Raw genomic sequence first — 72,089 nt, forward strand, 5'->3', positions numbered from 1 at the left:
GTTTCTTCCTTTTTATTGTGTGGAATAACTGGAGGATTATTGGTGTAAATTCACCCATGAAAAGCTGGTTGAATTCTGTGCTGACTCCATCTGGCTTTGGTCACTTCCTTCCTTCCTTCATTTCTGGGTTTTTGAGACAGGATTTTCTGTGTAAGAGCCCTGGCTGTCCAGGAACTAGGGTGGCCTCAACAGAGGTCTGCCTGTCTGCCTCCTGGGTGCTGGGATTAAACTTGGTCTTTTTTCAATTGAGAGTTTATTCTTTTTATCCTTCTCTCACACAACACATCCTGACTGCATCCTCTCTTCCCTCCACTCTGCCCAGCCCCACCCTCTCTTCTCCCCCTGTTTATCTCCTCCAACATTTCCCTTCAGAAAAGAGCAGGGCTTCCAGGGATGTCAACCAACCATAACATAACAAGATGCATTAAGGCACAAACCCTCACATCAAGCCTGGATGAGGCAACTTAGTAGGAGGAAAAGAGCAGGGACTACTGCGTCTATCTTGTTGGTTAAGGGTCTGTTCAAATTACTACTACTACTACTACTGGTGGTGGTGAAAGCAACTAATTTTTTTATTTTTTAAATCTGTTCACTTTATATCCTGATTGTAGCCTCTTCCCTCATTGCCTTCGTTTCCCACCTTTCCTCCCTTATGCACCTCCCCTAGTTCTCAGAAAGGGGGACCCCAGCCTATCAAGTCTCATCTGGACTGTCTGCATCTTCTTCCTCTGTGGCCTGGCAAGGCCACCCCATCAGGGGGAAGTGATCAACGTGTGACCACCTGAGTCCATGTCAGAGGTAGTCCCTACTCCCCATATTATGGGACCCACAAGGAGACTGTGCTGCCTGTCTACTACATCTGAGCAGAGGGTCTAGGTTCTCACCATGCATGGTCCTTGGTTGGTGCATCAGTCTCTGCAGCAGGATCCCCCTCCTCCATCCAGATTTGTTGGCTCCATTGGCCTACTTTTGGAGCTCCTGTCCCCTCCATGTCCTTCTATTCCCCAAATCTTTCATAAGACTCCCTGTGCTCCACTCCTGAAGTTTGGCTGTGAGTCTCAACATCTCCTTTGATTCCTGCTGGGTGGAGTCTTTCAGAGACCTCTATGGTAGGCTCCGTTCCTGTTCCTTCCTTCAATTGCTTCCAGTGTCTGTTCTATTTGCCCTTCTGAATGAGAGTTAAGCATCCTCCCTAGGTCCTCCTTGTTATTTAGCTTCTTTAGGTCTGTGTATTTTCATATGGTTATCCTGTATTATGTGGCTAATATCCGCTTATAAGTGAGTATATACTATGTGTGTCTTCCTGGGTCTGCGTTACACTCAGGATGGTCATTTCTAGTTCTATCCGTTTGCCTGCAAATTTCAAGATTTCCTTATTTTTAATAGCTGAGTAGTATTCCACTGTGTAAATGTACCACATTCCTTTATCCATTCTTTGGTTGAGGGACATCTAGGTTGTTTCCAGATTCTGGTTGTTGTGAATAAGGCTGCTATGAACATAGTTGAGCAAATGTTCTTGTTGTGTGCTGGAACATCTTTCGGGCATATGCCCAGGAGTGGTATAGCTGGGTCTTGAGGTAGAACTATTCCCAATTTTATTAGAAAGCACCAGATTTTTGACAAAGAAGCAAAAGTCATACAATGGAAAAAAGATAGCATCTTCAACAAATGGTGCTGGTCTAACTGGATGTCAACATGTAGAAAAATGCAAATAGATCCTTATTTATCACCATGCACAAAACTAAAGTCCAAGTGGATTAAAGACCTCAACATAAAACCAGAGACACTACATCTGTTAGAAGAAAAAGTGGGGAAGGGCCTTGAGCTCATTGGCACAGGAGACAACTTCCTGAACAGAACGCCAACAGCTCAGGCTCTAAGGTCAACAATTAATAAATTGGACTTCATGAAACTGAAAATATTCTGTAAGGCAAAGGACACTGTCAACAGAACAAAACGACAGCCTACAGACTGGGAAACAATCTTCACCAACCCTACATCCAACCGAGGGCTAATATCCAAAATATATAAAGATTTCAAGAAACTAAACACCACCAAACAGAACAATCCAATTAAAAAATGGGGTACAGAACTAAACAGAGAGCTCTCAACAGACATCGAACGGCTGAGAAACACTTGAAGAAATGCTCAACGTTCCTAGTGATCAGGGAAATGCAAATCATAATAACTTTGAGATTCCCTCTAACACCTATCATAATGGCTAAGATCAAAAACTCAAGTGACAGCACATGCTGGTGAGGATGTGGAGAAAGGGGAACACCTGTCCATTGCTGGCTGGAGTGCAAACTTGTACAATCACTTTGGAAATCAATTATTTCTTAATCTTTATTTCACTTTGGTGAGTCATATACATCTATCAATCTATCCATTTCTTTTCCATTTTCCATTTTAGTAGAATATAGTTCTTTTAAAAAAAAAGTATATCATCATTCTCTGTGTTTCCTCAGTGTCTGTTGTAATATGTTCCTTTTATGGGAGATCTTCATCGCTCAGGGGCTAGAGAAATGGTTTTGTAATCTTTCCCTTTTCTTTTCTAATTTTATTAATTTGGATCTTTTCTTTCCTTTGGTTAATTTTGTTAAAGTTTGGTCAAGTTTCTTTTTTTTTTTTTTTTTTTTTTTTTTTTTTTTTTTTTTTTTTTGGTTTTTCGAGACAGGGTTTCTCTGTGTAGCCTTAGCTGTCCTGGACTCACTTTGTAGACCAGGCTGGCCTCGAACTCACAGCGATTCGCCTGCCTCTGCCTCCCGAGTGCTGGGATTAAAGGCGTGCGCCACCACCGTCCGGCTTTGGTCAAGTTTCTTAATTGTATCAATTTGTCCCATTGGTTCTTTGTATTGTTTTTTTAAAATTTTCAATAATTTTAGCCATATTTTGATTATATCTCCCCATCTACATTTTTTTGGTGCTTGTGTTTATTTTATTTTATTTTTTTTCGAGACAGAGTCTCTCTGTGTTAGCCTTGGCCGTCCTGGACTCACTTTGTAGACCAGGCTGGCCTCGAACTCACAGCGATCCGCCCGCCTCTGCCTCCCGAGTGCTGGGATTAAAGGCGTGCGCCACCACCCCCGGCTTGTGTTTATTTTTTTAAACAGAGTCTTCAGATATATCATTATTAACTTGAGATCTCTCAGGTTTTTTTTTTTATTTTTATTTTTATGGAGACAGTTAGCCCTATAAAGCTTTTTCTCATGGCTCTCGTCATTGTATCTCACAGACTTTGGTATATCATAGTTTCATCTTCATTTAGTTCTGGGAATGTAAACATTTCCCTTGCATGTGTCATCGAACAGAGAGAAGCTGAGATGGTGCTTAACTGGAGGCTTCACCTCTTCTGACTAGTGTTCATGATGCCGGCACTAACTTTACACACCACCAGAGGTACAAACCCTGTGATCTACAACGGTGACCTGTCTACAAGACATGCTAGTGCAACAGTGACACACATGTGTGGGGGTAATCAGCCGCTCTCTGAATTTAAGGCCCACTCCATGAGATGGACCCCCCAACCCTGACACTGCTTGTATAGCTGAAAGCCTGAGAGTGGAAAAGTACTTGGGCCTAGGGGACAATCAAATACTGTTGTTCTACTAAAAGAACACAGCAACGGAATGACGGCACTCTGCTGTACTCGCATCAGCGCCTGACTCAGCCACCATCAGAAAAGCTTTCTCTTGCAGTAGGTGGAGTCTGACGTAGAAACACAACTGAAGACGGCGCAGAGAGTAAGGGGCTTCTTGGAACACTTAGCCCTGAATGGGATGTCGTCATCAAACCCCTCCCCTCAGGGCTCATGGAGCTATGTAGAAGAGGCAGAAAGATGAGAAGAGACAGAGATGGTAACTCCAAGGAAACGGTGTCTTCCTGACACAACACCAGTGGTAAACATATGGACTCACAGAGCCTAGTGGCCTGCACAGGTTCAATCCAGATGAGGACCAGCTAAGCGATGAGGCTGTGCACATGGGCTGCCATCCATAACCAAGAAGCTATCTTCAGTTGACATCTGCTTACAAAGAAAAAAATTAGTTTTCTCCAATGCATATATCAACCATATATAAGAGTAGATCCTATGTCTGGCAGTAGTGGCCAACAAGATGAATTTAATGGTATTTTTGTGGACTTTTTGTCTCATATTGCTTTGTTTGGGCATTTCTTGTCTTACTGTTGCTTGTATATTATGGTTTCCAATTTTGTGTTTTTATTTGTTTTGGTTTTGTATATGTGGTTGTGTTTCCTGTAGTTGTTTTCTGAGGGGGGGAGTGTGTGTGTGTGTGTGTGTGTGTGTGTGTGTGTGTGTGTGAAAGAGAGAGAGAGAGAGAGAGAGAGGGAAAGAGAGAGAGAGAGAGAGAGAGATGGGGGGGTGGATTTGGAGGGGGGAGGGGAGCTGGGAATGATGTGAGAGGAATTGGTGGTGTGGAAACTGTGATAAAATATATTATATGAGGAAAATTTCCAATTAAAACATTCTTGATTTTTACTTGGTTCAATTTCCATTCAGTAGAATATTGTTTCATTTCCATGAGTTTGGGTGCTTTCTATTGCTGTTGCCATTTACCGTTATTCCATTATGATCAGATAGAATGCAGGTTGCTGCTATTTAAACTTGCCTGTATTTGTTAAGACTTGTTTTGTATCCCAATGCTTTGTCAATTTTTGACAACATTCCATGGCTTCTGAGTATATAGTAGGTAGAATATTCCGTTGATGTCGGTTACATTTGACCTTTCCAGATGACCTATTAGTGAGAGTGGGTTAAAAAAAAAATCTATGATTTTAGATCTTAATAGTATTTCTTTTATAAAGTTAGATACTTGTGTTTGGCTCATTTTCAGTTTTAATGTCCTCCAGTTTTTTTCCTTTAATGGGTATGAAGTGACCCACCTTATTTCTTCAAATTTCAGTTACGTATTTTCAGATGTCAGAATATCTATACCTGCTTTTTAAAAACCTGCTTATTTTTTAATTCCATTTTCTTAGAATGCTTTTTGTCCTCCATTATTTTACCTTAAGGTGGTGTCGATCATTGATGGTGAGATGTGTTTCTCGGGAACAAAAAGATTCTATATTCCAATCAATCTATTATTCTTCCCGATCTCAACAAGTGGGGAGAGATTGAGGCCATTAATATTATGAGTTATTTTTTTTAACAATGTGTTAATTCTTGTCAATTTTTTTCTGCTGGTTTATTAGACCTTTGTTTGATTAACAGCTCTAGGAATATTTATTCCCAATACACTTTTGGGTATATTTATCCTTCTCTTCAGACCAAACTGTTATTTCTAGGATCCTTTGTAGAGCTGGCTTAGTTGGTATAAATTCTTTTAATATGTTTTAATAATGGAAGGTCTTTATTTCTTCTATTATGAATGATAATTTTGCTGGGTATAGTAATCTGAATGGCATCTGTGGCCTTTCAGGATGTGTAGAACATCAGTCAAAGCCCTTCTTGCTTTAAAATTCTATTATATATGCACTGAAAAATAAGCTATTATATTGATTGTTATCCTTTACATGGGACTTGGTCTTTCGGTCTTGCAGCTTTCAATTTTGTTTTTCACACCTAGCGTGTTGGCTAATATATGCCATATGGAGTTTCTACTTTGTGTCCTGTATTCCTTTTGAATCTTGACATTCATCTCTTTCTTCAGATTAGAGAATTTTTCTTCTATGATTTTGTTGAAAATATTTTATGTGCCTTTGACCTAATCTGTTTTTTTCCTCCACTAAAATTTTTATGTTTGTTCTTTTTCAGTGTTTCCCAGAGTTTCTGCATACTCCATTAACTTTTTAAAAATTTAACATTTCCTTTGAAAATGCCTAATTCTTTTTCTTCAAGTCCTGATATTCTATTGACCACTTGGACCATTCTGTTGGTGAATTTCTCCATTGAGAGTTTTGACTGATTTTTTTTCAAGTTTTAGTTTGCCCATAAAAATTTTTAAATTTTATATTCATATCTTGTTTTGTGTTCACTGTAGCATTTAACATATCCTCTTTGAGTTCCTTGAACATATTTATAACTGACATTTTAAAATCATTGTCTGATGAGTCATCTAATTTACTTTCCTTAGGGTCACTACTATGGGAGTACTATTTTCTTTAAGAGGAGACACACTGTCCAAGTTATTCATATTGTGTTTTTGTGGTGAGAGTTAGACATCTGGAGTTAGGTCACTTGGTTTATCTGTCCTACCTTTGTTGAGTGGATCTTTTGCCCATTATGACAATGTATCAGGTTATGGACTAGCTGAGTAGTGCTTGGGGCCACTCAGTATTGATGTGCAAATAGGGTATCAGAAGTGGCCCTAACTCATCTGGAGCTAGGTGCAGTCTGTGAGCACAAAAGCAAACCTTCTATAGAGCCAGAGGATTCTTGCTGTAGATCCTCAGAAGTCTGTATTCAGTATTTTGTAGGTAGTCCTTAGGTGGTAATGCCTGAGGTCCAAGTGGGAGTGAGCGCTGTTACCTGGGAAAGTTATGCAGGGGTGGAATTGCAACAGGGGTGAGGGTCCCTATTTGGAGGAGCTGAGAAAGATGCACAGCGCATCAGGAGTGGAGGTGGCTACCTGCAGAGTGCTCAGACCAGCGGCCCTCAGGTGGCAGATACGGGTCACAGTGGTGTGAGAGTCATCACCTGGGTGGTGTGCATTCATTCTTCTGTAAGCTGTTTAAGCTACCATATGAAAGCAATGTACTTCACTATAGCATTTTCACAAGTATGTATTATTAAACTCTATTCCTGTTCCGCCTTATTGCCTTCCTCTGCTTTTCTGACATATATATTACACTATCCTCTCTTTTCCCCAGACCTCCTCCCTTTAGATGTCTTCTTAGTCCATTTTATCATCTGTCTGTCTGTCTGTCTATCTGTCTACCTATCTACCTTCATCTGTGTAGGTATATATTTACATCTAGATTCTACACATGAGAAAATGTGATATTTGTATAAATCTGGCTGATTTCATGTAGTGATGTCCAGTTCTACTCCAGTCTGCAACTGTCATTTCACCCTTCACAGCTAAAACACATTCTCATTTATGTACCTCCTCCTCCTCATCTGTCTGCTGAAGGACATCTGGGATGCTTGCACAGCGTAGCTACTAACGAACAGTATCAGGAGAAACATGATGAACAGGTGTCTCTATGATATACTGGCTTAAGATTTCTTTGTGTATATTTCCAGGAGTAGTATAGGTGGATCATATGATCAATATTTAGTTTTTTTAGAACTTCCATGGTGATTTTAATAGATGGCCCTGGTAAAATTGGATACCCATGTGTAGAGAATTAAACTAAATCCTTATTTCTCATGATGTACAAAAATAAACCCAAATGAAAGGTCTTTAAATGAAATAGCTGAGACTATCAAACTGCCTGAGGAAAAGACTTCAAGACACAGGTATAGACTAGAACTTTCTGAACAGGGATCCAAAAGCTGAGGAAATAATTCCAATATGACTGCATGAAAAAAAAAAAAAAGCTCTGTACAACAAAAGAGGTAGAGGAAATTGGATATCCATCTGTAGCTCTGGTATTGAAGATCTTTTAGAGCTATACATCTGACAGGGGACTGATGTTAGAATATACAAACAACATCTGCCCAAAAGCCCAAACCCAAATAATCCAGTTAATGAATGAAAAAACAGAAAGAATATACTTCTAAAAATATAAACAAGATGGCAAATCCATATATGAAAAAAATCCATAGTCACTCTGGTAATACAAATAAAAACCACTAAAAACAAAACAAACAAACAAACAAAAACTGCCAAGGCTTCATCTCACCAGTTAAAATGAGTATCATTAAAAACCAGCAAATGGTACTGAGGATGTGGAAAACCCTTACACGTTGCTTGTGGGAATGTAACACAGCAAGCTGGACTTTTTGACATGTTTTGACTAAAAGCATGTGGCAGACTTGATGTTATGTAACTCCTGAGGTCCCACAGCTCTCACGGGATTGGCGTGGCATGCTGTTACTGCATGAGGAAGTCCAAGTTACTCACCTTGAGGATGAAAGGCTACACTGAGGGGAGTCCAGTCATCAGACAGCATCAGCTGCCAACTATGTGGTGCGTTCAGCCAAGCTTCCAGAAGAGCAACAACTTGGTGACTCAGACAACACTAACCCAAATTACTGATCTACACATTGAGAGCATATACAACAGCTTGATGCTCCAGTGGTGGCTTGGCATGCCACAATTATGTGTGTGAATCTCTAACACTGAGGATAAATAAGAAAGAGTAACTTTAAACCATAAAATAGAATTTAGGTTACTCAATAGGATGTACTTGTAGACTTGCAATTCTGTCTCAAACCAAATCAAACCAAACCAACCAAACGAAAAACCCAAACAAAAAAATATGAGGCTGTAATAATTAGCCAGACCATTTGTTCCTGATGTAACCTTAAACAGTAGGGGGCATGTGGCTCATATTTTCAGAGGTCCCAGCTCACTCTTCTTGGCTTTGTTGGCTCTGGGACCCAAAGCGAGTCAGAACAATCTAACAGCAAAATCAGATGGCAGAACTGTTCACCTCTTAGTAGGCAGGAAGGACAGATAAAGGAACCTGTGACCAGATGTAACCTTCCATGTCACATCCCCAGCGACCGCCTTCCATATAGGCCTTGAAGCCCAAAGTTTCCACACCTCCCAAAACAATGTCACCAGCTTGGGCAAAAGTGGTCAACATATGGACCTGTTTGGTATATTTCACATTTAAACCTTAACCTGTTACCCAGGATGCCTGGGATGCTTTGTGACTTTTTTTTTTTCTTAAATAAAGGTAGGGTGATAATTCTATACATCCAAAATTTCTTTAAGTTCTGGAGCACCATGAAATTTCAGTTTTCTTGAGATCTAGCAGCTCCATTTTTATTTCATGTATGGACAGTGTCCCATGTAGCTCAGGAGGGCATCACATTGCTATGTAGGCAGGAACGGCCTTGAACACCTCCTGGTACCTCTGCCTCCTGGGACCACCATGCCCACTGAATACACAGTATCTTGACCCATTACACTTTTCACAGCTGGAAGGATCTACTGGGTCATCTTTCAGATACCATGTGATTGGCCCCCAAACGGCTATGATACAGAGAGGGCAGCTCAGGAGAGACAATATAGCATTAGTGGCTAAATTCATGAGTTCCTGAGTCAGCTTGTTTCAGATGTTGGTTCTACTGCCTGTCAGCTGGAAGTTGAGTGTTTTACTTCAGCTTCAGCACCTATAGAAGGGAAGGGGGGGGGGTGTGGAAACGTCACTGGACTGCTGATGGAACGGAACGGAAGACACTTTAAGGCTAGAGGCATCTTCGATGTTAGCACTGTCAGTATAGTAGGGAGCTACCTAGGTCTGGAAAGCAGTTACTACTGGTTACTTAATACTCCTGGGTCTGTGTCTCTTCAGGTATAAAGTAAGGTTCACTAGGTAATTTCCATGGCTTATTTTCATCTGTAAAACCCCACGACTCAGCGTCTATTATCTGTTCTACTCACATCCCAATTCTGAGCTTACTTCTCAGTTGTTTACAATTTAATGCTAGCAATTCTGAGGCCATTCTACTAAGGATCAGTTAATTGTAACACTGTATTTACAACACTATACATTATATATATATTATATATATATTTTTTCTTTCTTCTGAGACAGTCTTTCTCTGTGTAGCCTTGACTGTCCAGTTTTGTAGACCAGGCTGGCTTCAAACTCACAGAGATCTGCTTTTGCCTCCATGAGTGCTGGGATTACAGGTGTGCGCACCACACCTGGGCTCAATTTAGTATTTTTTTTAATGTAAAAACATTTCTACGTGTGTGAGTGTTTTGCTTGCATGTTTGTGTGTGTACCACACGTACCTGGTGCCTCTGGAGGTCGGAAGAAGCGGGCTGGATCACTGGGAACTGCAGTTACAGTGGTGAGTCACCACATAGGTGCTGCAAACCAACCCCAGATCCGCTCTCTGTAAGAGCAAGTGCTCTAAACTACTGAGCCATCTCTCCAGCCTTTTCACACCTACCCGGCAAGCAAACATTTAAGTTCCCACACATATTTTCCAGGCTTGTAAAATTTTAGTATTTATTTGTATACATGTGATACCCTTATTATGTAAAACTAAGGAAAATATCCTTTGGAACAAAAATATTTTACTTAAAAATGTACCAGTCATCTATCACCAATGTTGGTTTTGTCTCCTTTCAGTTTTTTTTTTAAATCATAGTTTTGTGTGGTTTGTATTTTTGTGCTTTATTATCTTATACCATTTCACATAATTATGATCATTTTAAAGAGTGAAGTTAATCTCCTTTGCAGAACATTGGAAGGTAAATTATAGGTTTTGTTAACTATTTTTATTAAAATCATATATGCTTCAGACAAAAGCATCTATAATTCCAATTATACCATCCATCACATTTCAAAAAATAAAAAAAAAATTTTTTTTTGGTTTAAGCACGTTCCACATAGCTAACATTACACAAGATAATTTTGTGCATAACGGATTTGTGTGTGTGTGGACAGGTTAAAGGTCCATGTTGTATGTCTTCAACTGCTCTCCAATTTACTTTTTTGAAGACAGGGTCTCTTACTGAACCTGAACCTCACCCATTTGGTTACCCCACCTGGCCAACAAGTCCCAGAAATTCTTCTGTCTTGTTCTCCTTAGCACTGGAATCGCGGGTGCACTGCCACCACGGACTTGTTTTTGTTTGTTTTTTCTTTTTCCTAACATGGGTTGTGGGATCAAACTGAGGTCTTCTTGCTTGCTTGCAAGCCCTTCAATGACGGTGTCATCTCTCCAACCTCCAAATAAGATTTTTAGTGGTTGCATAATACCATCACACAGCATTTATAGCATACTGACCTACAATCCGCATTTGTTTCACGTGGGTAGTGACTCTTGACAATGGGACTGAAACAGGATCATAATATACCCTATGTGGCTGCTGGTCACTTATCCTATTCTGGCTCAATTACACCAGACCTAAACAGTCCTCTGGGACTGCTAAATTACGTAGTGAGAACTACATTTGCTTACAAACTTTCTTTGGGACTTTGATGATTTTCTCTTCACAAACACAGAGCTGAGGCTGGTGGTCAGCTTGTAACCCCAGCTTTGAGAACCTTAGTGCATACAGGCAGGAAAATCCTGAGTTCAAAGTCAACCTGGGAACTCTGTGAGTTCCAGGCCAGCCTGAGCAAGACTGTCTATCTCAAAACACATAAACCTAACTCATGGAGACTACCTTTCTAAACCTCACTTTTCCAGGAGCTCCCAAGTTGCAAGTTTGTTGGATAATTGCGCCTTTTATTAATCTCGAGAAGATAAATTGGGCAAATGGGTATTCTTAAAATACTCTAATAGCTGACACATATTTGACTGCAGTTAGCAAGGGCGAGAGTTCCTTCTCAGAGTTGGGAAGAAGGTGGAGGCAGCCCGAAGTTTGCAGATTTGACAGAAGATGGCCATCTTCGAGCTTTCGCGGGATTTTCCAAGCGGCATGCTGGTGCCAAAGAGGGAAAGTGCAGGCTCGCCATGCGACCCAACTTCATTTTCAGGCTTGCGCCATCAAAGAGTACCCATCTCCTGTCAATCCTTTTCCTCCTCAGAGCGCGCCTGGGGAAGGCTCTCCTTCCCCACGTTCCTGGAGGCACACTCACGCAGCTGATGGCTAGCCAACGCCACCTGACAGCCTTCAGGGAGCGAGTCTACTTGGGGGCCATTCCCTACTTTTCCTCCTCCTCCGCCTTTCCCAACCTTCCCCGGTTCGGGTTCGCCAAAGCGCAGCGCGAGCAACAGTTTGGTGCCCCGGCGAGCGAGCGGGCGGGCGGGCGAGCGGCGCGTGCCCGGGGAGGGACGCGCCCGCGGTTCTCACACCTCCGGGCGCACGCAGCCTCCGGCCGGCGCTCCGCAGCGGCCGGCGGGAGGGCGCACGGGAGGGAGGGCGGGCGGGTTGGCGGGGAGGGCGAGGGCGCGCGCCAGCGAGGCCCGCCATCCACCCACCCCGCCGCCCTCAGCGCCTCAGTCTCCCCCCTCCCGAGGCCTGGGCCCCGCGCGTCGCCTCCCCACCGGGGGTTGCCCGCCGCCAAGCGCATGCGCGCCGCGCCGCCGCCGGGCGTGCCGGCCACACACTCCCCCCACCCACTCCGTGAGCTTGTCACTTCCTGCCCTCGCCCCATCTCCGTCCGGGGTCAGTCAGTCGCTCCCTGTCGCCGCCGGAGACTTCTCCGCTTCCCCCCCACCCCCTTTCCTACCCTCTCCGCGGCGGCCGCTCGGGCTGACCGGGGTCGGTTAGGGGCGGCCGAGAGAGAGAAAGAGAGAGAGAAGGAACGGGACTGACTTCAGTAAAGTTTCCCGAAGCATCTGCTACCCGAAAGGCCCCAGGTGGGGGACCCGCGCAGCCTCCCCGCCCCTCTCCAAAGCCCCGGGGGGGAGGGAAACCGTTGCAGGTGGAGCGCCTCTGAGGGGGGAGCCCGGGGCTCGGCGCGGCCGTTGCCCCCGGCGGAGGGGCGCCTCCAGTCGCGCCCGGCTCCGGCTCCAGCTCCCTCGGCTTGCTGCGCCCGGGCGGTTCCTCCTGTCAACTGCCTGCGCCCCGCGCGCCGCCAGCTCGCCGCCGGCCCGGAGCGCGGAGGGCCGCCGCCGTGAGCCGCCACCGCGGGCCCGACCGAGGACGTGGTGAGCTGTGGCGCTTCCGCGTCCGCGCCGCCCCGTGGGGTGGGTGGGTTGGTGGGTGGGGGGACGGGGAGACTCTGTGGGAGCGCGCCGGTTTGGCGCCGTGGTGCGCGGGGGGCTGCGCCAGCCAGGTGGGGCCCTCCGCCGCGTCGTGCGCTCGGCCGGTGCCGCGGCCCGCTCGCCCGCCTGCCCGGCCGCCCGCTCTGGGAGTTGTGTTAAGTTGGGCGCACTTGGCGGCGCCGCCGGACCGCCCGACCGGCTCCTGGGGAGACCCCGGCGCACGTGCGCGGCGGGAGGGCGCGAGCTGCTCCCCGGCCGCCGCGCAGGGGCCCCCGCCGCGCCCCGCGCCCCGGCTCTCCGCCCCAGCGCGGCGAGGCCGCAGTCGCCTGCGCAGCCCGCCAGGCCTTCGCCGCCCCGTGCGCTGCGCTGCTGCTGCTGCTGCGCGCCGGACGCTGCGTTTCCGGGTAGGGCAGATGAACCTGTGCTGCGGGGGGACCCGAGGCGGGAGGCCCGGCGGGAGGGAGGGAAGGCCGGCGTCGGTTTGTTTTCAGAGCCGGAGCTGCGGGCCCTGGGTCGGGAGAACAGAGAGCGCGTGGTGGGGTGGTCTGTGGAGACGGCGGCCACAGCCCTCCTCGGGGAGTTCAGGGACGGTGACGGGTTTGTGCTTCTGCCCGCAGCCGCGCCGCGCCGCGCCGCGATGAAGAGCTTCTCGCAGTGAAAGGAAAATAGGTCGCACCCGGTTAAAAATGCCTTTGAGGGACAAATACTGTCAGACTGACCACCACCATCACGGATGCTGCGAACCAGGTAAGTCCGTTTTTTATTTTTACCCCTCCCCCTCCCCACCGAAGTCTTTGCTTTCCTCCGTCAGAGCTAGGCTGCCTCCTGTGTTTCTTTCCTAAGTAACGCGGGGGTCTCCTTCCCCTCGCTTGATCCCCTAGAGAACGTGCTGCAGGTGTCACCGTCAATCATTTCCACAGGACCAGTCTGCTCCTTTTCCTTCTCTTTCAAGACAGTTTTCAGTTGGTGGTTTACTCCTTGCTCCGAATGTTTCAAACTGAAGAAAAAGGCAAAGATAAGATAGGTGGTGGGATCCTAGCGTTCATGTTCTTGAAAACTGCTTATCATTAAAGTTAAGCTTCCCATGCAGTTTTCTAAAACCATAGTATAATGTTTGCCCCCCCCCCCCCATCCCGGAAAAAAAAAAAACCACACACACAGACACGTTTAATTTGGGTCAAGAAAGTTAATTGAACTTATAGGGAGAATAGGGCTTTTTAAATTTAAAAAACATCTTAAATGTTCTGGATAGAACTTATTGTATTGCAGATTGCTTAGAATACTTAAGTATATTTAATGTATTTTATTAAGTTGAACTGATTCAGCTAAATTTATTTTAAACCCTTTTCGAGTCTCATGAAGAATGTTAGTGAATTTTAATTTGATGGGCATTGTACTTGTAAACTGTTGATGATGCTTAAAACTTTGGCCTTAACTTTAGAGGGAAATCAGTGAAAACATTGTCAACTACAAATAAAAGTTGCTCTAAAGTGGTGGATCACACCTGTAACCCCAGCACTGGGGAGGCAGAGGCAGGTGGATCCCTGTGAGTTCCAGGCCAGCCTGGTCTACGAAGCAAGTCCAGGACAGCCAAGGCTACACAGAGAAACCCTGTCTCGAAAAACCAAAAACCAAAACCAAAACAAAAGCACGGAAAACAACAAAAAAAGCTGCTCCATTCTAGTTCAAAGACAAATGTTTATTACTTTTTACTTAAAATTTACCAGGGTTGGTGTCCCCCCCCAAGTTTGGCTTGCTTTTAATGGAAATATTTTAATTACACTCATGTATTTAGATTTTTATCATAACATGTATTTGAAATAAATATTTTTGAGTAAGAGAAGAATGGTGGTAGTGAAGGGAAGCAGAAACTCCTTTGCTGTACATGACGACAGTCACCTGGGCCCAGCCTTGTGCCTGTTGTATTTTGTTGCAATAACCCAGTAAAACGGAGCCTCCGGGAAGGGCCCTCATGCTCACCCAGGCGCTGAGCCGTCTAACTTGGGCACCTTGTTTACTGCACGTTGTTGTATTGAAGGTGAAGATGCATTGCATACATACCATGGAGCTGAGTGGCACTTACTAGTTTGCTTATGCATTTCTTTAACAAATCATTATTGAGCATCTCTTAGGTGCCAGATATTACCCAAGGCAATGGAATAGAAATGGTGAAAAAGACAGTGTTCTTGTCATACAGTTTTTGAGTGGGAAGAGATAGATTTAAACAAATAAATAAGGTGATTTGTGATTATGATTTACAGTACATGTTGGTAATTACGCATTTAGCAGACTTTTAATTCCTTTAAAGATGCTTTCTGGAGTTGAATTTTTTAATGTGGATTGAGTCTTTTCTTCCTCATTAACAAGAACTCTGTGAATATCACTAATTAAGAAAGTAAAAGTTACTGCTTATTAATATTTACTTCCTTAGGTAGAACTAAGTGCTTTGGAATGTTTATTTCAATGGAAAGCTAGGCATTCACTGACTTTTAGGCTAGTTCATTGACATCATTTCAGGGAAGGTATGTGCTGAGGCGAGGACATCTCCAGGTCTGAAAGTGTGGTGTGACAGTGACTCACATGTCCAGGGGGGCTATGATGGTGTGCTGTTTGAGAAACTCTCTGATGGGCTTTCGTGAGTGGTCTGTCTGCATTCGGATTACAGACAGGGTGAGGTCTCAGAAGAGGCCATCATGCCAGTGTATAGTGAGAGGTATTAGAAGTCTGGCAGTATATGTATATTTGTGCTTTAACATTTTTTTAAATAGAAATTTCCAGAAGTTCAGAATGGCACAAGGATCTGATGCAGCCATCATGCAGGTCCACCGTTTGTCAGGACACGGAGCATCCGGTCCATCTTCTCCTCCCCTCCTGACAACTCCTCTTCTGCTTTCCAACTGCTCCAGCTTCTGTCATGATTAGAAAGATCTTCAAGGAACTTGTTTTGAAGCAGGAGAGGTTTTTTTTTGTTTTGTTTTGTTTGTTTTTGTTTTTGTTTTTTTAAACAAAAGCAGATATGTGCTCTTGGAGGAGAGTAAGTAAAATGTTCTGAGGGATTGGGTGTTTTTGGTTGGCGGAGATAATTTTTTAAATGTTTGTAACCTGGATCAGTCTGATCATCTGATCTTGGAACGGAAGACAGAGTATGTAAGAGGACAGTTTAGAAAATTACATGTGTGTGTGCATGTGTGTGTACAAGTACATTTTAAATGAAAAAAGTGTATTTTAATAGTGGAAGCTGTGTCCATGCAAACATGAGACATCAGTCTTACTTAGAACGCTGCCTCAATGTGTAAGTGTTGTAGGAGAAGTGCTCAGAGGGTGGAGGTAGGAAGCTGCTCCAGCTCTGAAGCTGGGTCTTGTCACATGGAAGTGGAAGTTGCTGCATCACAGAAAGGTTTCTGGGGCGTGTTCTAAGTGAGGAACTCAGACATGGTCTGCTTCTCCCCATGGCTCTCTTACTATTTGTTGTTCTTTCTTTTTTCTATGTCTCTAATTTTCTACTTGTTGCCCCTATAAAGCCAGACCTTAGTGCTCTACAGTTAGTCAATTTTCCCACTCTTTTTGTAGCTAATTATGTTTATAGTTATCAGTTGCTATCATGTACAAGTAGTGAAAAGAGATCCTTCTAACTCACCCTAACAGACGGCTAATAAATCTCTGCTGATGTTTCTCTTAAAGGTTGAATTTGGCTTAGGTTTTGTAAAGAAGATTGCTTTTTGGTGTCAGGAAAGTGGCTGGTTTGTTCATAGTGATGCTGCTGCTGCTGCAGGGGTGTTTCCTGAGCACTTGTTATATTCCAGGGTGTGTTTTGATTAGTTTTTATTATATCTTATTTTAAAATTACAAAGTCCCCTCCCTTTTTTTTGAGATTTTTGTTAGCTGCATGTTAGAGAAGAGGAAGCGATCTGATCATTTAGTTGTCTCAGTTACACCTCAGCAGACAGCCACACAGTGACATGCAAGGGCCGTGGGCCTTTATTGCTGCAGTTGTCAGTTCTCACACTTAGGTGCCTGTGTGTGTTCTGATCATGTGCTTCAAGTGCTTCTTAAGATACTGTTGATGAAGTGATATGGTTCTGAGGTGTGGGTCCTCCCATCTGTGTGCACTGAGCACTTGAGGTATGAGGGAGCCTGCAAGGCTGCATCTGTACATGCCGCCCAGCAGCCTCAGCTGCTCTGTCAGGAAAGGAGTTGCTGCTGAGGTCTAAGCTGCAGAGCAGTCATAGCACACCGAGAGAAAGGTCCCTGGGTTATGGTGGCATTGCTGGGTAGGACATTATGTTTTTTAAAAAAGGGAAAAAAATTAAGTGGCTAGTTTTTCCTCCCTACAACCTGCTATTTGACAACTAACAGAAGCACTGTTGTCCTTTCCAGCTACCTGTGTCACATGATCTAATTATTTTTCTGCTCATCTGAGAATTTTGCGAAGGGGAGGAAGTGATAATGACTACTAGATATGAAAGTGAAAATTTTTATTTTTAAAATGGGAAACTTATTTTTACTTTATGTTTTACTCCTAAAATGCCTAATTTCTATGCTTTGAAATAATAGAAATGTGAGGCAGAAAGTGTACCTCATCCTTGATAGCGCACCCTGACACAACCTTTAAATCCTGGTGGTATTCTAAGGTAATTTTCTCTTAGCATCTATACGTATACCCATGTCAATTAAACTTATGTATTTCTGTACCTGCATAAAATGTATTATTGTAAATAGCTCATGGCCTTTACAATACTGACACCCTTCACTGTCAATACGCTGGAGCTGGCTGGTGCTTTTCAGCAGTTGTGAGAAATGCCATTATGCAGCTATTTCATAGTTTTTAGTTTGATCTCTATAGCAAGTCTCTGAAATTTGAAATCTCTCTCAGCTGAATGCAGTGAAACTCTTAGGTGCCCACAACCTTATACTTGTCTATTTCCTTTTTTTTTTTTTTGGCAGTTGGGTCTAATTTGGTGCAGGGTGCTTGATCAGATTATTTTTAAGGCTTTTGGAAGAGTTTGCTAGGTGTGGCTAAGCCACCATAACCTTAAGAGTCATTGGTAAATGTAGTTCTTCCCTAAGGGGACTAAAGAGGCGAACGGTGTGTACAGAGTGGCGCCAGAGCAGTGTGTGCTGCTATTAAGCCTGCGGGCTGGCTGCGATGGGATCGATCGAGGGCTTCCGTCCATTGCCTCGCTTGTCTTATACAGATGTGAACTGTACATGCGTAAACATCTGTGGAGGTATCCTCATCACTAACATAGCTGTAGCACACTGCTGTTTGATCCAATAGTGACTGAAATAACGCCTTTTTTGCGGGTTGCTGTGTGTTTGTCTTCCATGTAGTCTATGTCCTGGAGCCTGGAGATCCTCCCTTGCTACAGCAGCCGCTACAGACATCCAAATCTGGTATCCAACAAATAATTGAGTGCTTTCGATCAGGTATGAACATTTTAGTTATATTTTTCACACATCACACAGTAATTAAAAAACTAGCCTGAAGGTCTGTACGTTGGTTTTCTTTATAGTATGCTTTTGAGTTGCCATATTTTTAAGACAACTGAATAAACATTGGCTTGTTCTAGAAATTCCTTTTCAGTACTACCTACTATATATTAATTTGAAAAATTTTACTATAGTTTAGAGAATTCTGGTATATTTTAAGATAAAATGCTGTTACTTCTTAATGCAGTCAATTCTTGTTCTTTATAAACTTTGGTGTAAATTATATTAAACTATGTGAGATATCATTATAGGTTGATTTTCTTAACCATTTCTGTTTTGGGGGTGTCACCTCCTGCCAAACTGTGGAGTTTTCAATATCTTCAATAGAGTACAGGATAGAAAAAAAGATATGTCCAGCCCTGATATCTTTAGATACATTTATAAAGCTTTTGTTTCTTTTCTTTTTAATTATTATTTTATTTTAAATGTGTGGATGTTCTGACTGCCTGTTTGTCTATGTACCACACGCGTTCTTGGTGTCTACAGAAGCCAGAGACGGCATTGGATAACTTGGGGTTCAGTTATAAACAGTTCTGACTCTCCATGTGGGAGTTTGGGAATTGAACCTGGGTTCTCTGGAAGAGCAGCCAGTGCTCTTAATCTCTGAGCCACTTGTCCAAACTCAAGCCTTACAGGAACTGGTTATGTGTTATGTTTACGCAGCTACATTCCAGTGCTTTGAAATAGGTGTTACTCATTATATGTCAGCAGCGAGAAGCTGGGGCTCCTTGTTAACACTGAGGTCATAGACTGCTGTGACTCTTACGACTCCTTTATCCATTTTAAAAAATAGATTTATGTTCTGACGTTACTGTGCATTACTGACATTATCAATAAGTAGGTACAATGGATGGACATCTGATTAACGAACAGTAGGATCTTGTCATTATGTTAAAGCTGCCATCTAAATGAACATTATCTGAGGTCTGAAGGAAAGCACAGTTATGTAGGAATGTGTGGATGAAGTGTTTGAAGCCAGTGTGTTAAAACTGTGCAGGGTAAGGACCGGAGAGTTGGTTCAGCAGGTAGAGTGCTCACTCCCCTTGCAGGAGACCCGGGTTCACTTCTCTGCATCCACATGGCAGCTAACGGCTTCCTGTAACTCCAGTTCCGGGGACTCCAACAGTCTTCTCATGTCCAGAGTGACTGCGTGCATGTGATATGTACACATGTACGCACGCGCGCATACACACACACACACACACACACACACACACACACACATGCACACACGCACACACATGCACACAGTGATGTGTACGTACACACACACACACAACACACACACTACATAAATGGATTGGTTTTGTTTTTTAGTTTAGTTATTTTTATTGTTAATTAAAATGAACCTTATGTGGAGATGTTACAAGAGTTAGCAGTATTTATGTAAAATTATGCAGTGAATTTGTGGGTTTCCTTATTTTCTATTTTCAATAATGCCCAGTTCACTTTCCATCAGCTAGCATTTCATTCTTTCCTTCTTTTATTTATTTATATTTTTATTTCGATATTTATTTTTCCTTTTTAAATATATATATTATTTATTATAATTTAGTCACATATTACATCCAAGTGGGGGTGGGAGGGGGGCCTGCTGCTGAACCTCTGGCCTGCACTGTGGTGCCCATGATTTGGTCACTGCCCCTTTGCAAGATGGCCTTGTGGGCGCAGAGAGGAAGGGGGTACAGGCTGTCCTGATGAGACCTTGTGGACTGGCCAGACCGTGGGTAGGCGGCCCTGTCAGTCAGAGGCCTAGGGGAGGGAGGGGGTGGATAACAATCAGGATGTAAAATGAATTAAAATGAATTGTTTTTTAAATAAAAAAATTTAGAGGGGGAAATAAACATGCTTTACTCTCCAATTCAGAGAAATAGTTTATCCTCAGATTAATTTTTTCTCTGATATGTAAGAACCATTTTTTTGGCTTAGAATGTGTCAATGCCTGTTGTCTTTCCTACTGTAATTGTTCCAGTGCCTGTCATATGCCTATCTTTATGCTAGGTGTTTACGTGATTTTTGAATATTTGTTGTTTTTTCTTTTGATGCTCATCCTTGCCTAGCAGAATAATCTGTAAGTCAAAGTCTTTGATAATGAAAATATAACTTTCACTTGTTAGGAGTAGTTTATGTTTCTTGCATAAGAGAATAATAGTTCATTTCTGTTTGTTTTAACAACTTTAAAACAGATAAATATTTTTTTAATTCTTTGGAATGAAAATTAGAATAGTTTTTCCCATTTAGTAGCATAACTTGATTTTTAAAAAATTCATAATTTATGGTTAAGGTTATTTTATCCTGCCTTAGCTTATTACAATATTAGTCTATTAAGTTAGAATTGATTAGTTCATAAATGATTTGTATTATAAAATACTTTTCAGAATATTATGTATACAGTGTGTGTGTGTGTGTGTGTGTGTGTGTGTGTGTGTGTGTGTGATCGTGGAAGGTGTTCTATTGCTGTAAAGAGACACCATGACCATGGCAACTCTTAGAAAAGAAAGACATAGTTATGGGGGCTGCCTAGCAGGTTCACAGGTTTAGTCCATTATCATGGCAGGAACATTGACGCTGGGGCAGTAGCTGAGAGCTATACCTGGTATACAGGCGGGAGTGAGGAAGAGACAGACTGATGGATGGACACATGAGAGACAGACAGACACAAAGAGAGACAGCCAAACACATACGGGGCTTAGTTTGTGCTTTTGAAGCCTAAAAGCCTACCCTCAGGGACAGACTTTCTCCAGGAAGGCCACGCCTCCTCCACAAAGGACTTACTTCCTAATCCTTCTAGTCCTTTCATAGTGCCACTCCATGGTGACCACGTGTTCAAGTACATGAGCCTATATGTGCCATTCTTTTCAAATCATTACAGGAGGAAAATATTTAAAGATGAAATTAGTACTTTTTACTGCACGATAGTTATTGATTCTCTGTGTTTGCCAGTTCTTTTAAGCTAAAGAGTGGGGCAGTAAGGTAGTTATTTTAGTTTCCCAAATGACTAACTTGTGTCAAGCTGACATAAAACTAGCCAGAAGTGTTCTTTAAAAACCCCTCGGGCTGGGCGTGGTGGTGCACACCGTTAATCCCAGCACTCAGGAGGCAGTCAGGCAGATCGCTGTGAGTTTGAGGCCAGCCTGGTCCACAAAATGAGTCCAGGACAGCCAGGGCTACACAGAGAAACCCTGTCTCAAACACACACACACACACACACACACACACACACACACACACACACACACACACACACACACATTTCTCCCCAGCACATTGACCTTAAGTTGTTTTCTTTAACATAAAAATTTCTGAAAATAATTCAAATTAGAGTTGATTTAGAGTGTGCAGAGAAGCTAATTTTGGATTAGAAGAGAATCATTTCAGTATTGTGTCCCATAAATCAGAAATTTTAATTTCCTCAAGACAGTAACCTCTCACATATCTAGCCAATGTAGTCTACTGACATAGCTCTTTGTGGTACAAAGGTATTTCAGGCTCAGGTAGGAGAATGGGACGCATGGCTGTAGTTAACATGCATCTAACCTGAGGCTCCGCTGCTCCCTGACCCAGTCTTCTGTAAGTACACCTGCTGTGACTCATCTCTTTCTAGCCTCTTTCCCCTGTAACGAGGTCACACGCTTTGCCTTGAAGACACTATCCTTGTAGCACTGTGTATCTGATAGATACTTGGCAGTGCCACTCTGAAGCAAGTCATGAGTCTGCTTAGCAAGTGAGGGGCGAAGTCCGGTTGGATAGTAGTGCTCACCGTAGGACCTGCCTTCATCTTCAAGCTCAGAGAGCTGTCTTCAACTACTGTGTCATCTTTGAGATGCTACTTTCTTCTTCTACGCTGGGTTGTCCTACTTAGGCTGGGTACTCATAAAGGTTGACTCATTTTCACTAGCTCATGTGTGCTACCCTGACCACTTGACAGTTTTGACCCATTCTTACTGTCTTAGATTTCAGTGTTTGTGTTTGCTTTGCATTATTTTCTTGGCTCTAAATTAAAAATTCTTTCTTACTTCTGCTATTTCTAATTGTTTGGTTCATAAAACAATTTAGGTAGGTTTTTTTGTTGTTGTTGTTGTTTTGGTGGAGGAGAAGAAATAATACTGTGGATACAGTTTTTAGGGCAAAAAGTAAGGTTCCTGCTGTCCCCTTCGCACAGGTGACTACTGCTGCATGGTGTGTCCTCTCCTGGGGTCTGTTATCCATGCTTCAACATACCCTTGTTTCCTCCCAGTAGGGGTACATTCTGTGCACCTTTGCTGTGAGTAGATTTGGTTGTTGAGTTTACTGTAGAGTTAGATGTGCCTATATTTTTTCTACTGTGAACCTTAGTGGCTGGATGGTGTGAACCTTAATGGCTGGATGGTGTGAACCTTAATGGCTGGATGGTGTGAACCTTAATGGCTGGATGGTGTGAACCTTAATGGCTGGATGGTGTGAACCTTAGTGGCTGGATGGTGTGAACCTTAGTGGCTGGATGGTGTGAACCCTGCCGTTTGCTCCAAACCCCAGCTTCTGGTACTACCTCCACCATGGCCTTCGCTGTCCTGGAGTCCTCCCATGCCTGAGTAAATACCTCTGGGGTCACACCTGTGATGTGGTGCCCTTGACTTCCCTCCGTTCCCTTAACACGCTCAGTTGATTTCCTTTCTCTCTGACTTCCTTCAAAACACAGTTTTGAAGAAAAAAGCAAAATACCTTTAGATATTTACTGAACATTTCTAGGTATTTATCACACCGAGTTAGTTGAGATTAATAGTCTTTGTGAGTCTCTTAGTCATCTTACAGAGGCAAAGAAGCTGTAGAATATACTAAAGTTAGAAACAGGAAGATGAGGGAAGGTGTCCAACATTCAAAGCTAGTCTCTAATATGAAATTGACATGTTATTCTTATATTAAATTATAAAAAGAATATATAAAATTATAGAGAAAAGGTTCTTTATATACAGAATATACTATACTACTATATGCAAAGAACGTCATCTTTCCATCCCCAGAAAAGAATACATTGTTGATCTGTGGTATGCTGGTGAAAAATAAGAATTTTGTGTAATAGTTCTTGTTGTGGTTGTCTTCCTAGATTTTATCATTTCAAAGTCATTTTTCTTTCTGATTGAAGTAACTTCAATTGAAGTTAGTGTAAGTCATGACTGAATTATGATGCTGTATTTTTACTAGGTAAAGTTTAGTGAGGAAGTAGGGTCTGTGAGAGCTGTCTAACAGAGAGTTCCCTATTCTGTGATGGGATCTCTCTCCCGTCCTTCCTTTCTTTCTTCCTTTCTGCTGGTATACATGGGTCTATACGAATGCAGTGTCTGAGAGGGCCAGAAAAGGGTGTCAGATGCCCTGGAGCTGGAGTTAGAGGCAGCTTTGAGCCACCTGACATGAGTGCTGGGAACTTACCTGTAGTCATTTGGGAGAGCAGCAAGTGCTCTCAGCAGTGGAACTGTGTCTTCAGCCTGTGATGGAATTTTTCTGATTGTTATATAGCAATTATAGGAAACTTAAAATGGGACTAGATATCTTTTGGGTTAATATATTTTTTTTAAGCATTCATCTTCCAAACATGTCTTCTAGGATTATGTTGCTGAGAGAGCAGGTAGTTATACATGTTTGAGTTCTCAGTATCACAGAACCACATCCCTCACTTACATATTTCCAGTGAACTGACTAGTGCATGTGATACTGGGCGCTCCATCCAGTGTCTGTTAGGGCGAAGTGAAGCATTCATCACCAGGTAGGCACAGCCTTAAAGTAATTTTATCCTACTTGTACATTTATTATTGTATGTGACAGTGTTCCACTACCAAAACTCTTACCCTTTATAGTGGAGGTTTTTTTCTTCTTTTCTTTTCCTTTCCTTTCCTTTTCTTTTCTTTCTTTCTTTCTTTCTTCCTTCCTTTCTTTCTTTCTTAGATTCTGGTTGATGATCTATTAAGCAGCGATTTCTACAATAATTTAAGAAGCTAAGCAAGAAAGAGAACAATTGTTTTAAAAACAAAAAGGAATAGTTTGGAGAAGATGAGCATGTCTCTGTTTCTCAGAGTGTGATAGACTTCATGCTGCTGCCCACATAGCCACCCCATGCCTCAGCGGAGGAGGAGTTTTACTATGAGAGAGGTTGTGTATGTTTATGACAAGGCAATCAGAAAAATGGTAGCTGATTTTGTATAAGTCCATTCTATTCTGATGGGAAAAATATAGCATCTTAAATGGTAGCTGAAACTAGAGGAAATCTTTTCAATATCTGTTCATGCAACAAGATATATCTTTCTTTTCTCATCTGTAAATGCTTTGTATGTAGCATTAGAAAACCTTATGTAGAAAGTTGTTAATAAAAGTCATCCAGGCATTGTCCTGAGGGTAGAACACAGTGGTGAGCATCAAAGGAAACTTGGGTTAGATATCTTAGCATAATGTGTATATAGAACACTAAGTGCAAGATAGTGGGGAAGCTGGGTAGATGATGAATTGCATTGAGAGTGCAGGTGATAGATTTTCTTTGGTTTGCTTGTTTGTTTGATTGTTGTTTGTTTGTTTGTTTTCTGAGACAGATTTCTCTGTGTAGCCTTGACTCTCCTAGACTCGATTTGTAGATCAGGCTGGCCTTCAATGTACAGAGATGCCTGCCTCTGCCTCCCGGAGTGCTGGGATTAAGGTGTGTGCCACAATGCCCACATAGGAAGGTCAGAGAAGGCTTCCTGGTGGAAATGACATCTAAAGTGAGATCGGAAGGTGTTATGAGCGAGTCAGACTAGGGAAGGAGCTGTTATAGTCAGAGTAACATGGGCCATGCATAGACTGGACCTAGGCCTGCTACACAGATGTAGCTGGTGGGCAGCTTGGGCTCCATGTGGGTCCCCTAGTAAGGGCAGCAGGGCTGTCTCTGACATGGACTCTGTTGCCTGCCTTGTGATCACTTCCCCTAATGGGGCTGCTTCACCAGGCCACAGGAGACGAGGACCCCCCCCCCCCCCCCCCCCCGGTCCTGATGCTACCAGATGAGCTTGTGTGGGCTGGTTTGTGTGTGGGGCCCTTCTCTGAGGAATGGAGGTGGGATGAGGAAAGGAGGGAGGGGCTGTGATCGGAATATAAAGTGAATAAATAAATTAGTTAAAAAAAAAAAAAAGAACAGCAACATGGGTGATGGCATACAAAGACAGAGAAGCAAGAGAACATTTATTGTATTTCTGACCCATAAGAAATTGGTGTGCCTGAGTCCACAGTGACACTGTGTGTTTACATTTTGAGGATAGTGTTTATAACTGATAGCTTAGAAGAGATACTTTTTGGGGGTGCCCATTGGGAAGAAGTAATACGGTCCTTACTAAATATAACTGTTTAACTAGGAATGATTAATAAACTGATTTTCTTTTTTTCTTTCTTTCTTTTTTTTAGATCAAGAGTTACTAGTGGGCAAAGTGGTTACTTAATTTAAGGATATAGCTTTTTGCTTTTATATTTCACTTTTTATTAATTATAACCTCATGTTTATATAAGATTGGCAATGCTTTAAATGTGCTACTGTTTGCTTATTTAACTCTAAAGTTGAATTAAAAAAATCTTAAAATTTAGATTATTTTAAATTATGTCTGTATGTGTGTGTGGGTGGGGTGGGGGCACCATGTGAGTACAGTGTACATGTACCTGTGTAGGTCCCTGCAGGGCCAGAGACACTGAGTCCCTTCATGAACTGGAGCTGTAGGTAGTTGTGAGCTTCTAGATGAGGGTGCAGAGAACCGAACGCGGGTCTTTTGCAAGAGGCGAGCATCCTTTTAACCACTGAGCTGTCTTTCTAACCCCTTTAGTTGTGGTTTTAGTTAGATTTCTTAGTTTTGTTTTTCAATCTTTTTTTCCCTTCAGTGATGACTATATTTTTAAAAAGACATTTTTATTTTATATATTCGAGTGTTTTGCTTGCAATCGTGTTTGTGCACCGTGTACATGCTTGGTACCTGTTGAGGCCAGAGCTGGTGTTGGATCCCCTGGGACAACACAACAGTCCTGGTTGTGAGCCTTCATGTGGGTGTCGAGAACTGAGCCCAGGTCTCCTTCAAGTGCTATAAGTACTTTTAACTACCAGACCAAAGGTGTAGCCCCGGCTGGCCCTCTCATGGTGCCTCTAGCCCAGGCTGGCCCCTCTCATGATGCCTCTAGCCCAGGTTGGTCCTCTCATGGTGCCTCTAGCCCAGGCTGGCCCCTCTCATGGTGCCTCTAGCCCAGGCTGGCCCCTCTCATGGTGCCTCTAGCCCAGGCTGGCCCCTCTCATGATGCCTCTGTCTCTTCACTACATCCTGACAGTGTATTCACCCCATTGACTCTGGTGACTATTTTATTTTAAAGATTTATTTATTATATATATATATGAGTACAGGACATCAGATCTCATTAATGATGGCTGTGAGCCACCATGTGGTTGCTGGGAATTGAACTCAGGACCTCTGGAAGAGCAGACGGTGCTCTTAACCACTGAGCCATCTCTCCAGCCCCTGGTGACTATTTTTAATAGCAAGATTCAATCTCCATTTTGTGTATAGTCAGTCTTTTAAGTTAGAATTAGTAGGTAAAATTTTCCTTTGTTTTCCTCCCACTATATTCAGTTACATTTTGAGCTACTATATGTTTATCGGTTACAGAGGTTTAACTGAAACATTTCAATGCTTGTTTTATCTCACATAGTTTGTTAGTCACTTTGGGGCTAGCTTTGAACCAAGTATATTAGCTTACTATCAGGAAGCTCTTTGGTAATGTGAAATGACTAGTTTTGTTTTGTTCTGTGATACAAGGTGGATAAACCAAAAAATGCAGATAATATACAGCTCTTTAAAATAACTAGTTGGGTGGTGGCGGTGCCCACCTTTAAGCCCAGCACTTGGGAGGCAGAGGCAGGTGAATCTCTGTGAGTTTGAGGCCAGCTTGGTCTACAAAGTGAGTCCAGGACAGCCGAGGCTACACAAAGAAACCCTGCCTCAAAAAACAAAATGAAACACAAAAACCCCAAAACAAAATAAAAAAATTAAATGTAGATATAAACAGGTTGCTGAAGATTGGGTTAGAAACATTGAACTTTTATAGACCTTACTTTTTTTTTTCTTTTTTTCTCCTGTTTTCTTCTCTCATATAGTACATCCCACTGCAGCCTCATTGCTTTCTACTCTTCCCAGCCTTCCCCACTCCTCACCTCCCCACTCCTCACCACCCCACTCCTCACCTCCCCACTCGCCTCCCCCACCCCTCACCTCCCCACCTCTCGCCTCCCCCACTCCTCACCTCCCCACCCCTCGCCTTCCCCACCCCTCGCCTCCCCCACCCCTCACCTCCCCCACCCCTCGCCTCCCCCACTCCTCACCTCCCCCACTCCTCACCTCCCCCACTCCTCACCTCCCCTTTCTCTCAGATTCACTGCTCCTCTGTTTCCCTTCAGAAAAGAGCAGGCTTCCAAGTGATACCAACCAAACATGGCATAACAAAATGCAACAATACTAGGCATAAACCCTCATCAAGGCTGGATGAGGCATCCCAGTAGAAGGAAAAGGATCCCAAGAGCAGGCAAGCGTCAGAGACACCCCCAGTCCCACTGTTAGATGTCACACAAACTCCCCGAGCTAAACAACCACAGCATGTACACTGCAGACCCACACAGGCTCCATGATGGCCACTGTGTCCCCGTGAGCCCCTGTGAGGCTGGTTGATTCTGTGGGTTGTGTTCTCTTGGTGTCCTCGGCCCCTCTGGCTCTTGCAGTCCTTCTCCCCCCTTTTCTTCAGGGTTCCCCAAGCCTCGCCTCATGTTTGGGTGTGGTAGACCCTACAATCTTATTATACTGTGTTAAGGTAGTTTATATTCTTCAGTAGTACCAGGGCTTTATAGACAGGCGAATGCTTGCTGAGTGACAGAACCTTCAGTACTTAAGTGATCTGGAAGAGTATTGTTCAGGATAGCTTGTAGATGAAAATAACAAAATTAAGGCATTTATATTAATAAGTTACTATAGCAAAGACCTGTAGGAAGTAACAACAAAAAGTCTTGTTTGTGCTCCATTCCTTGTGGATGTTTTAAAGATTTGATTTTTGCCAGTTATTTTTCTGTGTCTTTTGATGTTCCACTGTAATGCTTAGATCCCCCAGATCTGTAGCATTTCTGTTACTGGAACTGAACATCTTGTGGTTATAAACTCAATAGGCTTGGTCTTGGCTGCTCTGAGAGTTTATAATCTAATGGATAAGACATATTTGACTATAGTAATTATATCGATAAATATTTGGAATTGGGGCAAGTGTTCTCATGGATAAGGTATTGAGATATATAAACTGACTGTGCTATCAAGAAGCCTGAACAACATTAAAAATTTTCTCTCAGAAGGGAAAAATATTCTTTTGATTTATTACCAAATGGTACAACTTCATGCTGTCCTAGAGCCTGCAGTAATATAAGCTGAGTTTAAAAAGTATGGTCATAGATAACACATAGATATTGGGAAGTGTGGGTTTTTGTTTTGTTTTGTTTTTGTTTAAAATCCTCTTATTTTTCACTTCCAAATTTAGAAAGGAGCTGGCAGAACCATCAGAAAACTTGCATGAATGATGGGAAAAATTTTCCCGCCCTGTTGCAGACCTACCAAATCAGACTCTCTAGGGAAGGGTCATGTGTAGATTTTCAACTCCCTGTAATGCTCAGTCAGATACCAGAACCGTTGCCTTGATAGATTCAGTGAACTGATTGCCTACTGAAGTTGAAAAAGGGCCTCACAATTTGGCTGTCTAAATTGCCAAATCATAAAATATTTGCTTGGAATTTATTACTTAGTTAATAAATATTCTGTGGTAGAAATTGTCATCATCTGTATTTTGTTTTCACAGTAACTGTGTTTTTGGATTATCAACAACTAATACCTTATTGAAAAGTACAGGTCAGAATGAACTTTCATATATTTCTTTTCCTTTCAGGAACCAAACAACTTAAACATATTTTATTAAAAGACGTGGACACTATTTTTGAATGTAAATTATGCCGTAGTCTCTTTAGAGGATTACCAAATTTAATTACTCATAAGAAATTTTACTGCCCACCAAGTCTCCAAATGGATGACAGTAAGTTCATTTGTATATTCAGCTATATGTATTTTTTTTACTGCCTCTTTGTATTTTGCATTAAGGTGGTATTGATATCTAGATAATTTAGTGATGAATAATAAAATGAAACACAGCATTGTTATATTGTTTCTTGGATTGTACTTTACGTCAGTGTTTTCCATTTGGTTTTTCCTAATCTATGAGTTTATATCTGTGAGTATATTTATTGTATTGAAATATTGAGGATTGTTTTTGAATTTTTATATGGGCCATGTATAGTTTAGTATTTGAAAGTTACAAAATAAATGTCTTTAAGGGAGCTATTTCGTGGTACATTTCTTTTAATTTAACAACTTGTTGCTAAATATAATTGATGCCTTACTTAGATTCTCCTTAAGTAAATGAGAATGCTTCCAATAAGTAGCAAAGAATGAATAAATTATTTGACATTTTGGGAATGGCAGAGAACATTGAGATATTTATTAATCTTTCTAGTATTTTCCGGATCTTAATTTGCAGATTGGATTTGTTCTTAGTGAAATTTATTTAGATATCACATAACCAGTATTAGATTGAATCTAGACTAATGAGATTACTACTTTTTGTTATGAAGGCAAGTAGCATGCTAGTAGTCTTTGTAGAACCAAAGTTTTTAAATTAAATGTACTTTTCTTGAATGAATATGTAAATAATATGTATAGTGTTATTTTCTTGCTTTATGGAATTAATGTACATTCTTGAAAATGTAGTAATACTAGGTAGCTTCATTATTCTTTGTTCTGGGATTTTAAACTGGATTTACAAAATGAGAGGCTGATATAGATACATTGTAGATCTTTTTCATTTTTCAACTCAAACTCACTTTTTAAAAGTTATTTGATAGGGAGATAAAATGTAATAATTGAATAACAAAGTAATTCTTTAATCATTATTAAATTATGTTGTGTGTTACAGGGTATAGATAAAGTCATTTGTATAGAAAATGTTACACAAAGAATATGGTCATACTTTATCAAAACTCATATATGAGAACATTCTTCATGGTGTTTTATCCATCCTGGGTTATGGAAACTTTGGTTTAGTTTTATCAGTCTAAGACTTTGAGACTGAACAGAATAAAATTTTTACTGTTTCAGATAATCCATGTGCTTGCTTGTATTTGATCTTACTGAACTTTTTATTACTAAGCTATAAATTCAAGAGTGTCTGGAGAAACTAGTTGAAAATCTGACATTTTAATTAAAGTATAATGTTTTATTTCTTGGTGTTCTTCATTGTAGTTAAGTTGTAGTGGTAATTTATATAGTGTAATCGGTAAGTGGAGTTTCCGATTATGTGTATTCTTGGCGGTGAAAGGGTTATCAAACTCCATTACTGTTTACAGGAAGTAAGACGGCCGGGAGGTGGCTCTTGTCACAGCTTGAGGATGAGAGTTTGTGTCATTAGAACCCACAGATGTCCAGGGTGGGTGTGGTGGCGTGTCACAGGGGAGTCCCTACAGCAAGCTGACTAGCAAGACACATTAGCGAGTTCTAGTTCTGATTGCGAGAACCTGCCACCATGAAGGAAGTGAGAAAGATGGACAGTGATTCCAACATCCACATGGGGCCTCCGTATGCCTGCATACACACGCACAGCACAAGCACCCACACGTGGAAACACACACACACACCAAGCACGCCCGTGGAAAATGCGGAAAAAGGGAAAGAGGATTAGAAGAACTATAGCAATGGATTATGTCATGATTTATAAATAGTTATTAGATTTAGTATTATTATATTTGTAACTAGATTTTAGAATTATGTGGAAATATAGCTGATGCCAGCCAGTCTTGTTGCAGCAAACTGTGTGGTTGCCTGTAGAGGGAGTTTGCTATTATGCAAATAATAAAACTAGACTAATGGATAGTTCTTAACCACTTGTTTTATTAAAATTTTGTCATGTTGAGAAAATTGTGTGAGACTGGGCTTTCATACCGTACACCATTTATGCTGACTTGCAAGTATTTTTTATTTCTGTGAGATGTTCAGCTGTCCAAGTGGAAGTAATCTGCATTGTTTATTAAGGCTTACATTAGCTAGAATACTACCATATTGCATTAAAATACATATAATAGTAGCATTCTTCCTGATATTTTATCCATCCTGGGTTGTAAGAACTTGAGTTGGCTTTGGAGCTCTAGAATTTTCAGACTAAAAGTAAGTGATAGTACTTTTCTCGTTCAGGTCGATCCATGTGCTTGTGATTTTATAGTAAGGGAACTTAGAAGCAGAGGCGGCTCTTCAGATTATAGCTTTCTCATATGATAAATTAGATCAAAGTTTTAATTTAGTCAATAACTAGGTTTTATGTTCCTAAAAGGCTGAAATATGGATAATGCTATAAAAAGAAACATGTACTACTTAAAGATGTTTCATTATGTATTTTAAAATATTAGAGTGTTAGAATAGGTTAATTATTTCAGGTTAAAACAATTGTGTTTTTTTTTTTTTCCTTAACAGATCTTCCTGATGTAAATGATAAACAAAGCCAAGCCATAAGTGATCTCCTAGAAGCCATATATCCAAGAGTGGATAAGAGAGAGTATATTATTAAGCTAGAACCCATAGAAACCAATCAGAATGCAGTGTTTCAATATATTTCAAGGACTGATAATCCTGCTGAAGTCACAGAGCCAAGCAGTACTCCTGAACCAAGTGCAGTACAGGAGACAAGCTTGGAACAGCCCAGAGCAGTCCCAGATCCAGATCCAGAGGAGGTGGAGGCCGTGGAGCCGCCTCCTGCAGACACCGCCGCCACCGCAGCAGACGAAGCTGCCCCGCCCACTGAGGAGCAACCTCAGGAGTCCCAGGCTGAAGTGGAGACCTCGGACAGTTCTGACCTTGGGCACCAGTTGATATGTTGTCTTTGTAGAAAAGAATTCAATTCTAGACGAGGTGTCCGCCGTCACATTCGAAAAGTACACAAGAAAAAGATGGAAGAACTAAAAAAATACATTGAAACACGCAAGGCTCCAAACCAGTCTTCAAAAGGGCGCAGTAAGAATGTTCTAGTTTCATTAAGTAGGAGTTGCCCAGTTTGTTGTAAATCGTTTGCTACAAAGGCAAATGTAAGGAGGCATTTTGACGAAGTCCACAGAGGGCTGAGGAGGGACTCAATTACCCCTGACATAGCCACCAAGCCTGGGCAGCCTTTGTTCCTGGATTCCGCTTCTCCTAAAAAATCTTTCAAGACTCGAAAACAAAAGTCTTCAAAGGCCGAATACAATTTAACTGCATGCAAATGCCTCCTTTGCAAGAGGAAATATAGTTCACAAATAATGCTTAAGAGACATATGCAGATTGTCCACAAGATAACTCTGTCTGGAGCAAACCCTAAAAGAGAGAAAGGCCCTAATAATACTGCCAGCAGTTCAGAAATGAGAGTTACAGTTGAGCAAGCAGATTGTGTAGCGTCTTCACCCCCTTCCATTACCCATTCTCCACAGAGTGAACTAAAGGGAACAAATCATTCAAATGAAAAAAAGAACCCACCGGCAACACAGAAAAACAAAGTTAAGCAGGACTCCGAGAGCTCTAAATCAGCTAGTCCTTTGGCTGCGGGTGGCCAGCAAAAAACCAGGAAACCAAAACTGTCAGCTGGCTTTGACTTTAAGCAACTTTACTGTAAACTCTGTAAACGCCAGTTTACTTCCAAGCAGAACTTGACTAAACACATTGAGTTGCACACAGATGGAAATAACATTTATGTTAAATTCTACAAGTGTCCTCTCTGCACTTATGAAACTCGTCGGAAACGTGATGTGATAAGACATATCACCGTGGTTCATAAAAAGTCATCTCGCTACCTTGGGAAAATAACAGCCAGTTTAGAGATCAGAGCTATAAAAAAGCCTATAGATTTTGTTCTAAACAAAGTGGCGAAAAGAGGCCCTTCAAGGGACGAAGCAAAGCAGAACGATTCAAGACATGACGGCACTTCCAATTCTCCTAGTAAAAAGTATGAAGTAGCTGACGTCGGTATTGAAGTGAAAGTCACAAAAAACTTTTCTCTTCACAGATGCAATAAATGTGGAAAGGCATTTGCCAAAAAGACTTACCTTGAACATCATAAGAAAACTCACAAGGCAAATACTACCAATTCACCTGAAGGAAACAAAACCAAAGGCCGAAGCACACGATCTAAGGCTCTTGTCTGGTGAGGAACAGTTGCACAGCTTTGTCCCCTCCCCTCATCAAACTACACACAGTCATTTGGCTGTGATTTATAGTCGGTTCCATCTTAACATATATTTTCTTCCATAAGTCATACAGTAGTAGGAATGGCAGGAGGGATAGTTACTGCTTTCATCTCTCAGGGACCTTTATTCGAGTAGCTTGGGAACAAAGTTGATTTCAGAACTTACCTTCCCCTATAGCTTAGGTAGATGACACAGGGCCAGGGCTTTTGTTTTAATGCTGCAAATATATCCATTTATATTTTGGTCTATGTTTACATAGAAATTTCGTGTTTAACTTGCACAGGTTTAATTTGACATAGCTATTAATTTTATTTAGTCTACTAGTCCTAATCCATTGTAAGAAAGTTAACTATATTAGAATGAATTTATGAAGGAGATAATTATAGGAAAAACATTTTAAGGCTCTGTACTTATTGTAAAAATTTGTAATGCTTAAATAAAGTGTAGCATCTAGGGAAAAAATATCCCCAGATGGAGTTTAGAAGAATTAACATTTATTATTTACTGTTTCCACGCACTGCTTCCAGGGGAAGGGGGAAGTTAGTAAACAAAAGTTTGAATTTTTTTCTTCTTTTTGGGAGTATGTGTTGGTGAGTTTTTAAGTTTTGATCTATAAGGGAAAGATTTTTTTAGGTGCACATATTTTTGTTTCCCTTTCTGTTTAATAAACTTATAAGTGATCATTTCAATGTAGTTAGTATTATTCAGTAGTGAGGTGTGTGTGTGTGTGTGTGTGTGTTGTGTGACTGAGTAAGTGAGTGAGAGAGAGAGAGAGAGAGGGAGAGAGAGAGAGAGGGAGGGAGGGGCGGGGGAGAGAGAGAGTGTGTGTGACCAAAAGAAAGGCAAAACCCCTTTTTGGAAGAAAGAATAATTATACTTTTTAAAGAAAATTTGAGACAAATTGTGTATTTTAAAATGCAGTAGACTCCCTATACTTGATTTTGAAAGTCTATATATTTTTAAAATTTACTTGCAGTACCTGTGCCCCTTGTAATTAGATATTTAAAGTCCTCAGTATTAAATAAGTTTGAGGTAACAAGCTCTAAAGCAAGCTTCTTAGTTTGAGTGCTTAGTATGTTAATGTGGTTTGATTATCACATTGTTTTTGCTTGTGTGGGAAACTTAAGAGGAATCCATCCTTTAGAAGTCATTTACTGTTGTGTAATTTAAGACCAAGGTTTTATTGGTAAACTCAAAAGTGTTCATTTATTCCTATTTCTCCTCAGATTACTTCAAGTGATGTACGAAAAGGTTTGGAGTTCATTTTTGTGGAAAGACTTTAAGTTGTTAGAACCACTAAACGTCTTCACATGGTACTATGAGGAAAAAAAGAGAACATTTTCATAAAATTTCAACTGTAACTGCTGATTTCTGACTAAAACAATACCCACCTACCCAGTTCTAAGGCAGTGCCCATCCATCCCAGCACTTTCGAGTAGCTGTGATATTATATGTTGTCTTCATAGACCTGGTATATATGGTCTACAGTTTCTACAAAAATGTTGGGAATTTCGCTTTCCAAATAATTTGTTGATTAAAATGATCAACAACCTGAAGAAAATAATAGTTTTTAATTGATATAAACTTTGTATTTTTAGTGGCTTAAGTTTATTTCACTTTTACATGCAAAATTTTATCTATATTGTACAAATATGATTTTTGTAGAGAGTATGTTGTTAGGACCAGAAAGCAAATTAGTATCAATACATTATGAATATTTAGTAGCCTACTGAATATTTATAATTATTTCATATCATTTATATTTGAGTTTTTAGCACTTAAGTGTTTGAAAGTTTTATTCTAAAATATATACAACAAAAAGGTTCCAGTTCATTTTATGCATAGATCATTATTACATTTATCATTTGTAAACATCAGACGTTTTTATGAAAATTAAACATTCTCCTATTTTTCTTTAAATTTTATATAAAGCACTTTAATGATAGATGTAATCTTATTTCTCAGTTCCTATTTTTTAAAAGAATACCCACTTACTAATGTTTATATAAAGGTAATAAGCAGCTTAATGATATTTTATAGATGCAGACAATCCATGTGCAACCACTTCTTATGTTTCTAGTTTATTACTTTAAGTGTTGCTGGAAAGGAAGATAGGGGTGTCCATCTTAATTTTTTTTCTCTACCAAGGAAAAAATTTAAATGACCACTTTAGATAATATTTTATTCTTACTATAAAATTGAAAATAATGAATTCTTGTCCAACTTTTGTAATCAAGATTTTAGGAAAAAAGAAATACATCTATCTTTATGAAATTTTGGGCAGGTTTTTGTGTATTAATATTTTGTACTTTTAGGGAATATCTTATTTTTTAGTAATTTGTGTCAAATTATTTAAAAAGGTACTGCAGAAAATACACCATGTTTTTATGTAGGTTCACAGCTCTACTTAGAATGGACCCTGTCCATCTGTATACTTTTTGTATAAATTTTTAAATGTTGACGATCTAGAAGGTCATAATAAAATGCTTCTATGGTTAGGAAAACATTTACCCTTCTCAGTGCTTTGCACTAAAATATACTGTGAAAGGAAATTAGAAAGACTGTAACTGTTGCTGGAAATGTTCTATACTGAATGTACATGTTTATGTTGGAAAAATGTACTATATGTGATGAAAATAAACCAGACTAAAAGTTATTTCAGCTAAATGTGCTTCAACACAGGTACATTGGTTGAAACTTAAATGTTTTATTACAAACTTACTCAGTGACTATGAGCAGCTACACTTGAATTATATCCTGATAGTTTTATTTTTAAGAAGTAATGATTTCTCTTTAATTTAAAAACAGATTACTTTTCTACAGATGGAAAATTTATACTTATAGGTCTAACTTTAATGACTAATAGCATAATATATTTAGGGACCAAATGTGTAGTTGGTAGCATTTAATTTATGAACAATCTTCATTAGTTGCACATTATTAAACCTGTATTTTTGACATTTGCAAGGTGTTATCTTTTTGTGCATTGCTACACACAGTACATACTCTCTTGACCGTTTCTAGTCTGTTTTATTTGTTAATTATTGTAGGAAAGAGAGAAGCTGTAGCTTGATGTTGGAGCAGGGAAGACAACAGCAGCAGCAGCTCTTGACTCCCTCGACTAGCGCCACAGGCTCCACTTAGCAGTTCTGGTGCCCCAGAGCAGGGTCGCTAAGGAGAGCACACATGGCTCCTATGTCTCCAGAAGACCTTTGTCTAGGCCATTACGGAGAAGACAGTGCTGTCTCAGAACCTTCCTACATTAGAAGCAGCTAGGTGAAGGCATTTTGTTACAGTGGATGTAACAGAGGCTAAACTGGAACCAGTTTAAAACAAACAAGGGTATTTGAAGGTATTTGTCTTTCTTGTTCCTTTCTGACCTGTGTACCTACTTTTTGGATTTATTGTGCAGGGGTACAGGAGTTGAAAAAGTTTTTTTTATACGCCAGATATGATAGCATAAGCCTGTAACCCAGTGCTTAGGAAGCAGAGGCAGGGCCATGTTTGTTTCTCTAATGGAATCTATAGTTTATGAGGATGATGACTTAGCCACGGTAACCCTGAGTTGATCTAAAGTCAAGCTGTAGGATACATAGTATAGTGTTGGCTTTGGTTTTAGACGAAAGTTACCCTGTGCTCTCCTCTTCTTTATACCGCCTGGTTTCCGAGCTAACATGTAAGGCTAGGCAGTCTTAGCAGGGGCAGACCCGTTGATGGGTGCTCAGGCACCAGGCACATGGTGGGATGCAGAATAAGACATGTTTTCCTTAAACTCATCAATATTTCCCTTTTCTAATGCATCCCTCCTCTCTCTAATCTGTGTCTTTATCTTTTTCTTTTGAGCTTCTAGCTCTTGCCTTGCTCTTCAGTTGATTGAGAGACATCGTTGTCCAGATAGCTAAAATATTTGGGAAGTAAGACAGATAAGGATACGAGCATGTTCTTCTGAATCTTCATTGTTTCACAGTGGTTTGGGAGGAGGAGTATTTTCAGGCTTCTTTGCCTATTTTTGATACCACATCTTCTGAAGCAAAGGAAAACTTAAAAACCATTGGTACATCTGGTTAGGAAGAAATCCCAAAGATGGAGGTTTTGGCATTTGTGTCTGGTTTGATTGTGTATTTTTGGTGGTCAGGAGACTGACTGTCTAAGGCCCTACAGTACTAACACATTCTCCTGTGTATCTGAACACTTAGGAGTTTTGCCTTGCAGCGCGTGCTGGCCTCACATCCACAGTCCTCCTACCTCAGCCTCCCAGTGCTGGGGGTGCAGCTGTGTGTTACCATGTCTGCTTCTAGCTTACTACCTAAATACTGATGAGTCTTGCCTTAGAAAACACTACCTCTAAGAAGAGTTTATGGAAACAAAGATAAGCCTTAGTGATAGATAATAATATTTATGCAGCATAGCAGGCACTCTGCTAACATATACACAGAGCACCTCTAAACCCAACCAACAGATCTATGGAGCAAGACCTGCTTCTCCATCATTCCTATTTTACAGAAAGAAAACTGAAGCTTGGAGAAGTTCGATGTCTTAGTCATAGCACACAGCTACTAGGAAATAAAATGTCCACTCTCAGTCCACACAACCTCAATGTTTACATATTTTATCACATGTAGAGCAGTTGGCTATATAGTTATCTTACTGGTAGCTTATTGTGATGAGCCGGCGCTAGAGTACTTGGTAAAATTTTGGACCCACAAATTATTCCCATGTGACATTTGCACATCCACTCTTAATGTCTTCTGCCTTAGTTATTTCACCTATGAAACAGGACCAGTGTATTTTACTTCTTGTTTTTCTTTTTTTCTGAGAAGATGAAAACCACATGCAAAAACAAAACAAAACAAAAAAACAAAAACCCTGAGAATAGTGGCTGACATGTTATTACAAATGTTAGATGTTATTGCTAGAAAAGACTTGAATGGCACAAGCCAGATGGGAACTTTATTATTACTACTAAATTAAATTTAGATGGAAATTTCAGCATTGGAAGAGAACTTTGTTACATATCAGATCTGTTGCTTTTGTGCTTAATTGGAATAAAAAAAAAACAACCAACACATTTGCTATCAATTATCTTATAGTCCGATGTCAGTAGCTTATCTTCTTTCTTACAGCCCCCCCCACTGTAAATTAAGCTTTGTCTTTATGACCCTCCCTATAACCATCTATTTGTTCCAAAACCTCATAAGCATCTGTTCTGTCACACAAATATTTTTGGTCATGTGCAAAATACTGACATGCAACAAATATTAATTGAATAACATTATTGGATTTTAAAAAATAAAACAAGGCTTATAGATATGTAGTGCTATTTGAAAGAAGGTGTTAACTATGGAAAACAGATTTTTTAGGAGCACACTTTATCTGAGTTGGGAATGTCTAGTGAAACTGTTATGAAGAGATAAGGAAATGGCGCCATCAGAAGCTGGTCGGTGGCAGTTATTAGGGGTAACATAACGCCCCACGTTTCACCTGAGGTCCTGCTGTAAAATTACCTCCTGGGAAGAGGTTTCTCACAAACCTGGCCATTCTTGACCTTGTTTTTTGACCTTGGAACTCTTGTTGTTCCAGGTTGCATCTCTGTGGGCTGAAATCTTTTTTGTTTTTGTTTTTTTGTTTTTTTGTTTTTCGAGACAGGGTCTCTCTGTGTAGCCTTGGCCGTCCTGGACTCACTTTGTAGACCAAGCTGGCCTCGAACTCACAGCGATCCGCCTACCTCTGCCTCCCGAGTGCTGGGATTAAAGGCGTGCGCCACCACGCCCGGCTGCTGTGGGCTGAAATCTTAGAGAAATATGGCTGCTTTTGTTACTCTTGTGGTGGTGCTGGCAATTGAGTCCAGGACCTCATGATGCCTGGCAGATGTCCTACCGCTGACTGGCATTTTCAGCCCTTTCTGTTTTGAGATAGGGTCTTAGGCTGGCCTTAAGCTTGCGGTGTAGGATCATCTCCCTCAGCCTCCTGGGCGCTGAGATTACAGGCCCTTCATGATGATTCTAGTACTCAAATGCTTCCGTCTAGGATCTGAGGCACAGTTCTTCCAAAGGAAATAATTGCCTGAACTAATGTTAAGTGATAGGGTTAAATTAGCCATCTTTCAAAAAACAGAAGCCCTGTTTTGGATACTGGAGCAATAATAACTAGCCTTCTGCCTTTACTGCTCCATATAAGCTGTAACAACTTGTATCTCGTGTTATGTTCAGGTGAGGCATTAGTATGTAAGAATTTATGTTAAGAACATGTAGTTTTCATTATAATTTGGGTTTTGAATGGATCTTTGATCCTTTTAATCTGAGAATATACTGGAAATAAATTAGCTCTGGGAAATAGAACCATATCTTTCAGTCAGATTCTCAGACCAAATTGTTTTTAGAAGCAATTGAGAGTAAGGTGCCTTGGTAGCGCTGAATTCAGAGTATGTGCTAGTTGTGATGGCAGCTTTGATACTGAATGGGACTAAAAAAGGAAGGGATGCCTCCAGGAGAAGCAAATAGAAACACAGATAACAGACCACAGGGTGGGGCTTAGGGGAAAGAAGTGTCCTCTCATTTTTTACATAGAGGTAGTTAGGGGAATAGGAGTTTCTGTAGGAGAGTTGTTTTTGTGTTTTTTGCATATTAGATATATTGTTTGATGGTGTGCTGCCCGCTGGGCATCTGTGGGCTGCACGTTGAGAACAGCTGGTCATCCTACTTTGTGTGGGTGTGAGAGAGGCCAGTAAGTCTTATTTTTCCACAAGACATCTTTCTGTTTTTCAGTTGTCATTTCTGTGCTTAACCATCTTGACTAAGCAATGTTAAATCAAAGTGATTCTAAGAACCAGCTCACTTACCACAAAAATCCTTACACATGCATTTATGCCCGCGTAGAGCAAAGAACTTTGAAAGGAGATAGTTTTGTGTCTTGTAACTGCTCTGGAGCTCTCGTTAGTATTGAATTGTAGAATTTATAATGAGTTGTTAATTTTTTTGCACGTGCACATGTGCACATGCAGCCATGTGTGTACTCTGTACCTGTGCACATACACATGCAGCCAGAGGTTGACATCATGTGCCTTCCATGACTGCTTACCACTTTGATGTTTTGAGACAGGGCCTTGGACTGAATCCGGCTCTTACTGCTTGGCTTTACAGAAGCAGGCTTGGGGAATCCACCTTTCCCCCCATAAACTCCCACTGCCTGTACTAGAATTGCTTACACAGGCTTCCATGTCTAACTTTATAGGTGCTGGGGATCTAAACTCAGGTCCTCATGGTTGCACAGTAGGGACTTGACCCATTTCCTCAGCCCCAAGATGCTAAGGCTTAGCGTTTCTTTTGAGCTCCTGTCTCTAGACTAGGTGATTAGGGCTCAGTGACATATCTACACTGTGGATACTGCAAAATGTGAGAATAAGGCTTGGGTTGCCAGCTACCACCTAGCTTGTCCAGTATCTGCAGGCTGGTGTGTGAGGACGTGTGAATGTAGTGTGAGGGATCTTTTAACGTCTTAGAAGGGCTACAGAAACAGCTCTCAGGATATTTCATTCCTTTGGCTTGTATCTGGTAAGGGGAGGGTTCCCCTTTCCCCCCCGAAAGTTTGATGTGAGGAACATAAGGGAGGCAGAAGTGACATGGTCTTGTTGAAATCCAGTCAGGTTGGCTTCAGTAGCTTTTCCCTAGGTAGGTGACATGAAAGCAAGGGGAACCGATGTAACTCTAGTGGTTGGTATTGCTGTCTTGGCAGCAAGAAGTTTTGCTTCTCTTTCTAAGACGCACTTAAAAGAGATACCTCACACTGTGTCTTTTCAGTATAGTTGCAGGTGCCTCATTAATTCTATTTACTGCCTTTTCTGCACCCTCCAGCTACTTTCTTTCCCTATTCAGCTTTGGTTTAGGATCTTAAGGGAAAATGTGGTTAGTTGAATAAAGTATATTTGATCAAATTTCTCTCTCATGCTAGGCTTCATAGGTAGCTGGCTAGTCTGTAGTGTAGTGGTCTTTGCACAGGTTTTATGTGTTCTGCCATGCGATCATTATGGGACAGTCAGTAGCATAAAACATGGTCCTGATCCCAGTAGAAGGATAGTGCTAGAATGTAGTAAGGATTCTAATATACATGACAACATTAGAATTAAAGGCAGCCCATGTTCTTGAGTGTCATATTAGTGCAGCATGAATGGTCTTTTCCATACTAAGATGTGGAAGACAGTCTTTTGATCAGTGCTTACGGTTCCTTCTGAACTGTGTGGTGCATTTCCATCTTTGGCTTTGCAGAGCCATAGAAATCCAGTTATTTTCATGGAGAAAGAGCCCCCTTGTTTCTTATGGTAGCATTTGGGTCATTCTGTAGCAAGTTATTACCATTTGCAAGACACTCTGTCAGGCTGCAGAGTTTGAGCTGGCAATTTAGTTCTAAGTTTTTAAGGTAATGTTCTTGCCTTCCTGTTTGTGCTTACAGTGACAGCTGCTTTCTGTTCGGTAAGTCCAGTGTCCATGATGTGTCCGGCACCATTCTGCTCTCTGGGTGAGCAGAGAATAATGTCACTGTTAAAGCATGGAGTTTGCAAACTCTGGTTCAAGTCTTGGCTCATTTATTTATAGCTTTGTAGTTTGGGCAGGTCACTTATAAACCTCAAATTTCTTTTTTTAAAAAATTTTTTATTAATTTATTCTTGATACATCTCAGTGGTTATCCCATCCCTTGTATCCTCCCATTCTTCCCTCCCTCCCATTTTCCCCTTACTCCCCTCCCCTATGACTGTTCCCGAGGGGGATTACCTCCCTCTGTATATGCTCATAGGGTATCAAGTCTCTTCTTGGTAACCTGCTGTCCTTCCTCTGAGTGCCACCAGGTCTCCCCCTCCAGGGGACATGGTCAATTATGAGGCACCAGAGTACGTGTGAAAGTAATATCCCACTCTCCACTCAACTGTGGAGAATGTTCTGCCCATTGTCTAGATCTGGGTAGGGGTTTAAAGTTTACCGCCTGTATTGTCCTTGGCTGGTGCCCTAGTTTGAGCAGGACCCCTGGGCCCAAATCTGCCTATCGTAATGTTCTAGTTGTAGTAAACCTCAAATTTCTTGTCAGTAAAACAGTAATATTAGAAACTACCTTCTATAAAGATTTGTTGTGTGAATTTTATACATTAATGGTACAGTATATATGAAGTCTTTACATTATATTGTATTTAATATACTTGGTCTTTGTTGCCTCATATACGAGTCCAAAAATACTTGTGACTCTTGTAGTGATCACTGAAATTGCTATCAAGTTGCTGCTGAAATTCTTTCTAGCACCTACTTTCTAGTTATCTTGCTTTGCCATATGTTGTTCGTTGCCCTTTGATGGGGCATTACTCTGACTGTTTATAGTGAAAAGTCAGATGTAACATCAATGATAAAGCCAAGGTACACAGCAGTTTATTAAGTTAGAACAAACCGTTATTTTATGGGCCTTTAGTCTGTGCTGGAGTTCGGTGCCATTTGTGGTAGAACCACTTGATAGTTTGTATCTTACTCAACAGTATGTATAGTTCTAAGTCGTGAGACTCAGGGAAGCCCTCCTTCACCCCATCCTGTCTCCTTTCCCTATTCCTTCTTTTCCCACTCCCATTCCCCACTCCGTTTTCTTGATAAACATTAGGCTGTGGATAGAAGAACAGATTTACAGGCAAGTGGTGCCTTACCTTTGTGTTGCCAGTGCTTTGTGCTATACCTGGCACACAGCACGTATTAAGAGATTGTTGAAGGAAGAGAAGAAAGGAACAGGACTGCAGTTTCAGGGTGTTACTAGCAGTCCACAGTCTATCCTGGGTTCCTTCATCATCTAATAAACACAGCATTTAACCACGAGTCACTAGTTAGGTCTGTTACTGTGGCTTCTGCCTACATTCTTGTCTGAGTCTCCCAGTTATGGCATTCTACTAAGTAAGGCTTACAAGAAGAAACTTACAGAAGTGCTATATTGACTATTGACCTGTAATTAATCAGTGCACTGTATGAGTATGCTTTATTAATTTTTGATAGATTTTAATTTACATACCTATTGGATTTAATAAACTGCAGCTCAATAAATGAAACTTAGCATCCTTTCAAACTCATTTCTCTCTCAGGTGTTGAGTTCTCATATCTGCCCTTTCAGTTCCTGGCTAATCAGAATCCTGGGGAATTTACACTCCTGCTGTCATCAGTGATCAGTGTCTGTCTGTCCTTCTGGAGGCTTCGCGGGTGACTCCTGCGATCTTGTCTTTTACTATCCCTTCTGTAATAGTCTTGTAACCAGCCTCTTTCCTCCCCTCCCTCCATGCTGTTGCCAGAGCTGATGTCCAAAGACACAGGCGGGTGCTGTGTGTTCACTAGTGGACTGATTGACTCATCCCACAGGTGTCTGCTTCTCAACAAAATGTGTCTCTCCCTGAAACTCAGTATCATTTTCTTTTCCTACTGTCCTCTAAAGTACTTTGTAGTCATGCTTATATTTTTTTTTACTGTGTGTCTTCCCTCTGGAGAATTTATGTAAGGTAGCTGTAGACGTCCATGTTTAGCACAGTAGTTGGGACATGGTAGTAGTTAAAGACTACCATGAAAAACTGGGGGGATGAGAACTGAAGATAAGAATGTTACAGGATCCTAAACTCTACGTCCTCACAGACGTTGGTCTGTAGTGCTGACCTTTCTGATATAATAATGGGCCTCACTTGTCTCTTAAATTTATTCCCCACAACGATGGGAATCTGCACTGTGGTGAGAGGGATGTGCAGCCTCCTAACCACAGGGTTGGGTCGTGACTCAGTTAAAGCAGGTGTAGAGTCACTCTTGTCTCACTTAGGTAATCTCGTTTCTGAGGAAACCGAGTCAGGTAAAAAGGTTATTAGATACTCTTCCTGTGGATTTTCTTCAGAGTTTTTTTTTTTTTGTTTTTTGTTTTGTTTTGTTTTTTTTTTTTAAGGTGGACCTTGGAATAATTATGTCTGTTAGGAATTCTGTACTCCTTGAGGTCAAAGACCTCACACAGGGCATTCAGTGTGTTCTTTCTATTTATTTAGCATCTTAGGGGATAATCCTTTTAGGTTGTTATTTCTGGTGTAGGCAGCTTTCCCTCAAGTTCTAAGGCTTAAAAAGGAAATGACTGAATGGTGACCTTTTCAAAAGGTGCACTTCCTTTACAAGCCATGTTTGTTCCTCTAGGATCATACGAGTAAGTGAAACTCTGAACATACAGAATAAGTCAGCGTGACTGACTGCATGAATTCCACTTGTTGGTTAAATACACATGGCTTTTTATCTGGTTAAAATTTATTTTTGTCAGGTGTATTTATTTTTATAAAATGTGTATGGGTGCTTTTTTTTTTCCAGGTATGTCTGTGCACCGTGTGCATGCCTGGTATCTGCAAAGGCCAGAAAAGGGCGTTGGATCTCCTGACTATGTATTAGTGCAAGAAATGAGTTTTGGGTGGAGTCTGCCAATCTAATGATCTACAAAACTGCGCTAGAAATATCCTAGGACCATTTCTTTATCATTGAGAGAAGTATTGTTAATTTGACTTAATTTAGATTCAAAATGCATTTTCATTCTTTGGATTACATGGCTCTAATGAAAACCTGTGAAATTAGTTTTCATATTTTGGTTGAGTAATATGAATAATAATTTTACTCTTGGATGATTCTTACCATGTTGCTAAAAAAAATTCCTATACATTTGTGCTAGTAGTAACTTGTGATTTAGAATATATTTTGTTCCAACAAAGAGCCAGTGTGGGTAGAACAGTGGTTCTCAGCCTCCCTGATGCTGGGACCCTTTAATACAGTTCTTCACATTGTGATGGTCTCCAACCATGTTATTTTCATAACTGTAAATTTGCTACTGTTATGAACCATAGTGTAAATATCTGTGTTTTCCAGTAGTCCTTTGTGACCCCCTGAAAGGGTCATTTGGCTCCTCAAGGGGTGACAGCCCACAGGTTAAGAACCATTGCTTTAGAGACAGGCATCCTTCTTAGTTGACCTCAATTTTTCTGTAGAGGGAGGTTATTCACCTAGTGGAAAGGAGTTAATATAAAGACACAAATCACCACTTGCCATATCTTACAATATAGAGTGTCTACAATACTGTGAACACATAAACTTACTTTCAAAGTACAAGAGCAGTTTTGTATTTAGACGAATTCTGTAAAGCTGGTTTCTTGGATTGCATTAGTGGGTGGTTTTCTAACCAGGGTCTGAATGTGAATTGCCTGTGAAACACTGAACTGGAAGCAACAGATACCTGGGCTTTCTCTTTGTCTTCATACTGTAGTTTCTGGTGGGTGCACAGCTATGTCTTGTCTGAAATGCTTGAGACCAGAATTACCTCAGATTTGGGATGCTTTTGGATTTGGATGTTTACATGTTAACCAATAGGATTCCTTCAGAATGGGATCTGAAAGAATAAGCAGGCTACCAAGATGAGACACACAGTGGGGAGGAGATCCCTCGGTCACAGACCTAGGGGAGGGCAACAGGGTGAAAGCGGGAGGGAGGGAGGAGTGGGAGGATACAAGTGGTGGGATAACAATTGACTTGTAATCTGAATAAATTAATAAAATAAAAAGAATGGTATCTGACATCAAAACTGAAGCCCATTTGTGTTTTATAGACACTCTACTTATAGCCTGAAGATATTTACTTAGTGTCTTTTAATGTGGTTGCATTCCCACTGTGATCCATTATATGAGATCAGGTTTGGAATTTTCTATCTGTTTTGTCACTGGCACTCAAGAAGTCTCTGACTTTGGATTTTTGGATTGGTATGCCTGTTGTGTGTTTAGATGTTTCATAAATGTGTCATAGCCCCATATCCTTAATCCTGTCATCAACTCTAGTGAAATTGAGTTCTTTTAAATTCTTTTTTCTTTTTTTTGGTTTTTTTTGAGACAGGGTCTCTCTGTGTAGCCTTGACTGTCCTGGACTCCCTTTGTAGACCAGGCTGGCCTCAACTCACAGAGATCCACCTGCATCAGCCTCCCGAGTACTGAGATTAAAGGCATGCGCCACCACGCCTGGTGTCTTTTAAATTCTTATCTAGTTTAGTTATTTAAACAATATAAAACTATGCCTACCTCTATACTGAACACAATAAAATGAAGCCAAAAAGTAAACTAGTTTTGTTTGGGGGCTACGATACATGAGAAGTTTGCCATTATGACTGCAGTGCAGTGGGGGTGGTAGGGTGGTGCAGAAAATTGTTTACCTGCTATTGATGCATGGGTGGTGTCCTGGGCATGTAGTCAAGCAGGTGTTTGCTAGGTCTAATTAACCCAGATTCCTGACTGATGCATAGATTGGTATCACATGTTAATGAAAGAGTTTATTGTTGAGTCTGAAGTTTAGTATTTATTTCCTTTCAGTTATTAAAAAAATTGTTTAAATTTTAATGAGTAGGAGGTGAAAGAAACCTTAGAATATCAACAGTGGAGAAGTTGGTATTACAGTAGTAAGTGAATTAAACTTTTTTGTTTGTTTTGATTTTTAGATAAGGTGTTGTTTCGTAGCTCAGACTGGTGTGGAACTTACTATGCCGCTTAGGCAGGACTTGAACTTAAATCCTCCTGCCTCAGTCTTTCAGATGATAGTATTACAGGTGTGTGCCACTGTGCCTTGTTTAACCACCCCCCGCCCCGTAGCACTTGCTCAGCTATCAAAAGCGAAATAATTTCATGGAATATCTATTCTGCAGCTTTTGTTCTATATCATTCGTCTGTATACAGTTGTCACTCATTCGATAGACGTCTTGAGCTCTGCTTTGTGTGTGGCAGGCTGGGTGCTAGGGGATAGGCGTCTGCTGGAGCTCCTTCAGGTGTTGTGAGAAAGGAGCTCACTCTAAGGATACAGAAGTGTAACCTAAGGCACACCAGGGCTGGGAAAGCCATTGGGCATGTAGTCAACGGGTGTTTGCTAGGTTCATCCTTAAGTTTTGTAATTCCTGAGTTCAGCCTTAAGTTTTGAAAGAGTAAGGCACAAAAAACCGTCAGATAGGTAACAGAGACTAGAAACCACATTAGATTAAGAGAAAGAGTATGAGACCCGACGATGGCCAGATTAAGATGTTGTGGATTCAGCAAGTACTTTGAATTATATTTTCAAGATTAGGAGTAGCCATTGAAGACTTTTAAATGGGGTCTTTTCATAGCACTGAGGGGACGATGTGGAGCAAGAGGAGTGAAAAGGTATGTGTGGTGGGAAAGTTAATTGGGAACCAGTGTTAGCCCTGTAAGAGTGACAGAGCTTGAACTCATGTAAGTGGCAACACTTAGGTAATGGCAGTAAGACTAGAGAGAAGGCTGCCAACACAGCGCCAGGAGGGGAGTCTTCTGGACAGTGAGGATAAGAAATGAACCCCAGATGATTTCCAGTTTCAATCATTTTGGGTAGAATTCTCCAAGGTAGAGAATTCAGGAGAGAGAATGAATTAACTTTGAGATATGCTGAGTTTGAGGCGTTCCCTCCACGTCTAAGTAGAAATACTTAATAGGGGACCATTCAGGCTAGTGGTCAGGGAGAGATGGCCCATGGTAGACATCTGTGAACTGTGTGTGTTGGTGTAGATACGGAAGCCACAGGTTTCTAGAAATTACTATATAGAATAACAGAGTCAATGTAGCTGCTAATTTCTTGCATCTTTTGGTCTATTTGGTAATTTAGAATAATACCTAGCTTCTATGTTTCTATTTTAGTGGTTCATTTGAGAAATGGTGTCTGGCTAGCACTGGTTGTCTCTGTGTCTCTGTGTCTCCGTATGTAGGTGCATTTGCTATTACCTCAGAAGTAGTACATAAACTGTAATAGCATGAGGAAGCACGAGTTAATTGATGCGTTTTATTCAGAGGGCTTTTGAGATAGACAACTCGTTCAAAGAGAAATATTTTATTTTTTAAAATAAAACAACATATTACTGTTCTTGGAGTGAACAAGGTTTCTTTTTGGATCGTAGTTTTGAAGTGTAGGTGTTCTTCCCACACAGTCTCTGTGCCTCTCACCAGACAGGAATGGCCCGTGTTTCAACTCAGGTAGCATAACGTAGGGACAGGGCATAGAGACCTGAATTTGTATTTCAGGCACTCATGATGTACCTATAAGCCCACTGCCAGCCTGCCTAGCTGAGATGGCAGGCTTCTGGGTCAGTGAGGCACCCTGTCTCAAGGCAGTAAGATGGACAGAAACAGGAAGAGACCTGACATCCTCCTCTGGTTACTGCGTGCGCACACACGGGCACGCTACATTCTCATGCTTATGTGCAACACACACCGTACGCACATACTTTAAAGAGTAGGGTCTAACCCATATGAGTAACTTAATTAGCATCCATAGCTAGAGCATAAGGGAGAAAATATGCTATGAAGGTCTGAACAAGTGATATAAGTATGTTAGTTTTATTTTTCAGAGCTGCATCTTTTGGGCTGGTGAATTCTTAGATGTTAGAACATAGGTTATGCACTGTGATATGCATTCTTCTGGGTGTTACTATTCTTTCTGAAGGAAGAACCTAGCACTAGAACTTGCCTTGATCTTGCATCTGAACAACCATCAGAGTTCAGATGGATATTTTTGTACCAAGGCGTGAAGATGCTTGTTCACCGTAGGGAAGGTGCACCAGGTGGCTTTTCAGATGTCAACACTGTTTGTCATGAGCCCACTCATTCAATGCAGAAAGTGTAAGTCTTCATACCTTTTGAGCTTCCACTTTTAGAGACTGATTTTCAAAATCTGATAAAGGGAGGAATTTCCAGGAGACTGTGTGTGTGTGTGTGTGTGTGTGTGTGTGTGTGTGTGTGTGTGTGTGTGTATGTGTGTGTGTGTGTGTGTGTGTGTGTGTGTAGTTTCAGTAGATAAGGTGGTAAGGTGGCATGGATAAGGTCACTAAAGCTAAAACTAAAGCTCATAGACATGAATTAGAAGAAGATTATTAGAGTAAAGCTACACTTTTGTTCTTACAGGATCTATAGAAAAATGGAGGTGGGGGCTTATACATTTTTGTTTTATTTCCTTGAAAATAGTTTATTTTCTCTTATCATTTATCTTCGAATAATTTACTAAATATTAGCATAAAAGCCTGATATCTCCATCACATAACACAAAGCAGGCTGTTGTAACACAGAACTGTATTATAACTATAAACTTTTACTAGTGTTTTAAACATTTATTTTTAATATTGTGAATACTGCTCCTGTGTCCCCAACAGGCTTTCACATACCAGCACATACTCCAGCACAGCACCAGGAGCACTGTGAGTGTTAATAGCACACCCAATGCTTGAAGTATAACAAATACCAGCAGAGTAGAATTTTAGAATGTATTTTCTGACTTGAAGATCTCACTTGTTTAATGGCATTTTTCTGTGTGTTGTTCTTTCTAGTCTATATGCAAAGATTCTAGAGATAAGATTCATTTGGAAGGTTTTTTTGCAGAGTTTATCAGTATGTTATCATAGTAGCCTACCTACTCTGTGTCCCCCTTAACAGTGAGCACTATCAACTCGTATTGGGTATTTCTTGGGCACTTGTTTATACACTGTTTCTTTCTTTACTTTTTTAAGATCAGCTTCATTCAGCAAGCCCAGTGTATAAATTTAATGGAAAACTCTTTTATTTCCTGATTTTGTGCTTTTTGGGTGGAGCTGATTTTTAAGTATGAAAGTCGTGTCAGGAAATAATACAAGGTACCTGCAAGAAAGCACTGGGAAAGGTTGCTAAACATCCTGTGCCAGCGTGTTTCTTTTCATGCAGGACTCTGCCCTGCCCAAGAGTTGGATCCAGGTGCACACGATGGCCTTGTAGTTGAGCCTACTCACTCAGTTTCAGTGCCAGCAGCCTATAGGCACAGAGGCCGGGCAATGGTGAGGAGCCACAGTTTGCTCTAGCATGGGACACTGTTGAGAGGCCCAGGGTGACTGTGTATCATTATTAAAGAAGATTTGGCAACCTAGTGTTTAAAAAAATAATTCTGAACATTTTTTAATGAACTTACGACTTAGAAGCGAGCCATGATAAGCTGGATTCCCCATTTCACTGTCACCTTATATTGCTACCAGCAGAAGAGATCAGTGTTGTGGACTCCTGCTGCCCTGTCCCTTTGCTGACCACACAGATGTCACAGCCTGTCCTCTGTACATCTGCTACTGATGGTTCTAGACCAACACCTGCCTTTCCACTTATTTTTACTTTTACTCTTTGTGATAGTGCATTCATAATAATTTTGCTGTCCTTGTGAGTCAAATCTGGCCCTTGGAGACCAGCACTATCAATTAGCTTAACACGGTGGCATACATGGTTATAAATGACTGCATCACCAGGCCTGTGTCCATTTTCTTTGCCCTGCAAGGAACCAGCCGAGCTTTGGTTTCTTTATAGTGCCTCTGTCATAGACTGTTATTCCTAGCACTGTCTGTATACTTTTCTACTTTTGCTGTCTTTTCTGTTGCTATTATCTTCTGTTTAAAAAGGTTATAAATGGCTTTAGGAGATTCTTAGGCTATGAATTAAAAGGATTTGTTTCAACATTTTCTTAGGATTTATTTTTAAACTATCATAAAAGCCTACCTCTTTGTATGTCTACTTAATATTTGTTCATTTATTGGGATGTGCATGCTGGAGGTAATGGTTTGGGTGTGTACTTAGCCAGAATTTTACTTGGTACAAAATAGAAAGGAGAGAAACACTGTCAAGTTTGAAAACCTGAAATTTCTTCCATACTCTTGATTACTCTGTTGTTTTAACAGCCTTCATGGAAACTGCAGGTAGAAGTGTAAATAATTACATGATGTCACCTGCTGCAAAGTCAGACTTATGGGTTGCCAGCTGGCATTTTATGTACACCTGTTGGGCCCTGATTCTGCTAAAATGTAGATGGAGCTACAGAGACTTAGTGTGACTTCACTGTAGGATGGAGACACTGATTGCCCAGTTCATGTGTAGATACTGAAAGAGCAGAAAGATTGCTGTGTTAGGTAATGTGTGTATCTGAAAAGGGTGCTGTGGAAAACACGTTTTCTCTGCTATATCCCTTCTCTCTTGTACTTCCCCAGAGGTGGGCAGTTACCAGTGTCTTTGGACTTTTAAGGGCTGTTTTATGTACATGCAACTATATGCATGTAAACATTGCCCTAATGCAAATGGCAGCGTCTCATTCACAGTTTGGGTATCTTTTAAAAAGTATATCTGAAAATTGTAGTATCTAGGTATTCTTATTTTTTGGTTCATGAACTTCCCACATAGGCATCATTTAGGCAACTGGTTTTTGCTAAGACAAACAAACAGAATTTAAAAATAATCCCCTATTTCCAGTATATCATAACAAACCATCTTCTGTTTAATATAGTGTACTATTCACATTTCTTTTATAAAGAAGCCATGGTCGTTGATTTATTTTATAACGAATCAGGCTGATGTTAAAAACAAATTTGAGAAGTTTCTACAGTAGCTATTACTGCTAGCTACCAAAATTATAAATAAGAATATTTACTTTTTTTTATTAAAAAAGGAAAAAAGGCAGAAGGCTGGGGAATGCAGCTTAGTGATAGAGGGCTTGCTTAACATAAGTGAGGCTCTGGGTTCAGTCTGTGGTATTAAACAAAATAACAGAGCAAAAGCTAAGAAGGAAATGACAGAATTTTTTCAGGAAATTCATTTGCTTTTAGAGTTGTATAAAAGTCTTTATGGTAATGTGCAAAAAGTCAATCTTAGGGCCAATGAGAGGCAACACAGTTATAAATCAATCTTTCCCTCCCTCTCTCTCTCTCAATCTCTCCCCCCCCCCCCCCCCCCGTGTGTGTGTTTGTGTTACCTATATGCATTTGTATGAGTGTGTTGATGTGGGTGTATGCATGTGGATGTGCATATATGGAGGTTGACACTGGCTATTTTTCCAAATTGCTCTCTACTTTTTTTCCCTGAGAGGGTTTCTTCCTGAATTTGGAGCACACCATTGGCTGGCTGGCTGGCTGGCTGGCGAGCCCCAGGGATCGTCTGTTTCCACCTTCACTGCTGGTGTCCTAGATGTCTTGACCTTTACATGAGTGCTGGGGAGCCCAACTCATCTCAGTGTTACTGCTTGGCTCCTTAATCTATCTGATTTCTGCCTTGTTTGAATAGATGTTGGTTGTGACTTCTTCCATCTAAGCATATTCATTTTCATTTCAAGCCCCGCTTGAATTCTTTCTTACACAGTGGAAAATTATTTTCAAAATGGTAGCAGTGTCTTATACTAGGGAGTCGGCCATAGTGGTGGGAGGTAAGGATTGACAATCAAGAGTAGAGGTAGACTGTTGGTTAATCAGCAGGCGACCATGGCATTGCTGATGTGACACACAGTGGGCAAACAAGAGCTTTCTGTAGGAATGTGAATACAGAGAAGATGAGTCAGTCAGCCAGACAGTCGCCCTGTTAACAACCGACGCTGTTAGTGTTCTTCCCCATGCATCTGCAGGACGGGCTTGGTTTTTGTTTGCTTGTTTGTTTTTCTTAAAGGGTAGCAGCATAGAGTGGGAAATGGTAAAGACGTTGCCCTAGACGCCCTACTGTCTGTAAAGAAGTTACCCTAGATGCCCTGCTGTTTGTAAAAATGTACTGTGCCAGTAGTCTCAGTGTATGTAGGGGGTGCGAAGGGAGAGAGAGTAAGAACTTGAATAGTTTTGAGGGAGACCCCTTCCCCCTTTAATGACGTAAGTGGCAAGTAGAGCACACAGGTGGGAAACTGTTTTTGTTTTTTAAAGAGAATTATAATAAAATATATTGTCTCAATGTTTCTAAACTATGGTCCATGTAAGAAAACTGATGAAAAGTGGGCAGTGGTGCTGTCTTTTTTAGGATGTGACTGTTGTAACTTCTGGTGCCTCTTCATTTCCATGTCTGTTTTAGTATCAGCAAATAAATCCATTTCAGAACCGTGGAAGTCGGGAGGGTGGTCAGCACCTTCAAGTACTCTTGCCTTCACTCTTCTTTCAGGCCCACTTAGATAAATATTCCAGTGAAGGAAGGGGAAGGGCGGAAGGCCAGGTGGTGCACCTGTGATGTTGGGCACACAGCGTGGCATTCTGGTTTGGGGAGCACAGGACTGCACGCATCATTGTATCTCGTTGCTTTGCTTATCCAAAGCAGCCGCCATCTGTCGAAGAGGTCTCGTCAAGAAACAGGAACAGAATATATTTTCTTTGTACTACACAGAAATTTTATGACTTAGCAGAGTGCTTATTTGACCTTGATTGGTGGTAGGATAATGTAATGTGTATTGATTCTAACAGGAGTCGTAGAGGAATTTGGTGTCCTATGGCACAGGCTAACTTAACCTGGCAAACACATTGTTATGAAATTCTGTTTGGGCTTTACACACCTTGGTGAGTCAAGGTTTTTAGTACTTGTTGCCTCGGGGAGAATGGCTCAACTGACTGTGAAGATGAAGGGCATTTTGCTGTGATAAAGGCCAGATTACAGATTTAACTAGGAAATCAAATCTCATCAAGAGTTAATACTGAGCAGCTGAAACTTTTAAAATCACAGGCTTTCTCCCACCCCCACCCCCAAAGCATCAGTTTTCCACTTAGGAAGAGTAGCAGTGCAAGGGAAACCACCATTTTCTCTTACACGCTTATGTTCAGGAATACAGTTCCTAGTGTGGTTCTGTGCAAGCTTCTGCACGGTGACCACATCTTTAGGCGGAGCCCTGGACTGGCCGCTGGCTCTCCTCAAAGGCTAACAACTATTGATTCATCATCTAGTGTGCAGACAGAGGGATGCTTTTATGACTCTGAGCACAGGAATGACAGGAAATGAGAAGAAAAGCCCGGGCTGCCTGCAGTGACTTGGGGATTTGGTTAGACTTTGGTTTCCCTAATCGTAGGAGCGTATTTTCTGGATGGTCCTTCTTAGGAATACAAACCTGATGGTATTTATTTGCTTGCTGTTATTGTCTGGGCAAAGCCCCTAAGACATAATTCACATTCCAAATATTAAATTACATTGATGGCTCGGTGGATAGAGGTGCCACCAAGCCTGACAACATGGTGGCTGGGGAGAAGGGACTCCCACAAGTTGTTATGTAACCTTCATATGCCCTGGAATACATACACCTAGTAAATAACTTTTTAAAAGTTAAAAATTAACCAACCCGAAGTCATTTGTTAATGGTTAGTTTTGTTTTGTTTTTAAAGAGCTAATGCTTTCTATAAAAGCTCTGGTCGCCGTCATTTTGCTCAGGAAGTTACTTAACATTAATGTTTGGTTTCGTAGGATTTGTTCTCTTTGTAAATTTTATTCTTGATATGTGCTATTACTTAAGTTGTGCCTCTGGGCACGATGACCCTTTCCAAAACCTGCAGAAGGCAGGACTCCTGCAGGGTGGTTGCTTTTGTCATCAACTTAAGCAACAAAGAGCATTCCCACAAACACCTAACCTTTGATTTGCTTATCACCGAATAAAATCTGATGACTCTGAGGTTCCCTTAGTCTAAAATATTTTTGAAGCTCATGAAGCAGTGGATTTTCTCTCTAGTAACAGAGCCTGGCACGAGTCTATATTATCATTCTTTTTGTAATTTCCATTTTTTAGCGTACTGTATTCTAAACAATGGAAATTTCAAGTTGAAATTAACCTTTTAGAAGCCCAGAAAACTTTTTTCCTCAAGTAATAATGAACAGAATAAAATAAGGTATAATCTTTGATTCACTATTAAAACTATTGTGTAATACTGTGATTTCTACAGAGCCTAGAGTGAAGATAAGCTATCTCAGTAAACCCATGCCTTAAAATCTCCTTATGCCCACCACTTTGCTACCCTATATAACTTTATTTTTATAAATTCATAAGTGGGATAAATTTAACAACCATCAACTTTTTATTCTAATAGTGAAGTACACTTATTGTGTAAATTTGGCAGTTATAAATAAAATAGAAATAAAGACTATCTGCAGTACCCAAAGGTAACAACACACTGTTGTGGTTTTTCTCCTCCACCATTTTATAAATTTGTGTAGTCTAAATATACAAACACATAGCCTCACACTCTACAAATGCTGACGAAATGGGATTTTTCACTGACTACTTTTTCATATTGTTAGGCATTATCTCACAGCACTATTTTGTTCGCAGGGTAGTTCGCCATGTAATACTGTAACACTTTATTGCTGAATATGAACATTTCCCAAATTTTTTCCCTCTTCTTTCTCCATTTTTATTACAGTCTTTTATTACACTTTAATTGAAATTTTATTTGCATTCACAGTTTTCCTTAAGGGAACATTTTAAACGAGACTTTCTGAGTCAAGGGTTGTCAGCTAACACGGGGCTGTGCTGCGAGCTGCAGCGCTCCGGGGCGCACAGCTTTACCTGGTGGGTGCGGGGCGGGGGCGCGGCGCCTCCCCCGGGCCGCGCGGTTCCTGCGCGATGCTAACCGGCGTGTCTTTGTCTTTCCTCCCTGGGGTCCGCTGCGCCCGTGCGGGGCCCGAAGCCTGGCGAAGCCGTCGCCCCGCAGCGCCGCCGCCATCCTGCGCCCGCCCGCGAGCGCCGTCACCACGCGCCAGGCCGCCGCGTCCAGCTGCCGCGCCAAGCTCCGCGGCGCCGCCAGGGAGCGCCAGCACGCGGCGCGCGCCCTCGGCAAGCCGGCCGCCCCGTGACGCGCCGCGCCGCGCGCCCCCGCGTCCCGCCGCGCCTCGGGCGCCCCCTGTCGGCCTCGGCAGGCCCTGCACCCCGCGGCCGCCGGGGCACCGTCGCGGGTGGGAGCTCCTCGCAGCCTGCCCTGCCTCTCGGGCCACTCGTTGCCACGCGCAACGCTCTTCTTCAGCGCGCCCGGCTTCTTTGGAAACCTCACCGCAGCACATAATTCCTCTTCCCGTCTGTTGCGTGTTAATGACTCCCTGCTCCCACTCAGATTCTCTCCATCCTTAGTTCTTTGAAGCCAGCTTCGTTTTCTCCCCTTCAGCAGTCAACAAGCTCCGCCCCCCACTGCCGCCTGCCCCCCCCCCCCCTCTAACTGTCCAGACTCCCATGACTGTGGGGTGGTTAACCAACCCGTAGTTTGTATCATGAGTAGCTGTGACTTCAGCTCCAGCAGCCCTTGTTTCCAAGGACCTATGCACGCCATCCTTAGAAACTGGAATATTGTCACACGGCCACCACGGAGCGCGCCTCCTCCCACGTCTGCTCCCCCACGGCGTGCTGGTCGAGCCCCTCTTGTTTTCCCCGGGGCTCCTGCTCCTCGGCTGTTCCCAGTGACTGGTCCCAGCCGTGGTGGCCCGTTCTTGTGACACACATTGTCGGTCCCTCAATGAACTATTTTGGGGTGGGGGCCCCTCAGCCCTCGGCCGGAACTTTCTAGGACTGCTGGCTTCGGTCTGTGGCCCCTCGTGTCTTTCACAGGTAAGCCAGGCCTGCCTTAAGGCGTGAAGGCTCTCTCCTCTCCTCTTCGTTTCTTCTGTCTTTCTCAGGTGTTCCCCTCAACACAACTGCTGCACAGTGACCTGCTGCTAGGACCTGAACTGAACGTCAGACATTCCATTCTCTGGTCACCGTTTTCCCATCCTGATTTGTTTGTTCACTGACCTCATTTTCCTACTGTCGAGCAGGCCATGTCTTAGACATATCTCCCGACAAGCCCAGCCCCCATAGCCCACTATCATAACCATGCCTTGAAAGGCAATCCTCTCGGGGCTCAGTTCCTTCTAAGTTGCTTTCCTAGCAAAAATATCCACCCCTGGGCGTGTGAAACCTGTCTTGCGCTGGGCCAACTGGAACAACTGACCATTTCTTTTAAGAAAAATCACAAAACCCAACCATTTTTTTTGTTGTTGTTCTTTGAACACGTTATTGCAAATCTTAAGTCGGTGTTTTTCCCTGTTGTCTCAGCGCCCCCCCACTTCTAGAGTTCCTATGCATGTGTCTCCTCAGCATGTCTCTTTTGTTTTTATATTTCCTTGGGAAATAAGAGTTATAGACAGCCTTCTTCGTCTTCCTACTGCCATGCATGGCGATGACTTCGTTTTGTGACTGTGAAAGAAGACTGAAGGCCAGCCAGCCCCTTCTTCTCTCAGTGCTGTGTGGATCTCACTCCTCTTTCTTGCCTTTTGAATAACTTAAGCTTCTTCTCTTTCTTCTGTACCGTCATTTCCCCCTCCTTTTAATGAATTGTTCAATGACAGTTAATGACGTCACCATTCACCCAGTCTTTGTAGTCAGAAACCTGGGGGCTGTCTTTGCTTCTTCTATGGCTCACAAAGCAGACCATCCTAATGGATCAGTTTCGTTACTCAGCGATGCCTCTTCGTTCTTCGGGTTGGCCTGGAGCTCGCGATGAAGAGAAGGTTATCTTTGAATTTGTGGCCATCTCCCGCTTCTGCCTCCTGAGCCCTGGAACCACAGGTGTGCGCAGTCATGCCTGACTCAGACTTGCCTTTAATCTGCCTCCTTTCCAAATTCAGTGCTATTACTAAGTCCGGGCTAACATATTTTTCTCACTTGTCCTCTGTTGAGCTAAGCTAAGTCCATGGTCTCTCAGCTACCATTTTTTACCTACTTTAGTACATTTTTGATAACCTGGTAATAGTGACCTTTCTCATCCATTAAATCAAATGAAGTGTTGCTTATAGAATAAAATCGAAGCTCCTTACCACGGCTCACAAAGCTGACACCATTCCGCCCTGCCCCCAACCTCTGTACTCTTACTGTTTTCGTGTGTGGCCGTACAACACTCCAAGCAAGATCTTTCTTGTCCCTCAGGTGGTTAAATAGATGCTACTATTTCTAAGCTGCTTTTCGCGGCCGCCCTCTCCTCCCTCACCCATCTATCCTGGGTGCGAAGTCCTGCGAGAGGCCTGCCCAGAGCACCATAGAGAAATTTGTCATTACCTCTCCTACCTAGTTCTTTATTTGTAATCTTATTTATTTGTTTATTCTGTTGTATTTCCTCCCCACCTCCACTAGAATGTATGAAGGAAGAAACTGTGTGGATGTCTGGATTCCACACTGCATTCTCTGCCCAACGCACGCTCGGGGCATGTTAGGTGCACAATAAGTGTCTTTTGAAGGAATAAATGAATACATATGCTAATTTCTCTGTTGGGGATTCACTTTTCTATTGACTTTGTAAATGCTGTTTATATATTAAAACCACTAATCATTTGTTTATTGCAGACATTCTGCCCCTTCCCCAATATGTACCAGTTTAATTCTTGATGTCTATGATATAAAGGAATATTGTATTTTCACAACAATAAATATCTTTTATGAATCCTGCATTTGGTGATATGTTTAAGAAGGTCTTCTCCATGTCAGTGTTACATTCATATTTGTTTCTTTCCTTTTAATTTTTTAGATTTAAATATTTTCTCAAAATAGAATTTATTTTTTGGTATACATGTGATTAAGGGCCTAAATATTTATTTAGTTGTTACATCAACACTTATTGAAAATTCTTTTTCTTTTATGGTTTTGAATATTTCACTTTTATCAAATATTAAATTCGTATACCTAGAGTGGTTTCTGAATTAATTACTTGTTTGTTGTTCCTGAAGCCTGTTGTTTTAACTATTGTCATGTTACCAGTTGCTTTACTGTGTGATTACAATGAAATAACATTACTCTTATTTTTATTTAAAATATTTTTGGTTTTCAGCTGTGTTTTTGCATTTATTCTCCCCAATAAGCTTTAGGTATGTTTTGGTAAACTCCAAAAGAATGTCTCCTGTTATTTTGTTTAGGATTGATTTACGATGGTGGGTTATTGAGAAATAGTTGTAAAGTGTGTAATATTAATTCTTCTGCTGAGGAACTTGTCACATGTCAGGGTTACTGAAGACACATTGTATGTCATTTATTTTATAATGTGCTGTGAACTTATTGGTTATATCTTAGCTATTTTACATTTTGTTGCTATTTGACTGATCATTTCCCCCTTTCTAAGAGCTTTTATGAAAGCTGTTCCTTGTAGGGTCAATTGATTTTATATATTTAATAACTTTTTAGAATTACCACTAATCCTTACTGATTCTTTTCTACATAACAAATCATTTTAAGCATAATTAATGATAATTTCATGTTTCTTTGGCTATGCTTATACCTCATCAAATAAGTGATGGTAATATCTTTGCTTTTATTCCTGACTTTTTCGGAATGCCATCAGTATTTTGTCAGATTTTAATGCTAACTACTGGACTTAAATACAGGCCTTCCTTCAGGCAAAGGAAATGATTTTCTGGTTCAAATATACCAAACTCATTTTGGGAAGGTCTTGTTGAATTATGTTAAACACTGTAGGCAACTAGAGATTATCTTATGGTTTTATTTTGTGGTCTGTTACCACAATACACTATTATTTTGAACAGATTTCCTATTTCTGCATAAGATATAGTCTGTAATCATGGTGAACTTCCCCATTTTACAGATAATAATGTTAAATTCAACCCATACGTTTTAACTGGGGTTATTACATTTATATTCATGAAAAAGATTAGATTGCAATCTTATATTTTTATACTCTTTCTTAGCTTCGGAAGGGGTACTTCTCTCTGTTTTATGGCATAAGCTAGTGCATACCGCAGGAGCTGCCTATTTCTCTGTTTTATGGTATAAATCAGTACAAACTGCAGGAGCTGCCTATTCTGTATACTATTCTGTATAAGGAGGAGCCCCTTATAACACTGTTTGTAAGATAAAATAAAATTCTCTAAGAAAATTGAAAATGTTCATGTTTTTGTCCTATACAGGCAAACATAGTTCTTGAATAGCAACTTTAAAATTATATTTTTAAAAAGAAAGTCATGCATTTTAATAGAACTTAAAAATATGTTAGATTTCTGCATATATTTATCTTATAATTAAAAATATTTTTCTCTGTATCTGTGGTTGTAGTGTTTTTCTTACTTCTGAACTTTCTAGTCTTTAGTTGTATTTTTTATTTTATTAGATTTACCAGTCTTTTTAAGAAATCAGCACTTAAATATTTTATTAAGTCTAGTTTTTCTGTTCATATCAATATAATTATTTATCTCTATTTTCTTCCTTATTTTTCCTAAGTTTAGTTGTTTTACAAATGTCTATTTGTAATTGATGATTTAGGTCTTAATAATAGGACATAAGCCTATGGATTGCTTCTAGGCACAGCTTTGTTACATAGTAGCCTCCTACTGTTACAGTAGCAGCTGTCTCTATTTTTAACTGGTGTATTTACAATAATGTTCTGATCTTTTTTTCCCCTGTTAATCCTGCTTTTTTAAAAAGTAACTTTATTAATATTTATGTTGCTATTTTTAATAAAGAGCCAATTTTTACGTGTAAGAAGTAAGATTAACTCTGAAGTGATTTTATCTGAAGTAATGTACAGGCACAGGTACAAGGGTTCTTCCTTGGAAGATGCTACCAACAGAGCCGGCTAGTGTCAATTCCAATTACTGACAGCAGAATTTTGAGATATCATCACTACCTGTAATTTAACAGAACAGCAATTTCTTCACTTAGTCCTGGTTGCTCATATAAAAGTCAAGAGAGATCTTGAAAATGTTTATGGTATCAGTAACCATTGAGTAATAGGAAATTTAAAAGAGTAACCTAATAATAAGAAAATTTCCATTCAAACTTATGAAAGCAGGAAGAATTGCATATTTTAAATATGGAGGTTGTCTCAAATTTTGTCATTAGAAATGCTTTATGTTAGACTTAGAAAAAGTGGTTTTAAAATGTTCATTTAAAAAATCGTGAATGTACATAAAGAAAATAAAAACGTTCCATAATGCCATTATTTAAAGAAAAGCACTGTTCAAATTTTTGTTTTATTTCCTTCTAAGACAGTGTAGTGCATGCACAGTCTGTGCAGTCACATGACCGTCGTAATCACGTGATTTTGGCATTCTCTCATAAGGAAGGGGCTGTCTGTGTTCTGCTGGCTGCTTCCGGTTCTGCAGCCATGGCCCCCCGGAGGTTCTTCCTTCCGCTTCTCTGCTCCCTAAAGCGGTCGGAAGTACTCTCTGTCAAATTCCAGAACAACTGTCATTGAGAAGGAACGGTGGTTTTGTTCGATTTCATTGATAGTATCCTCTGAAGTCTAGGACCAGTAGATACATTGCTATGCACACACGCCACTTAAAACTGGCAAATGTCTACTCATTTGCAGATCGATAGGTTCACAGACTGCTTTTTTTTAAATTGACAAGTCTTTTAGAAGTTCTGCATTACAAGAGGAAAAGTTGCTTTAAAATACGTATTTCAAACCTTTTTCTTACACAACACTTTCGTTTTTAACAAGACCTGTTGGTAGTTTTTAATTTTTTTATGTTTATTTGTGAGTATGTGCATCCGTAAGTGTGTGTCACACGCGTGTGCGTGGGTGCCCGCAAAGGCTGGAAGAGGGCATCTGATCCCCTGGAGGTCTAGTTCCAAGTGGTATGAACTGCCTGGTGTGGTTGCTGGGAACTGAGCTCAGGTCTGAGAACAGAAGCAACCTTAAGCCACCCAGCCACCGTCCTGCTAGCCTGGTCTGTGGTTTTTAATGTGGTTTATCTGGGGAGCCGCCTGCGCACTGAGGAATTAGTTCCCGGACTACCTAACTAAGGCAAGGGAGCTCTCTGCTTTGGATCCCATGCTAGTGTGAGCTTGTGTGAAGATGTTGACCGAGAGGAACTTCCCGCCTCACCCCTGGAACCTGAGCCCTCGTTAGACCACTCCTGGCACCCAGAGAAGTTTCACCTAACAGCACCGCCTTGCAGTCTGTCCTCCAGAACCCAACGTAAGGCTAAAGAGAGCTGTCTGTTTGGGCTGAAGAGGCTAAGGGCATCAGCTGCTCCTCCAGAGGAGCGTGGCTTATTTCTCCGTACCCATGTGGGGTCTTAAAACTAACTCGAGGCCTTCTGGCTTCTGCAGGTCTCAGGTCCCAGGCACACATGTGTGATGCACAGACATATATGCATTCTGCGTGTGAGGCCCCTCAGTGGGGAAGATGCATATGAGATCATGAGTCAGGGACCCGGCCACTGGTTTCCAGCATTGAGAAGTTCAGGAGCACTAAGTTCAAGCATGGCTTCCTAGTGAATTCTGGAAGGTGTATTTATTGGCATGGACTAATAGGACATTGTTTTAAAGTCAGAGTCTCTATAGCTTTGTCTGTCCTGGAACTCACAATATAGACTGGGGTTGTCTTGAACTCACAGAGATCACCTGCCTCTGCTTCCTGGGTGCTAGGCACAATGGTGTGTGCCACTACCTCCTGCACAATAGGACACATTTATTTATGCAGGATTAATGCTTGCGTATCTGTGGTATATGCACGTTGTGGGTACGGCTGCCCATTCAGGTGTGTTTGCAGGCCAGAGGCTGAGGCAAGGTTGTCTTCCTCAACCTCTTTTCTTACAAACATAGGAGTGTGTGTAAAATATTTGAAAATGTCACACATCATAACATATTTTGATCATACCCATTTTCTACCCCTGGACTGGCTTGTTTGTAACCCTGAAAGCATTTGCACATGTGGCATGTAAGTCTGCCTTTTATTCTCCGCCAGACTCTGTCAGCGCTTGGCGTGAGATTGGTGTTGGAAGGCTAGAAGTAAACGGCGTAATCCTAAAGGACACTGGCAAGTCTTGAAATTTTGGAGGAAGGTTGCTATGGGTGAGAATCCTGTGTGTCGTGACACTGCCCGGTGGGGCCCACAGGCTTAGAATGGAGCCCCTGAGCCTGTGTTTTGGGGTAGCTCGTGAGTTGGACAGTATATACTTCCTCGGCGACTCTGGATCATAGTGAACTGAAGGTCAGAGGCCCTGACTTCCAATTATAGGACTGCAGAAGCTTCCAGAACTGTTTCGTATACTAACAGATTTAACAGGCTTCTCAGAACATAACTGATTTTTCTCTTCTGATTTTGATGTTTTTTTTTTAATTCCTTTTTTTTTTTAAAGTACGTGTGGATGGAAAGTTCAGAATTAGGTTTTGTTTAGAAAATAAAGCTAATAATACCTCTCTTGTACCTGTGTAAAGCAGTGTAAGGTCCTCAGAAATGAAATGGTAAAACATACGAAATGGTATGAGAAGAAGTGCATGGTGCCTTGAAAAAGTCAGACATCTCTGGGTCTGCAAGTTCAGGGGATGTTTCAGGAAAAGATTGCTTACCTAAAAATACAGATATAATACACGTTGGCCATGTATACACACAGATTAAATGAGCTTCTACCATGTGGGGTGATATTACCTCCTCCAAGAGCCACAGGGTTTCTAATGAAAACCCCAGTATTAACCCCTTTAAGTTGGTCAGGGGGATCCAAAAGACTCCCCAAACAATACTGGCTATTGTTATCACCCCGGTTGCCTCCCGGAACTTGAAGGCAAGACCTGACTGCTGAAGACAGTACCTACTCCAGACATAGGAGGCAGAGGAATTGAGCTGCGAGTGACCTGGCGGCTCCCTGCCTGAGGACCAGCTCTCATAGCATCCAAAGGTGCTTTCCAAGCTTCCTAGGGAGAGAAGCAGTCAACAGCCTCATCCAGGCGTGGAGCCTGTGGCCCACAACAGTGACTGCTACGGCAGGATGCCCCCCCAACGGTACAATAGTGGCACTTTTGGGGCCAACCAACAGCCATCTAATTGGATTTAAGGCCAGGTCAATAGGAGAAAATTCGTCCTTGATACTGTGAATCTGTCCAGCTATCGATGGCGCCTGAAGCCACGAATCCTGGAGCAGAGTCTAGTTCTGCCACTTTCCTAAACCAGTATAATTTCTAATTGCATTCTAAATATTTATCCTTATACTCACGGGTCACTTCTCACCAAAGAAGCTTTTTTTTTTTTCAGAGGCGGCAACATTACAGAAAAATACAACTGGTCAAAGTGCAGGGTACATGTCAGGAAAGCTGCACTCATGAAAGCGCGACAACATGGTTGCCGAAACGAGACCCACACAATGACAACACCAAGTGACATGCCAACATCCATGGCGAAAATCTCACAAGGTCCTGGCCCTAGATGGACACTATAGGCAATTAATGGTTATTGAGAAAGGAAGAATCAGTCTTCTCTAGGAAAAAAGTCCCTAAATGGGTCATCCAGTGCCAAGTGTTAGTTCTAAGCACATATACATTTGCACAACACTATTGGGACTCAGCGCGTGTTTTTATTTGCACGTATATGTATATACACACATACATACATATATGCAACAATTAAAGAGGTCATGAGCTTGAGAGGGAGTTGGGGACCACTGGAAGGTTTAGAAGGCAGAGGGAAGAGTGGAAATGGTATAAATATGGTACTCAGATTTGAAATTCTGAAAAATGTAAGTAAATATGAAAAAAGGGAAAAGTATCCTTTACGTGAAAGAGAAAATAAGCAGAATTTCCAGGAGCAGAATTCAAGGAGGGAAAAATGGGAAAAACATTACAAACATCAGAGAAAACCTCACAAGGAGCTTGGAAGTGGAACATAACCTGGTGAGTCAGAGCCTGCTGGGACTCTGCATGGCCAGCGGCTGCCCGGGCCAGGGGCGGGGCTCTCCTTCCAAAGCTGTGGGTCGGTACACGATCAGGAAGGGACCGTGAGGGCTCCCCGTGGACAGGCATTATCTGAGTTGGCTTGGGGATCACTGGGCCTGGCAGGTATTTATAGCCGATTTCTCTTCTGATATTCTGATACTCTCCTGTAGCTCAGGGCTTCCTGGGGTCGGGGGCGGAAGACAGCTGAGAAACCACAATATTTTTGTTCTATTTTAATCTCAAAGATGCCATAAACTAATACATTGAAAACACATATTTTTAAAAAAAGAATTATTAAGAAGACAAAAATGAAAGGAAAATAAACGAATAGAAGCCCACATTTGAAACAATAACACTCAACAGACAAAAGTGAATCCATCAAACAGATATGAAACTTTCTAAAATTTAAGGAGTTTGTTCCTTTTCCACTCTAGACAAGTAGCAGTTTGTGCATCAACACCGCCCGACAGACCCCACGTACAGAGCAAGGGTCTTGTTGCCCTGGCTTGTTCCTTCCCTCAGAACTGGCTTCCCCTGAGAGTGACTCCCTCGCCCCGACCCTGTTCCTGATCTCCTTCCCTCCCTTTCTCTCCATGACAAGCCAGGTGCCTTTGGCCTTGGCACGATGGTCTTCAACGAAGAGCATGGGTTACCCAAATGAGGCTCTTTTCTGGCTCACTTCCCAGCTGCAAGCCAGTAGGTGTCCCTCAGGGGTCAGCAGAATAGTTTTCCATGTCACAAAAGATGCTCCTATCTTATCCCTTGAAACAGATGGTGATGGCACTTGGCGAAGAGGTCTGTGCAAAAGAGATTGGGCCCACTAAGGTTCTTCTTAATAATAAAAAAAATAAAATACAATCTAAAGATAAAACAAAATCAACACATCAGAACTGGACGAAACAGACAGAAGGAAAAGAGTTTGAGAAAGCACAAGGAACAGAGACTCAATTTGTTTGCTCACATAGGCATCCCATAAAAACACTAAACTGGAACCCAAAATGTATATGAGCAAAGGGCACTCTTTCCTCTTCCAGGGGTTCCCTGAGCCCTGAGGGGAGGGATTTGAAGGAGACTTCCTGTTTATGGCTAAGTGGTCCAAGGTCTCTCATTCTCTGCGTGGTATCTGGCTGTGGGTGTCTCTGCTCCCATGTTCTGCAGGAAGAAGCTTCTGTGACGCTGGCTGAGCAATTGAGCTGTGAGTACAGCAGAGCATCATTAGCAGTCAAAAAGGTTCTCAAAATGGGAGGGTCTGCTGGATCGTCCAGGTGGGTCCAGTGTAATCAGAAGGCACATGGAAGTGAAAGCGGAGCGCGGAGGCAGGAGAATGAGACGAATCAGAGATTCTGGTGATGCCCCTCCTTGGTGCGGACGGCCTGACAAAGATGGGAAAGTCTTTGTCTCTAGAGGTTCCTGGAGGAACAAGCCCTGCCCGCACTTTTATCTTTGCCTAGTGAAACTTCAGGTTTCCTAAGTGTACCTTGGTAAGTTGTGTTGTTCTGAGTGCCTAGCTTTGTGACAGCAGGAAACAAATGCAAACGAGAAAGTCAGCCCCAAAGTCATTGCAGCCCCAGGCTTGAAGCCCCAAACATCACAACTAGTCTGGGTGGCCCCTTTAAGCGACGTATAAGCCAGATTTCAGCAAGCACGGTGCTTGCTTCCTCATTAGCTAGCACAGTTCCTCTTTAAGCAGCTTTATTGCTTGTTTGTGAGGTTAAAAAAAATAAAATTAAAGCCCAGACTCTAACTGCCAGTGCTTAATGACCAGTTTACTAATTTTGAGCTGAATTACAAAGCTCCCTCAAATTAGAAACCTTAAATTTGCAGTTTTACTTTGATGCCATTCCTGAACATAATTGTTTCTAACCAAAAGGGATAAACAGCAATTTCACACATGTGATGGCTTTCGTAATTTTCTCCATGTAGAAATGATATTTTAGGCAAACACTATGATGAATGCTCCATGCAGGCTTCTGTTAGCAGTTAGTTACCAAGGGTATGAAAATGGCACATTCACACCCAAGTTTAAGATAAAACAACTGAAAAGGAACTTTGGTTTTGACTTATCTGATGATGCCTGCGATGCTATTAGCCCAGGTATGGCCCCACCCATGGTGGGCGGAACTCACCAATCACCAAGGAAGATTGCCTACAGCTTGATCGTATGAAGGCATTTACTCAGTTGAGGTTCTCTCCTCTCTGGAGACTGTACCTTCTGTCAAGATGACATAAAACTAGCCAGCACCACACTCTTCCAGAGGACTTTGGTCTTTCATTTTCTAGCACCCATGTCAGGTGACTCACAGCAGCCTGTAACTCCAGCTCTGGAGACGCTGATGGCCTTTTCTGGCCTCTGTGAGCACTTGGAGACACGTAACACACACACACATAAAATAAAAACTTAAAAACATCCCCAAACTAGAAATACTAAATGTTGACAAGCATATGGTGTGATCAGAAGTGTTTATTTATGGTCAGTGGGAGTGTAAAGCTGCTAGGAACGTAAGTGAAACCAACTGTGTAACTTGAAAACCATTTTGCGTGGCTGGGAATAATGTAAGCCTCGCAAGAGAAGAGCCAGCCACAAGGCAGGTGTGACCTGAGCCAAGCCTAAGGCAGGCTTTGATATGCCAAAGAACATGCCTCAAGGTTGGCATTGCTGTGTCAGTGACCCCTGACGTCACAAAACTACCGCCCACTGGAATAATAGAAACTGGAGCTTTGGAGACGGCCCTTAGAACTGCACTGCCATGTTCCCAACACTTTTCCATGTTGAAATCTATCAGCACCGTGACTTTGAGACTGGCGCTGTGTAGCTCTGGCTTCAGCGGTCCACAAGTTTCTGGCACCATTGCCGAGTTCACACATACGGTCTGGCACTGAGAGCTAGCCGCTGGCCCATGCTCTCAGGGACCTTCTGGGACCTCCAACAGTGACATTTCTCAGGCCTGCCACATCTGAAGGACCTCACAGCAGATGCAGGTTGACCTTGCAAGCTCCCAAAGGGTTCTCACTGGGGCAGATTGCTTAGTGGAACCCCACAGCAGTCTCTGCCCCACCAAGTCTTTCCTGCTTGGGGGAAATGTCTGTTGACATGAGATTACCGTAACCTTTAAAATAGCATGGCATTACAAGGAATGTTTGTGTGAATAAATCGAGCGTGTTCAAAAGGCAAATCTCGCATGGGCATCCTAATTGCCTGGTTCCTCACAATTCACTGGCTGTGCTCTCTGAAGAAGTGTAGTTATAATTGTGAAACAGTTTAGGAGCTCCTTATAAAATTAAATATAAATATACTCAATGTCTTAGAAATTTTACTCCAAGGTGTTTGCACAAAGGAAATCAAGGCATTTGCTTACTTTAACACTTAAGCAAGTACACCTACATCAGCTTTCTTCATAACAGCTAACTATTGGAAACAACCCAGGTATTGAGATGAGAAAGAGTGACTGTGGTTATGTAGAGAGTGGAATGCTCCTGACAATAAAATGGAATAAAACTCATGGTAGCACCCACAAAACATGGACCAATCTCAAAACACCATGTGACATAAAACCAACCTCACACACCCGCAAAAATTTCTAACAGATGAGTCCATTTCCGTAGAACTTTAGACAGTGCTTCAAAAAAAAAAAAAGTGCTTCCAGATGATTAGCAGGCATGTTCTGCCACTTCTTCTATGAAGGGTCTCTCAAAGCATAGCCACCATCGCTTGAGTTCCTGGGTAAGCCATTAAAATGGACTCAATTGGCCTTGGCTTAAATGGCAGGCTTTCAGTCTTATGAAGGTATTTAACCTAACTTTGAAGTTCGATGTACCTCTGAGCTAGCAGTGTGTGTCGTGATAGGCTCTGCTTTCACAGTCAGTTGCAAAGATAAATAACAGCTCCCTTGCCGTGTCCTGTGTTGCCAGGTCCAGATGTTCCGAAGGGCAGGTATATTTAGTGCCTTTTCAACCTAGGCCGTCTTCCCTTTATAATGGGTCATTGGGAAACATCCCCACCACAAGTGCAGAAGCATTGTATTTATCTCGTAGGTCCCTTAGGGGGTGAAGGAGGTCACGTGAAGACCTCATACATGTCCTGGCACATGGTGAGGAAGCACCAGAATGTGAGCCACTGCCACTGTCGCTACCCTGGCTATTTTGTTGTGCTGTGTCACCGCTGTCCTTCCTGCACTGGGATGTGATGCAAAACCATCAGAGAGTATTTGGCCGCAAAAGTCCCCCAGGGGTTCCATGTTTCTTTCTTTCTCTTGGAAAGGCCTTTATTATTATTATTATTATTATTATTATTATTATTATTATTATTTTCAATTTGAATAAAGTTAACTAAGATATATTTCCTCCATGACTTAGAATTGTTAGATGCATTTGCAGTAGCTGTAAGGGGCTCTGTTTTCTACACCACATTGATTTTCTCAGAAAGGATATCGTGTTAAAAATGAGGACCCATTTTAATTCCACATCCATCTCATGATCGTTCATCTTCTAAAGGAAACAATCTTCATATTCTTTCTTCTGTGAATCATAAGGGCTAAACTGAAAAATCAATTCTTCCTGAGAAAGGAGAAAAGGACTGTTATTAAGAAGTAAAGAACAGTCTAAGGCTAGTGTGAGCAGAAGATCAATGGAAGCAGTGGCGATGCCGATAGTTGCCTACTAAAAACTAAACCATCACCTCAGGCTGTGGATGACAAACGTGCCTGTGGCCATCGGAATCAGTCTGTGGAAATACGGGCACATTCCAATTGGCCTCAGCTCTCGGGATCTCAGCCTTTTTACTTCTTTCTCAAAACCCACAACACAACCACCAAGGGTATTAATTGAATTAGATGAACAGAGCATATTGAAAACATAATTTTAGCATAAGATATTGACTATTTCAAAGCTATACAGTAGTCTTTACTAATTAGAAACATTCAGTTAGAAGTTTTAAAAGTCAGAAAGTACAGCTTCCATTCCAAATATTCAATTATGTTTATAATATAATAATGGCAAATTTATAGAATGATTGGGCCTGAGAACCTTACATTGAAATAAGATAACAATAATCTTTGATCAGAAGTCCCTAAAATATGTAAACTCTGTGTTGAAGCAGCTTGATAACGTGTCAAGGAACTGTGGAAATACAGGCCCAGAGGGAAGAGCCTACTAATGAAGGCTGCTTGTTAAACTTTGGCTCCAGCACTGATACAAGAAGCAGCTGTGAAGTGTAAAGAGCAAGAGACTGAGTAACTACTCCTGTTAAGCTCTCTTTCAACTCTCAAGTCCCACAACCCATGGCAAAGAAAGAACCCTTATACGAAGGGTCTCTCCATAGCCCCAACTGGGTGTGCACTTACGGTCCCTTTAACTCAGCCTCCCAAGTGCTATGGCTACCGTTGTGTCCCACCAAGCCTGATGGGGAGGTGCCAAGCTCCTCGGCCATTCCTTAGGTCCCTTTGGGCCTGGCATTCAGGTTTCTTGCCTGGGAGTGGGGTTGTCTTTTACCTTGAGGGATGCTCGGACCCTACCGTTCTCTCCAGTCCACCATACCATACCTAGTTAGACATAAAGGGAACATGGAAGTGGGCGGAGACAACAGTGGTAGCTGGAACGCAGCAGCTGGAGCTCTGCTAATGCACCGTGAGTGAAGCAGCATTTCACGCTGCAGCAGATGAGAAAGGTGGCTGGCTAATATCCTTGCTGGCAACTCCTTATCATAAAGGTGAAGGCCATCAGTCAATAAGCTGGGTGTGGGGAAGCAGGGCTCAAGTGATGATGGCTGTTTCGAGAGATCCTTCATAGAGGAAATGGCAGAACATCCCTGCTAACCATTTGGAAGCTTTTTTTTTTTTTTTAAGCACTGTCTGTAGGAGAGATAAACATGTTTTTGTGTTGATCCCAAGTGTGGGATTGGGAACAGACTTGTGAGAGAGCAGGATATTTATCCCCTTAGAATTCGAACCACTTCGTGGGGGAGCTTGGATTTTGCCAGCTGAAAACATCCTAGTAGAGACTTTGAGAAGAGATATATATTTGTATATATATCTTAAAACAAGAGGCTTGGGAGAGAGAGAGGACTTGGGATTGTTTTGGCTGTTCATCAACACTTCAAGGAACGCTCCTAGAGAGAACTGCTCCAGGGAAAGCTTCAAAGCTTTGGACTTCAGCTGAGGCTTCAGGTTCCAGTTGCTCCAGGTTCCAGCAGCGACTTTGATGGGATCGCTGGTCGACTGAGGCCCTGCTGACTACGCCAGGAGGATTGTTCCTCAGAACTAATATCCTTAAGGTTTCATTATTGTGTTCTTTAATCTGCTTTTCCTGTTGTTTGGGTTAGTCCGGTTGTAAGGGAGGTAGGCTCGTTTAATAAGTTCATAGTTAAATATAGTTGTTAAGAAAATTGAGCCTACAACTTGTCCAGACCCGCCGGACAATCAACTGGGACCCTCGGACCCCTAGGGAGAGAATGGGGGGACAAGAGACGCAAAGAAGGGACAGCAAGTCAAGGAGTCTGATCAAGCTGACCAAATTTTATTTTCTCACAGGCAATTATATACCATTGAAGCAGGAGGCTGAGTGGGGTGGGCGGTTTTCACAAGATATCAGGAAGTCAGGAAGTTTGGCAGGGCGAGGGCCCCTGTGGTTCTGGGGCTGGGTGGAATTGTTAGGCATCTGGAACCACAAGGTGTTATCTACAGACTTTGTTCTCCTTGTCCTTTGAAGGCCCTGTAATTCCGGGAATACTGAGAACAGCTGGAGAGTACCTTAAGGGAGAGGAAGAGGTCACAAGGCAGCCTTCTGGAATGTACCCTGAGGCAAGGAGGGAAAGAGGTCACAAGGCAGCCTGCCCCAGGTCCACTCAATGTGTTATGCCAAGGTCCGGGATGCTTGCCGGCTGTGGTCCTGGCTCCCTACAACAACTGTCTTGCTGTGTAGCCTTGTCTGGCCTGAAACTCATGGAGATCTGACTGCCTTTGCTTTCTGAGGAGGGGGACTGCCAGGCCCAGTTCAGAGGAAGCAATTTTAAGGCAGCCAAGTATAACTAACTGACTTCAGCATATTAGTCACCTCAGCTAGAACCACGGTGTCTTTGCTGATTTCC

General features: G+C 41.6%; 1 protein-coding gene across 4 annotated transcripts; it reads left to right on the forward strand.

Moving 5' to 3' along the window:
• The first annotated feature begins 10,190 nt into the window (after positions 1-10,190).
• ZNF800 (zinc finger protein 800) lies at positions 10,191-60,393 on the forward strand. 4 transcript variants are annotated; one of them, XM_084785173.1, is made up of 6 exons: positions 10,191-12,690; positions 13,370-13,495; positions 18,080-18,175; positions 29,186-29,329; positions 31,813-33,508; positions 56,013-60,393. In XM_084785173.1, exons 2-6 carry the CDS (start codon positions 13,435-13,437, stop codon positions 56,176-56,178), a joined length of 2,163 nt encoding a protein of 720 aa, XP_084641299.1. In that variant the 5' UTR covers positions 10,191-12,690; positions 13,370-13,434; the 3' UTR covers positions 56,179-60,393. The 4 variants fall into 4 exon arrangements, with proteins under 4 accessions (XP_084641299.1, XP_084641300.1, XP_084641301.1 ...); XM_084785174.1 differs by having other exon boundaries at positions 10,191-12,400; positions 13,366-13,495; XM_084785175.1 differs by having other exon boundaries at positions 10,192-12,399.
• The last annotated feature ends 11,696 nt before the right edge of the window (positions 60,394-72,089 follow it).

This window comes from Acomys minous, assembly GCF_964271855.1.
Source record: "Acomys minous genome assembly, chromosome: 6".
Taxonomy (NCBI): Eukaryota; Metazoa; Chordata; class Mammalia; order Rodentia; family Muridae; genus Acomys; species Acomys minous.

Excerpts from the sequence above, each read along its gene's own strand:
- ZNF800 (XM_084785173.1), top strand. The coding sequence starts at position 13,435 with ATGCCTTTGAGGGACAAATACTGTCAGACTGACCACCACCATCACGGA. Across the intron at positions 13,496-18,079 it reads TCACGGATGCTGCGAACCAG|TCTATGTCCTGGAGCCTGGA; the intron begins GTAAGTCCGTTT and ends TCTTCCATGTAG. Across the intron at positions 33,509-56,012 it reads CGATCTAAGGCTCTTGTCTG|CCTGGCGAAGCCGTCGCCCC; the intron begins GTGAGGAACAGT and ends CGGGGCCCGAAG.